General features: G+C 43.0%; 4 protein-coding genes across 5 annotated transcripts; 2 read left to right on the forward strand and 2 right to left on the reverse strand.

Annotated features, from left to right (window-relative positions):
- Positions 1 to 1,485: 1,485 nt before the first annotated feature.
- GPR116 (G protein-coupled receptor 116) lies at positions 1,486 to 17,889 on the forward strand (the record flags this gene model as incomplete). Its single annotated transcript, XM_010076739.1, has 13 exons — positions 1,486 to 1,698; positions 2,226 to 2,459; positions 4,072 to 4,236; positions 4,357 to 4,575; positions 4,843 to 5,061; positions 6,267 to 6,419; positions 7,668 to 7,864; positions 8,766 to 8,945; positions 9,941 to 11,311; positions 12,257 to 12,298; positions 12,395 to 12,454; positions 16,619 to 16,703; positions 17,810 to 17,889. Coding segments are annotated over 13 exons (3,218 nt in total), but the record flags the coding sequence as incomplete, so codon positions are not given.
- Positions 17,890 to 21,285: 3,396 nt separating this feature from the next.
- On the reverse strand, positions 21,286 to 35,597 carry MEP1A (meprin A, alpha (PABA peptide hydrolase)). Of its 2 annotated transcripts, none has more exons than XM_010076736.1 (14): positions 35,529 to 35,597; positions 35,419 to 35,443; positions 35,272 to 35,319; positions 34,416 to 34,456; positions 34,227 to 34,305; positions 33,798 to 33,915; positions 32,088 to 32,263; positions 28,901 to 29,122; positions 28,337 to 28,486; positions 25,316 to 25,531; positions 23,941 to 24,402; positions 22,604 to 22,771; positions 21,805 to 22,012; positions 21,286 to 21,442 (listed from the first exon to the last, which is right to left on the reverse strand). In XM_010076736.1, exons 1-14 carry the CDS (start codon positions 35,595 to 35,597, stop codon positions 21,295 to 21,297), a joined length of 2,130 nt encoding a protein of 709 aa, XP_010075038.1. In that variant the 3' UTR covers positions 21,286 to 21,294. The 2 variants fall into 2 exon arrangements, with proteins under 2 accessions (XP_010075038.1, XP_010075039.1); XM_010076737.1 differs by having other exon boundaries at positions 23,950 to 24,402; positions 35,272 to 35,325.
- Positions 35,598 to 45,298: 9,701 nt separating this feature from the next.
- Positions 45,299 to 46,249, forward strand: LOC104464112 (taste receptor type 2 member 9-like). Its single transcript, XM_010076741.1, has one exon. It carries the CDS (start codon positions 45,299 to 45,301, stop codon positions 46,247 to 46,249), a length of 951 nt encoding a protein of 316 aa, XP_010075043.1.
- A 2,937-nt stretch (positions 46,250 to 49,186) lies between these two features.
- Positions 49,187 to 54,615, reverse strand: ANKRD66 (ankyrin repeat domain 66). Its single transcript, XM_010076738.1, has 3 exons — positions 54,477 to 54,615; positions 52,916 to 53,144; positions 49,187 to 49,367 (listed from the first exon to the last, which is right to left on the reverse strand). Exons 1-3 carry the CDS (start codon positions 54,613 to 54,615, stop codon positions 49,187 to 49,189), a joined length of 549 nt encoding a protein of 182 aa, XP_010075040.1.
- Positions 54,616 to 56,283: the final 1,668 nt, after the last annotated feature.

Consider the following 56,283-nt stretch of genomic DNA (forward strand, 5'->3'; position numbering starts at 1 on the left):
GCAATCCCAGAATGGAGATAAGAGCCCGACTTTCCAAGACTGAGACAATGCTGAGAGAGGGGTGACCCAGAGGGAGACAACCTGGACCAAGAGAGAGAACTTCCAGACCGACCCTCATCTATACACTGGCCATGCCATGCATGACATGGAACAGACCATTGGCCAGTCTGGGTCTCAGTCCTAAACCTAAGGTCAAATCCTGGGCTGGTAACTGGGGCTGTGCTCCCTCCCAGCTTCTCCTGCCCCTGCAGCCATTTGCACAGCAGAGAAGCTGAAAGGTCCTTGACTGTCCTGGCAGCAGCTCTAACCATCAGTATGTAATCAGCTTCTCCTCAGCCCAAATCCAAAACAGCTTCTCACTAGCTACTACAAAGAAAGTTAACTGTTTCAGTCTCAGCTGAAACCAGGACAGACTTATATGAGATGACTATTCATGCAATATCTCCCATGAGAAACCAAATTCTTCCAGCTACTCCACTGAACCCTGATGCAGTGTCTCTATGGAAGAGAGAGTGGAAACCCTAAAGTTCACCTACAGTGCTGACACAGCTCTTAGCATATCAGTCTGCCAGCACTTCCCACTTCTTCAAATAAAACACAAAACCTCTTGCAGCTTACATGAGAACAGGTTCCCCCTGGCTTCCTTGTCACGGTTTCCACGCTGATGCTGGACAGTGTGTCACAACTCAGTTGCCTGACCAAGTGCCCCAGAGGTGCTGTACTCAGTGCACTGAGCACTGGACTGTCCATCTCAGAGGGTTACTTTAACCTGGCTGCTTCTCCTCCTAGTTTATCTCCTTAGAAAGTAGTGCTGGTGTTAATATTTCTGGCTCTCTCCATAAAACTTTCTGGGATCTTTGGCTGACAAAGATAGTAGAAGAATAAACTGCGGGAAAACGGCATAGCTTGTACCAGAGGTGGTGCCCTGCAACTGATGCTGAGTGTATGCCAGTTATGAAGCACCATGAGGTGAAAGATACCATATAGATGTGGGATACATACCAGAGGGATAGAACACCTCTTCTATGAGGAAAGGCTGAGAGAGTTGGGGTTGTTCAGTGTAGAGAAGGCTCCAGGGAGACTTTATTGCAGCCTTTCAATACTTAAAAAGGGCTTATAAGAGAGACGGGGACAGACTTTTTAGTAGGGCCTGTTGCAACAGGACAAGGGGTCATGGTTTTAAACTAAAAGAAGGTAGATTCAGACTAGACATAAGGAATAAAGTTTTTACAATGAGGGTGGTGAGACACTGGAAGAGGTTGCCCAGAGAAGTGGTAGATGCCCCATCCCTGGAAACATTCAAGGTCAGGTTGGATGGGGCTCTGAGCAACCTGATCTAGTTGAAGATGTCGCTGCTCACTGCAGGGGGGTTGGACTAGGTGATGTTTAATGGCCCCTTCCAACCTAAACCATTCTATGATTCAATGATTCTATGACGTGAACTGAAATGACAGTAATGCAGAATGTTGCTCTTTGTCTTCCCAGATCAGACAAAATTCACCATGAGACCAGTGGACATTTTTGAAGGGGATACAGTAGTACTGATTTGTGAGATAAATTCAACATCTGAGAATGTGACCTGGTATTACTTCAATCAGATCATCTCAACCAGCTACTGGTTTTCGATAGAGACAGAAGTCACAAGGAGGAACTCAAGGTCGATTCTTAAAATTTTCAACATTACGATGAAGGATTCTGGTATGATTTTTTATTGTTAAAGCACCAGATGAAAATCTCTAGTGGGGCTAGTTCTATAAAAAGCAAAGAAGAATGCAGTGACTGCATTTTCCTAGAGTAAATATGAAAAATACACACGTCCATCCTGGGCACCTATTTCTCACCCGTTCTGTGTAGGAGCCTTTTGCACAGTCAATCTACATTCCTCCCATGACACATTGCTGCCACGTGGACTATGGGCAATATACATGCGCCCAAAAGACCACCTCAGTGAGATTTTAAGTATTTCAGTCCCAGAGCGCTGGTCTCTTCTCAGGCACTCATCAACACTGAAGTTGCCTAGTCTGGATACATTTGGCACCAGGAGTCTGCAAAGAGTACTGCAGGTGACCTGAGGGCACGTTTTCATTATCCAGTAGCAGAGCCATCGCAGACCAGGGAGATGTGAAAGCTAGGTGTGGAAGTAGCTCCCAGCTCCTAACTCCAAATGTAGAGGGAAAACGAGTAAAACATGTTCTCAGTGCTAAGGTGTTGCCTATGCTTTACAGGTTCCTATAGGTGTGCTTTCACAAACAGCAATCAGTTTCACACAGTGATATACAAGGCCACGAAATCAGTCGCAGTCTCTCCGCTATACATCACTCCAAACTTCAACAACATTGATGTTACGTGTAACAGTCCTGAAACACAGATAAACAGTCCTCTGCTGTCCTGTTGTATTAACAGACCCTCACCATCACTTACTGGTGACTGGAAAGTCAACGGAGCAATCAATATTACAGGTAAGATGAACAAAAGATTGTCTTTCACTTGCTGGGTTTGTTCGTCTTTCAAAGATCTCCTCCTAATCGACTACCTCAAAGGCCAAGTCCTAGGATGAACACAGGGTCTGCTGCAAAGGGGGGTGTTTGTGGGAAGGGTGATGGCTGGCCAGCGTGGCACAGATTCCATACGTGTTGTGCAGGTGCCAGTGGGATTCTGGGCATCTCCATGCACTGTACAGGCATTGCTGCTTAAAACTGTGCCATCCTGCTGCCTGGATCAGCATCATACTGACTTTTTCCAAAAAGCTTATTTCTTCATTCTCTAGTTTTGAGAGCAAGGATGAGTGCATCAGTCTCTACTACTGTCTCCAGAATCACCCTTGGGCTATAAGGTTCTGTGTACCGCATACTGAGATTTGGCAACCAAGAGAGGCAGGTGGTACACTTTGAAACAGCTGCAGCATAGCTAAACACTGGCTGCACAATTTCCCTCTCCACCTGTAGCTGTGATACATCACGTGCCAGTTGAGCCAGTGGCATTCCACAAGGCTTCGCTTATAACATGAATTTAAGGAGGTAATAAAGCACCAAATAAATGTATGACAAAGAGTTACAAAATAACATCAGTAGAAACTCTCACAAATGTCTGTGAACCACAGTCATTAACAGCCTATTGCTCTCTTAATATTTTATGGGTTTGGATTAACCATTTACTGTTAACCATTTGTCATAAATTAAATTTAGCAGAAAGCAGGACAGCAAAACAAGAGAAAACCTTCAAAGCTCATGTGCGCAGCCATTTCCACAGAGGACAGGTGTTGGTGTTCAGCAGTGCTTGCAGAGAGGAGGGATCCTGGCCTGCTGTTGTGAGCTGCTTTTCCTCTGATTCCCTGTGGGCAGGCGTTCCCCCAGGAACTCTGCTCTCATGCCAGATGCACTTTCAGCTGCAGCAAGGGCCAGCTTTAGCGGGGATTTCTCCCCGTAGCTAAAGAAGCACTCTTCAGACTGAAAGTTGAATGACAGTCAAGTACCTCCAAATGTTTATTTCAAAATAAGATGACATTAAAATCTGCAGTATTTACTCCTGTTTTACTTGTCTTGCTCATCCTAAATATTGCAGATAATGAGGTCAGGCTAAATCGGAATATTCATAGAATCACAGAACAGTTTGAGTTGGAAGGACCATGGAGGTCATCTAGTCCAACCCCCTGCAGTGAGCAGGGACATCTTCCACTAGATCAGGTTGCCCAGAGCCCCATCCAACCTGACCTTGGATGTTTTCAGGGACAGGGCATCTACCACCTCCCTGGGCAATCTGTGCCAGTGTTCTTCATTTTGGTTTATCCCAAGGTAGCCAAGCAATGTTGTTGCTCTCAGTTAGACTGGTTTTGGCGACAGGTGCCCAGCACTGTGCTGAGAACCATCTTCAGGCCTTTGGAAGGTCACTGTGACCATTGCCAGAGTAAAAGGTGAATAAATTTCAGCAATGATGAGTTAAAAGCGCCATGTGGTCAAAGGCTACATACAAACCCACAAGGTTTTCCTTAGCTAGAGTGATTGCTGGTGATTTTCAGAGCCCAGGTATTTTTGGACATCCATAGCCCTTCAAAGAATGTTTATTTCTCTCCAGGAGTCTCCAGCTCCAGTGAAAACTGCACTGAATACAAGCTCAACATCAATGAATCGCTGTGTCCCCCTGAGAAGTCAGGTACAGTGGTGACATATACCTGTGAGCTGCAGACTGGACACGGGGCCAGGTGCAGTAGAGACATCACAGTGACGTACCTCCGGACAGGTAAGAGCCAGGTAACATGTAACAGACCATCAGTGGCCTCTGTGGCACATGTCATTTGCAAGCAAAAAGATTATAACAAGTGACTCTCAATAATATGACACTTATCTTGTGTTGTCTCAGCCCGGGTAACAATATCTTCGAGCATAAACTCATCAATTTCTGAGGGATATGCATTCAATCTAACATGTGAAAGTGATGTGAGCAATTATGACAGTATCAGTTGGAAAATCCAGTCTGGAAATAACACAAAAACAGTAGACTGTGGTCTGTGCATCAAAAATAGCAAATTTCCAGCGACATCTGTGCTCACAGTGAGGACTGCCACACAGGACTGGAGCGGTGAGTGAACATGGTTTGTATCGGCTACAAAGGCAATGAAATCCCTGTACCAGATCATCTGCAGCATCCTTAACCCTGCAAATCACTGTGAAGCCTGGCAATAGTATTTTTTTTTTTTTAAAGAGTTAAAACTATAACTGCTGGAGGACAGTAAGACATGATAATGCCAACAACACTGTACTTGTTCAGCATTAGGGCTCACGGCCGTGCAAAAGATGAGGAGTGCTTCTGTTGACTGAAACGTGGGTTTTGTGTCACTTCTTCCAGGCACCTACATCTGCACATTCTCCCAGAAGCACTTGGAGAGTTCTGCCAACGTGACAGTTGAGGTTATTTCCTTGCCTCTGAAACGGAACATCCTGATAGACCCCATTGCAGCATCTGTACAGTGCAAAGTGCGACAAGCCCTCGAGTGCTGCATAAGTGCTAACACCATGGAAGACTATGCTGTTAGATTCGTGGTTCAACAAAATGAATTTCATGTTGGTAAGAAACAGCTTTGCAGACTCACTAGCTGCACCCAGTCCCTGGTCTGTTGGTTTTTTTTTTTTTTTCAGTTAGGTCCATGTAACCAATTCATACTTACTGCTACTGTGACAATCCACAGGTACTTCCAACAATGTAAAAATAAGGGTAATGGACTTTTTTTAGGGTGGTTGGTATGCCTGGGGAGCATGGCTGAGATTAATAGAAGAGCAATTGAAGTCACTGCTGTAGTGATACATAGGTAATAGGTTTGGTTTGCCTTGCCAGGCAGTGAGGAGTCAGCATCCTCATCATTGTTCAGATTAGAAATTACTAAACTCCTTTTATCTGCATTTATCTTCCACTCTGCCCCTTTTTTGAACGGAGTATTGAGGAAAAGTTACTTAAGAAGAAATATAATTATAATAATATGTATAATATTATAATAACTAATGAAAAATGTAGAGTAACACATTAAGAATGCAACTCAAAGAACTATTCTATTTTCTTCAAGGGTACAGGTAACATATCTTTAACAGCACAGAAGCCTAAGCTTCTATGTCTTCAAATTTAGGGCAGTTCTGCAGCTTCCCTGACATGTTTTTGTATACTAGAAGTTTTCAAGTGGGTAACAAAACATTTAATTTGAAAAAAAAAAGCAAAGAAGACCCACCTACACTAACTCAGAAAACATGCAGGAGTGTGAAAACAACAGGCTGACGTGCAAAGCAGGTGGAGACTGAGGGGTCTGTCGGTTGCTAAGAAAAATGCCGAGATCACCTTGGAAGAGATTGCAGCCAGGGACACTCGGGCACAGCCATACTGAAAGGCAATGGGAGCATGGTACAGACCCCAAGTTCAAAAGAACCATATAAGAATAGCAAAAAAGTATCCTAGCCTAAATGAAATCCCTAGAAGAGTATTCTCCAAAATGGTTTCTAAAGCAGATGTTGGTTCCTGGACAGTAGAAGAAGGTTTGGGCAGGATTTGCTCATACGCCAGCAATTGAAAAGGTACTGATCATGCAGCAGCTGCCAGATGACTTATTGAGAGAGGAGTGAGAGACAGACATCAGCATACAGAAAGAAAGTTTTTCCACAAAGGAAGGTTTTTTTTTTTTTTTCTCTAGGACCCACAGAAAAGAAAGTTTTGCAGAAGCTTTCTGCTGTCTGCTAGCTGATTGACCTTAAATCTGTGTTAACCTTAGTCTTAACCCTTCCACATAGGGAAAAAGAAAAAAGGAAATTTGTTTTGCTACACGTACAATTACACAGAACCAGAATGCAGCAAAGAGAAAAACCTCACAGCATACTGCAAGTTTATTAACCGCATTGGACAGGAAGTCCACAGTGAAAGTATGAGACTGCACCTGATACCCGGTAAGAAAACAGTTACTATTTAAAGCTGTTAAATAGAAAATCCCCATATCTTTACGAAGATGCCAAAAATTTATCATTGGTGACACCTAACAGAAGCAGGGTTTGTTAACCAAGAATTTTTGTCTCCTTTTTTGATAGGAAATTTTGAAATACATAGGAAAATATCAATTTTACTGAAATTTAAAAAAATAAATAGACAAGATGTTTTGTCTTCACTGTGCTTGACAGTGCCCCCAGTATGTTCACGATCAGTTATATTTCAGTCATCTTCTGTCCCTGCTTCCTTCTGGTGCAGCATGCACCACCAAGCGTCACCCCCTGTGCTGATGTGTGGTCATGCGGCTCCCGGCTTTCACCAACAATTTAGCAAGGATAAAAGATTGCGGTGCCTCGGGAAGAAGTCATTTAGCTCAGCAGGTCGGGCTGTGGGAGAGCACATCCACTTTAAACACAAGAATGGCAAACTCTGTGAGGTGTTGCAGAGACCTGGGCAGAGCCGGCTTCCAGTCAGCTCTGCAGGAATTGCTGGGGAATTAGAATTCAACATTGCTAAACCAGTTGTGATGTTTAGTTTTGACCAGAGCTTGGGTATTTCAGCTTCTTATTATAAACTGGAAAGAAAGGTTGGACACCCCCATAACGTAGAAATTTTGTTTTTTCCATAGTATTTGTGCCTACTGTTGAATCACTGTATCTGGACAGATTTCACTCTCTTAGGCAATAAATCTCCAGACACTTTATTCACTCTAAGAAGCAGATACTTACTGATACAACTAACCCAACCAAAAGCAATTGTAAGACTCACTTCATCAAAAAGTTGTTGAGGCCTCACTATCAAGGTGTTAATGAATGTCCTATTAGTGCTACAGCAGCACTGAGCCCCTTAGCAGAATAAACTTTGTGTGAAGCACTGTTCACATAATGGCCAATAATCCCACTCCACCCCTGTCAAACCCTGTAATCTAACAGACAAATCCTAAAACTTCGGGTATTGGTTTGTTGATTTGATTCAGTACTCAAAAACAAGGGGCTTTATTCAATTTCCTGCTTAATTTCATGTTTCAAAAAAATTAGGAATGCAAGACTTATACACCCTGAAAAGTCATAATTAATGAAGAGGGAAAGCTGAAATCCTAACTGAAATCCTAAAGACCTCTGAACTTCAGGATGTCACAAGTTTGATGGGAGTAAATTATTCATCTCCCTGCTTCTTAGTTTTGTATCTCTATTTCTTTTTTTTCAAAACAGATAAGGAAGTTTCCTGCTCAGCTAGCTTTGGCATTGGAGTAGAAGGGGCCACATTAATAAAGCCATGCCATGAGTTAAATAATCCAGGTGGCCTTACCCGAGGCAATGTAATTTACACATGCTCCAACAAATCATGGAATGTTGCAAGGAATGACTGCCTGGCCGTACCAATAAGCAACCTGCTGACCAGTGCCGAGGTAACATTTATGAGTTTTCTAGAGTTTGGGGGGGTGGGAGGGGTGGTTAGGAGAGAGCAACAATTTTTGTTGGTTGTTTTCTTGCTTAACATAATCTAAAATATATGAAGCATTTTTTAAAAATCAAATGTTTAATTAAAACTATATTTTAAAATATATAAAGAATGATTGGCTATATCTACACAAGTCAGTGAAAGAGGCTAGGTCCCCTTCTCTGGCCCAGAGGGCAAGTGGCACTGCATGGCTAACATCCCTACACACGAACGCTCTCTTCCCCAGACACGATGACCTTATTCATAGCATCCAGCGGGAGCAGTTGGTGGCTTGGGATGTTCCCTGAACCGTGCTCAGGCACTGCCTTGGTGAACATGAGCTGGCACAAGCCCAAAGCATGCTACAGAGTACACTAACCATGAGGCAGTGGGGACAACTCTGGGCCACTGCCCAACCTCAGCCCCAGGCCCTGTTTAGCGTGTCCCATCAGCCACTACACTTCCCAGAGAGCTGCTGGGCCTCGGTTTTCAGCCTTGGCATCCTATCATAGCACTCTTCGCTTCAACAACCCATCCAGAGTCACCCTTCTCCCAGTGGGGTTAGATGAGAACAATTCTCTTTCTTTCATCAAACACTTGCTATGTTTATTTTAGTAAATCAGGCACAGCAAGGTCCCACACAGAAGTATGGCTACTCAATTATGTATTTTCTTAAATTGCTGGATGGCTCACTCATATGGCTTAGACTCATGCCAACTATTTTCTCCCCCAGAACTTCCAGGAGCAGTCTGTGAGTTAGCACAGACAAGAGACCACTCCCTTTCCTGGTGTGGGGGTGGCCATTATGAAGGAGGGTCAAGCTCCAGGCAAATGGCACACATGTGACATATTGTTATCTTCTGTTCCAGTCCTTGGTCAACAGTCCTGAGGCAAAAGCAAACCTACCTACCTACCTTGCAGAGCTTAAGGAAAAGACAGAGAAGGAGCAAAATACAATAAACCGTTCTCCTGCAAACCTAGGTGCAATCGTTACCATCCTGGCTATGGTCTCCTCTATCCCAGCAGATGCAGAGGAGCAGACTGTTCAAGTAAGGTTTTATTTTATGCCTTGCCTATACTTAACAAGCACTTTGGCCCCTTTTGTCACAGGGGATGACATTCTACCTGAAGAATTTTCGCAGTATATGTGAAAATACAGGAAAGTATTAAGGGAATGAAATGAAAGGACAGCAAAGATGAAATTACAGCAAAGGTACAAAAGAATTTATGAAAAGTCAAAATTATGAAGATGAGCCTAAGCACGAAAGAGAGACTGCTGTATGCTTAGAAACTAGAAATCTTCTAGGGACCTATTACTGTCTCTAGAATTCTAAAGGAAAGGACAAGGAATGATGGATGAAAAATTGGACATGAGACAGCAATGTGCACTTGCAGCCCAGAAAGCCAACCATATCCTGGGCTGCATCAAAAGCAGGGTGGTCAGGAGGTCAACGGAGGTGATTCTCACTGACCATTGCAGGGGGGTCGGACTGGATGATCTTTAAATCTCAACACCGTTCTGTGATTCTATGATTCTATAAGTAGGAGCAGAAATAGAAAAAAGGGTTGAAATAAGGATAGGGATCAAGCAAGAAAAATTAATTAGATGCTACAACAAATGAATGGCAAAACATATCTTAGAAATAGTTGGAAACCTTGATTGTGAGGTACAAAGGAAAAGTACTGCTCTTCTGAGCAGAAAAGTGCAAAGAGACTTGATATTTTGTAGCTGGAGAATCCTACATGAGAGAGCAAGAGAAATCAAAGATAGCACAAAGGCTGAGAAAGAGGGGAAAGAAGGCTGGCGAAGAAAAAATACTAAGTAATATGTAGAAAAAAAGCAATGCAGCTCCACTTTTGGAAACCTTAACTTGAAAATAGATCACGCAGGGGTTCAATAACTGAAGGTTTCACATGGATTGAGCAAAATAAGAAAATGCTGGGCTTTTTCAAAAGGCAATTCTAGGACCTCAGAAAGTACCACCAGAAACAACAATGATTTGTATGGCATTTCAGTAACAGCATTATTCTGTCATTGTTCCAGAATTTCCTCTCCACCGTGGACCTTATTGTTGATGATTCCACAATGGAAGCTTGGGAAGACCTGAACAAAGAGGGGACACACAAAAGTTCTTTGTTACTACATTCAGTGGAAAATTTTTCCCTGCGCCTCCAACCAGTTAATAACACCATTCCTCCTGTCTCTGTAAAAACCCTTCAGCTACAAGGTATAGTTGTCAAAGAAAATTCCATCGCAGATTATAATAAAACCTTCATCAGTCAAGAAAAACTCACAGCTAATGTGCTCATTGATGAAACTGAAATTCAGACTCTAACCCCAAATTCGACCATTGTCAGTGTGATGTACTCAACACTTGGACGTATTTTGCCCCGGAATGAGCACGAATATGTGAACGGCTTACTGGTAACAACAACTGTGAGCAGCAACAGAAGCCAGAAGTTCGGTATTAATATGACCTTTGCAAAGGAAAACTTGTCTCTAAAGATGCCCCAGTGTGTCTTTTGGAACTTCACACGCAACAAATATAGCGGGGACTGGGATACTCGTGGTTGCACACCCACAGAGGTAGGAGATTATGTCATTTGCTCTTGCAATCACTTGACGTCATTCTCCATTCTGATGTCACCTGATAAATCCTCCCAGGTAATCTTGGAAGATTATATTACCTACATTGGCCTGGCCATTTCAATCCTGAGCTTGGTGGCCTGCATTATAATTGAATCCTTAGTCTGGAAATATGTGACAAACAACACAACCTCCTATATGCGTCATGTCTGTATACTCAACATATCTATATCACTCCTGATTGCTGACGTTTGGTTCATTGTCACTGCCTCCATCAATGACCAAAACCAACGGATGAGCAGAGATATCTGTTTAGTGGCCACCTTCTTCATCCATTTGTTCTACCTGTGTGTCTTTTTCTGGATGCTCAGCCTGGGCCTCATTCTTTTCTACAGACTGGTTTTCATCTTACATGACACAAGCAAGACCGCTCAGAAAGCTGTGGCTTTCTGTCTGGGATATGGGTGTCCCTTTGTCATTGCCGTCATCACCATCGCTGTCACACTGCCAAGGAACAATTACACCAGAAAGGATGTCTGCTGGCTCAACTGGAAGGAGAGCAAAGCTCTCTTGGCCTTCGTCATACCTGCCCTGATCATTGTGGCCATGAATTTGTTCATCACCGGAGTCGTTATAATAAAAATACTGAGGCCAACTATTGGGGATAGGTCAAACAGGCAGGAGAGGAACTCTTTGTTTCAAATTGGCAAAAGTGTAGCCATCTTGACACCACTGTTAGGTCTCACGTGGGGATTTGGCTTTGCCACCGTCATCAAAAACAGTCATAGAGTTTTCCACATCCTCTTTGCTCTGCTCAATGCTTTGCAGGTGAGTTACACATATGCATGTTGTTTCCTTCATGACCATTTAACACGTAGGGACATTCTTGCCGTGCTGTGCTTGGAGGGGAATAAAAACAGCTTAGGAGAGCTCAAGTTTGCCTTACACATCCTTATTCCCAAAGGGCTCTTTGGGAAACACATTCCAGGAATTCAGCAGTATTTTGCATTTTCAGCTGCTTCAACAGATGTGCCTTCTAGATAAAGTTGATATAAAGATAACTTCCAGCTTTGCCAATAGCTTTGGGAAGAACTTCATTCCTGAAGATCAGGAGAATAGCCCTATCATGTTCAAGTGGTCAAACTTCAGCATGCCTGGTCTAATTTACAGTGCATCTGGAGGCATAATATTATGCTCTTGGGGGTTCAAGTAATGAGAGAATATAAACAACATGAAAGTCACCAAGAACAGCTGAGTAGTACTAATAATAAAGAGAGGAATTGACCAAATACACATGATTGAGAGTCTGTAGTCAGTATGATTTGTACAACAACATATTTAGGTGGCCAGTAGGATCCCAATACAAGAGGATTTCTTAAGGACACAATAGCTATGTCTAGTGTGACTCTTAAGAGTGGCATCAAAATTCTATGCTTCAGACCAAACTTGCCTTTTGCATTGTGAACCTGCTAGCTTCTCTGGGGAGCACAGGCAGGGTGTGTCTTCCATACACAAAAGTCCCTTCTTCCAAATATGTTCAGTGCTAGCAAACTCTCTGTGCCACCTTGGTAGACCTGATATACACACAGTTCCAATAGACCAGGCCTGGGGAACTCCTCAACAGTCCACTACGTGAGACACAGTTAGAAAAATGCTGTCTGTCAAAGAGTTCAGGGCTTAAACAGTCAACATGGGCAATATTTGAGATAATTATGAGGTACAGCAATTAAAAGGTTGATGTCATCAAACTGCATGTATTTATCTGTCTCCTAGGGATTATTCATTTTGGTGTTTGGGACTCTCTGGGACAAAAGGGTAAGTATTCCAACTATTTTTTATATTATGTGAAAATACTGTTGGAATTTGAAGATAATTGCTGTACTTACTGATTTTTTTTTTTTAAACAAATAGATACAAGAAGCCCTACTGAAGAGGAACTCACTGTCCAAATGGAGTTCTCAGCAAACAAAGGTCAGAACCTTGACCTAAGAATGTATTTCAGTTACTGCTGAACAGTCTAACATTCTCCAAGTGTCTTTTAAGTCAAATGCACTTTACATTCTGAATTATTTATTAGAACTAGTCAGAGAAATAGAAGACGGTAACAACATAAATATGAACATACACTCTTTTTTCAAAGGTCATTATTTCACCTGTAATTGTTAAAAAATGAGAAGGAGGTTGGTGGACATTTGCTCTAAATTTCACAAGAAATAAACAACAAAATGTAACTGAAGCTAAGGTATAAACCAGAAAATTTCAGTGGCACTATTATTTACTCACAATGGAAGAGAAATGCAAAGGGAACTTCTTGGGGAAGATGCCCTTCAGCTATGAGCAGGAAAGGATGGAGATATTGTAACTTGAACTCATGAGACAAGGAGACAGGTTAGCCTCCGCTTTATGCTGGGAACAGAAAATGGGAGCAAGTATGAGTCTTTTGTCAAAATAATGTCCTTGCTTTGCAAAGACTCAGATTTTAATGAGCAAAGATAAAACATAAATCAATGTGTTTCTCAAACCAAGTGGCCTGGACACACCCTTAGAAGAGGAGAGACTTGGGTGCCATACCCAGCAAATTCCCGCATTTAACTCAAAATATTCAGTGCCTAAAAAAAAAGAAAAAAAAAAGAAATAATGTTGCAAAAAGGGACTGGATCCTTAAGGAAGATCCTGGAAGGTTTCTCTTCCATCCACAGAGACTTTCTCTGGCTCAGTGGCTCTTGCACTCCTCCCTGCACTGAGGCACAGCTTGAATGCGCATCTCAAAATGCTCAGGACAGGCACTCACATTAAAGGGGGAAACCAGCTCTGCTACCATCTTTAAAATAAAAAAAATAAAATTTGCACAGTGCCTCAGGAAAATAACTGCTAAGGAATACAATTAGGACAGAAACACAGGCAGTGTTAAAAGATGTCACAGAATCATGGAACAGTTGAGGCTGGAAAGAACCTCTCGAGATCATCTAATCCAAACCCACTGCTCAAAGCAAGATAAATTAAAGCAGGTTGCCTAGAAAATTGTCCCACCAAGTTTTCAGTATCTCTAAAGCTGGAGAGTATCCACTAATTCTTTGAACAAAAAGCTGTGGTGTTTTACCACTCTGAGCATAAAAAAAACCCTTTTTTCTTATGATGAAATTAAATTTATTCCATTTCAATTTGTGCTCTAGAGATCAAGCCTCTAATAAAAAAAATGCTCAGTGGTTGTTTGAAAAGGGTAAAACAGGGCTCAGCTGCTATCAGCTACTGGGCAGCCATGGGGCTAGACAGCTGTGTATCTGCTGCCTTCACACCTTCTAATCTTTAGCAGCTCCTGGTTCTGCTCTCCATGCATCCTTCACCTCCACGGATCTCATGGCACCATAGGAAACCACAATGCCTAAAGGGAGGCAGAGCTATTTGAGCAACAGGCAAATGCTGGCATGGGGACAACTGAGCTTAAACAGGTTGAAAAAATATATAGCCCACTTGGAAAGATGCAGAGCAGAACAAGTACCAGGAGTACAAAGGAGTAAAACCACAGAATTAAATGCTTTTACAATGAGGCTTGACAAACCTCTAGAGCAAATATAGGAGGCTGCCCACGGAGAGGCCATAGCCCCAGTGACCCAGGACATGTCTTACAGCCCTAGGAGAGGGCCAAGAGCTGAGGCTACAGACTGATATTCACCTCACAAAGAACTCTGCTGGCTGAAGTAATGTCATGGCTACAGAGTGGTTTGTTATCTTCTTCCTTCTGATGCCAAAGGTGTGTTCATCTCTACTTCTGCACAAGAGGGGCCACATTCCCAGACACAGAATATAGACAAGTTTCAGCCAACAGGAATACCTCTATCTGGGCTGGCTGCAAGAGGATGGAGAACTCTGTATACTCTAACACTGGAATGCTTGTTTCAGCTTACACTTCTGCATTTATAACCCTGTATCAAAGAAGCCCATCCAGGGTGGAGAAGGGATTGAAGGCATCAGAATCCAACCCCTTGCACTTGGGGTGGAAAAAGAAAATGATGATGAATTGTTCTTACATGACAACAGAGCTTAATTATATTGGTATCTGAACAGGGTTTATTCAGAAGAGCCTCTACAGGTATTGCTAAAGAACTGGGAAGCAGACTTAAAAACCAGCATAATTAAGACAGATGGGCACATAGCCTCAAAGGAATTAGGGAGTCCATTAAGGATGAACTGTCAGCTCAGAGGAGCAGCACTGGCTCAAATCACTGCATCTTCCACAAGAACCACAGAATTGCTAAACTTGGAAAGTACCTCCAGAGATCAGCTAGTACCACCCTCTCACTCAGAGCATGGTCAGCTAGAGCTCAGAGCTGTGTCCAGTTGGGCTTTGAGTAGCTCCAAGGATGGAGACTCCACAATCTCTCTGTACAGCCTTTTCCTGTGTTTGACCACCCTCCTGGTGAAAAAGTTTCTTTTTAAGTGGGATTTCCTGTATTTCTATTTGTTCCCAATGCCTCTTGTCCTTCTACTGGGAACAAACAATAAAAGTCTGGCTCTGTCTTTACTTTTTCCCCGTCAGACAGTCCCCAGCATGTCCTGGTGCATGGGGTTGTCCCTCCCCAGGGACAGGAGGATTTCATATTTCCCTTTAGAGAACTTCATAAGATTCCTGTCATCCCATTTCTCTGGCTTGTTGAGGTCCCTCTGAATGACAGCAGACTCATCTGATCTATCAGCCACTCCTTCCAGTTTTGTGTCACCTGCAGATTTGGTGAGGGTGCACTTCTGTATCATTAATGAAGATGTTAAACCAGTATTGGACGCAGTAGAGACCTCTCTGCATGTCCCCTCCAGCAATGTGCTGAAGGCTGGGGGTAAGGCAGCCTGTGATCAGCCAGGCAGAGCAGCACTCTTAAGTGTTCCAACCACCTACAACATCCAGATCTTGTGTCAGGACAAGACAGGGAAGATGCATTTTCTGCCTCATGTTTCTTCATTTAGGATGTCCAGAATCCATCTACCTGGATTTTTTTAACTGGTACTCCCAGGTATTCCAGCATTTTCTGTCAGAGGATTATTCCTGGGAATTCAGGTCTGGGAACACTTCCTAATGCATTTTTAAAGTGCCATTCCTTCTTTCTGGCTTGAAAATGACATCTGCTGGATGTGGTGCTATTCTGACTGTGAGAAACATTAATTTTTCCCAGGAAACTAGAAGGAAGGCAGGAATAACTGATATCATTAAGCATGTCAGTTTCTTCATTCACTTTTGTACTGACACATCCAGCAAATAAAGTAGAGAGAACAAGTTGTTAAGTCTTGGATCCCAATTCTGAATGCCTTTTCAGACAAAATCTCCTGGGCCAGACACTTCCAAGTCTAGTTGACACTGTGGAAGCTCTCTCAGGCAGTGGGGACTGGCATATTTCCTTGGCACTTCTGTCAATAAATAAAGCAAGTTCAAAGTCTTTGATCAAACTTTTTAGATGTGATTCATTTACCTTCTTCCTCTACCACCTTATGATATTGGTGACAACGCACAAAACTGCCTAATTTCCCTCACCACGGTACAACCTAAGGAACGGAGAGGGACTAAACAGAAAAAATATGTTTTCCATACTTCTTTTTAACACGTCTTTTCAAGGAATCCCACTCATTTCTCAAACTACTCCAGAACCAAAAAAAGAAAGTTCATTTTAGCAGCAAAAAGTTTCTTCCTTCCCATCTGGACTGTGGAGAGCTGTGTTCCAATGCCCTCTAGTGTGTCAAGTGAAATTTGCGTCTGATTATCTTAGGCTATTGGCCTTCAACGACCATTCCCAAGCATATAAATCTCAGCTTTTCTGGGTATCTTAATAGATATACTCCCTCAGATAAGGGGCCAGAACTCCGTACTGTCTGATATGACAGACTCTGGTCCCTAAGCCATCCTCCCTGGCCAACCATTAGAGACAGGTTGTTTGTGTCCTGTAGTTTCTTTTAAAGTCGATCTTCTTCATCGTCATCATAAACATGCAAATGTGTGAACTTGATGCCTCACAAACATCTAACTTCTGCCTCTGTGGATTGCCTGCTTGTACTACTGATCAAAAATTTATTTTAACCTTTTTTTTTCTCTCAATGTGAATACAAAGAAAGTTCTAGGTTTTTGACAAAAAGCAATTTTCTCTCTTACAGTCAACCTCCCTGATCCTGGTGACGCCAATGCTTGCTATGAGCTATCCATTTTCAAGAACCTTTAACAACTTATGTGGGAAAACAGGTATGACAATAAATCCCTCCTACTGAAGCACAAACAAGGTTTTGCCTGTGTTCTCACTCCCCGGGTCTGTCTGTCCTGATGTCTGTCAAACTGTTTGTCTATCCATCCACCCATAGATGGTATTTCATCTTCTAGCACAAAGGAACTGTAATAAGTCATTGGAATCTCACTAGCATAAAAGCTTATGATCGTAACTTAGTGCTAGAAGCATAATTGCCTAACACTAACACAAGTATTGGATGGTGGCATGTTTCACCAGTTCTAAAACCCACTAACTGAGCTTTGTTTTGAGATTAGTTATATCATGACACAGTGCTCCTCAGTTCATTTACTGCTCGTGTACTCTTCACCACCTTGTATCTTTCCGAAGGTTCTCTGGCAGTCACTTTGTGGACATCACCATTTCCGTTATGACTTTATTTTGCAAGAAGCATTGCAGATAACAGAGTAATTTCATTCCTAGATGTGTAATCTTTGCATCCAACCACTGCTCAAAGAAGATGGTGACATTTGGTCAAAGTGGGATATGAGGGAGTTTAACGTAGGCAAGCAACTGCTTTTTAAGAGTCACAGATAATGGAACAAGAAGTTGGTCTCTGACTGTGCTGCAGGAAGTTTACATGAGTACACTAGGCAGACAGAGAAGCCTCCCACCACAAGAATGAGACTTGTCTCCATGCTGCTGCCACCTGAAACTCCCATATTATTAACATTCTCTTTCACACTCCGCTCTTGGGCTCTGTGCACCTGAGTCTTATTCTAGAGCCTCATGGTCACAAGAGGGAGGGAGCTGGGATTCATCTCAAGAGCACGTGTTCTAGATGCATCCCCATGCTCAAGGAAGACCAGTAAGTCCCTCCATTTGTGTGAGTAAATTACTACCCTATAGCATGATCATCAGTTCAAGATGACATATCCTGGCTGTGTCACCAAACACATTGACTTCTGTGGTTGCTGATATTGCCATAATCCATCTAGTATCAGGGCTGCAGACCAAGTCAAAGCCACCTGGGTCATCAGGACAGGTCTAACCATCCTTACTTTGCAGTGCCAACCTGTCCCAGGCTATCTGTCCTTCTGTCTAACCACCATGCTTTGTTTTGCAGGAAAATACAGAGTGTCTTCTTCAGAGCCATCCAGCTCTTCGTCTGAAAACACTTCCAAGTCCTATTCTTTGCTTAACTGAGGCACTGCAAATGCTAATCACATAACTCCGAAAGGACCTCTGCCCTTTCCAAGACACACACAGAAAGCACCTGTGAGTCATCAAGAAGTGGACTGCTTCACTTTGACTAAATCGTGCCTTGGTGCATTCTTCTGGAATAATCATTTCTGGTTAACGTGTAAGGCAGGGAAGCTTTGAGTGGTGGAATGTTCCAGGGGCTGCCAAACCCAGGACGGATGACGAGATATTTCCAACTTGGAAGGATTTGCAAGTCTTCAAGTGCCAGAAAAGAGACTGGGAGTGAAGAATTCTCAGCCTTTAGGAGGGTGCTTAGCACTATGCAGTACTGAGCCATGACTTGCAGAGCTATACACAGCTGTTGTCCAGTAGCTTTACTATTTCCCCTTTCAGCTCTCTGAATGATTACAAAGGCCTGTGTAGACACACAAGTACCTTATAGCTCCTCTCCTGCCCTCACATTAGAGTCTGGAGAGGCCATAGGGTATAGTGCTCTCCACTTTCTATTTAAGACTCTCTGGAACTGAAGATTCACAACTGAGAAGGTCCATTTCAGATCTTCACTTTTGACATAGACAAAATGAAGACTGTGATGATTCCTGCATGGTCTTCTTTCAGATGGAATGTACTCAAAGCTCCATGTGGCACTTTTTTGAAGAAAAAGAAGCTTTATGTCCTTAACAATAATTGTCCTTCCCTTGATATATAATGTGGTAAGACAGAGATGATTGCTGCCCTCTGCCACAGAGGGGACTGCATTTATTTAATGCACAGTAATGTTATGTATGCAAGGAGACTCTTGTGTATGTTTGGGTGTCCTCTCAGAGGAGAGTCACACTTGGAGGTCTCAGGGAGTCAACTCTGCAGTGAATATAAACCCCCATGTACCAGGCAGGATGAAAGGTTTTATATAAATTATTGCTCTAACACTGTATTTGTGGAATCGGTTATTTCCAAGCCTGTATACTTTTTAAAGGCAGGACTCCTGTCTGAAGAAGAGGTCTATGAGAGACCCTGCAAAATATTTACAGGGCACACAAGTGTTACAAAATTTAATGTAAAATATGATAGATGGAATCATGCAGATTTAGATTTGAGGACAATATAAAATACTGCTGTCAGGTGGTACAGCCTCATTTGGTTAGTGGGGATTCAGGCGTAGGTTTACCAATAGTGAACCTGTTACCAGGTCTTTGGGATGAACCAGGATGGGAAACTGTTGCCTACAGTTACAGGCAGGTGTGATGGTTTGGTATGGACAGGTGGTGATGAATGAAGACAATAAACAGCATCAAATTTATTACTTATATTGAAAGCAATTTCTTTTTGCTTGAAGATATAGTTATACTACTAGAACTAGAACACAGACATTAAGAAATATTTGAAAATCCAGAATCTCTTTAAACTGTATGACCAGTGGAAACTTGAAAATCAGACCGTCACACATTTTTCCAAGCAAAATTTGTCTTTGAACAGCCATTGGGTCTAATCCACTCTGGAAATAGTTTGTGCAATATTGAGCTGCTGCAGAACTATCCACTCCCACTGAGTTAGAATAGGCTTCCCATAAACTGCAAAACCCAAATCCTGAAGAGCAGTCACTGCCTTGGCACCTTCCTCTGATTTATTTCAGCTCAAGAAAAATAGCAAAGGAGGAAATGGCGACATACAAGTCTCTGAAGCACAGACCTGCCTGCTCTCACATTCCCTGCTTAGAGTCTTTGGATTGTGACAGTTGCTGAACAACTCTTACATGTGCTCAAGCCCAGATTTCAACCTTGATTCCTTGAAGACTCTGCGAACCTTCAATATGAACAATGCAAAGAGCCCATGACCATTCTATCCACACTACAGTGGCCAGTGAAAATCAATGTGCCCCAGAACTGGGCTTTACAGGTGTGACGCTGTGATACCTTTTCTTTGGACTGCAAAGCCAATTATGTTCTGATCTCTGATGTTTTCATGATTCAGCAGTCTGGCCAGCATGTTTGCTTCTTACACTGCCCCATGAAACATGTTCAGGAAACAGCTGCATTTTGGAAAAGTCAAGTTAGGCAAAATTAAAAGTTGCTCTCCCCCAGCCCCACCCATGTGCAAAGTGCCCAGTATGTAAGGTATGTCCAACTGCATGTCACCTTGTAGCACCTGGGACCTCAGGTGGATTCGTTAACACCATTAGCAGAAGAAATGAGGTTCATTCCTTACAGGCTTGTGTCCTCTACCCACCAATACTCTTTTCTTCACATCACGAGAAGCTGGCTGGAAACTGGGTGTGCTATGGGGAGGGCAGAGCCGCAGAGGTGATGAAGGTCTGTCTGGGGCTCACCAGGGTCTGGGATGGTCCCGTTCTGCCCATCCCTCCTTTGGTGGCAGCTCAGACAAGCTCTACCAACCATGAATACCTGTGAGCTCACGAGAACTTCACTGAGGCTTTTGCCTGGCTAACAACGTTTCAAGTGTGGAAGCTTAGAGCCCTTGGAAGCAGAAATCTTAGGACACACCAGATCAGTTGCTTCCTGCCATCTGCAATAAGTTGTAGGGTGTTAACACCTTATCCAGCAAAATTTAGTACCACAGACTCAGTCTTCATCTTCACAGACTCCCACCCCTTTCCTTGACTTGTGAGATGATGATTTCCAAAGAGATATGGATTTAATGCTAACCACTACAGATCCTATCCTATGATAACTGATGCTCTGCTCCAGTTTCATCCAGAGCCTGCTGAAATCATGGAAGTTTTATAGAAGTTAAAAAACCCCTTGGATTATACCTAGAGAATAGATTTTCACTTGAATATTTGAAAACCTTATGTGTTCAGGCCTTCTAGAAAGACAACTAGCTCTAATGTGAAATTATTTCCCTGATAGAGAATTGGCCAAAAATATACAACAGTAGTTTACTATTAATCCTATGTAAGAGCTACTCAGCTTTTGTAAACCAGCACAGCTCCATGGAAAATGAGTATTGATGTACTGATTTACATAACTAAGGATTTGTACCCTTTAGATTTCTTGAATAATTTCTATAGGTAATTTCTAGAATCTTAATATATGTGCTTCTGTGTGACTTTTTCCAGTGTTTTGAGAGGTTCTACCAGCCATTTAATGTAAGTTTGAACTGAGAGTAAGCTGAGAGCTGAGAGTAAATGCGTGGACTCCCAGCACTACCACTTGCTATTTTATGAAGAAACAAAACATTCAAAGAATACACAAGAGAGGCAAGGTATGGACTTTCATTAGACAGCAGTTTTACGTGATGTTCTTTAAGTGCAAGTGCTACAGATTGATGCCAAGATGCAGATAGAGCATTTTATCCATACACTGACTGGTCATCTACAAGTTCTATTCATAATTTTTCACTGAAAACTGATGTCTTATGAGCTATGGAAAAATACCAGGCTGCAGCTCTTTATCTTCTAGCCATGATGGAAATGAGGACGATGGTTAAGACAATGGTTCCAGCAATGCCACCGACTGTCATTCCCAGGATGTTCCCATGGACCTGCATTGACTGACACCTCTCACCCGTAAAGAAGAAGGCTTGTCCTGACGGGCACCTGGGAAAATAAAGAACAGATTCACATGGATCATGAGTTTTCTCCTGCCCTGTAGGCCCACCTCAAGGTCCTCACACTCACTATCCCAGATGGGCAGTTCCCATTAGAGGGGTTCACATCACAGCATCCCCACCTTCCTTGGAGATTATTTACCTCCTCTGGAAGCACCATAGAATGGAGTTTCTTTGCCTCCCCTTATGGCTGCTAGCAGAAACCAGTCACTGTGGTGAAGTGTTCTGTTCCTACTGGTCCTTGAAAACCTGGTGGCTCAGACCTCTGAGGTCTGTAGCTCTGAATAGTTATTCGCTGCATCATTTGGGTCAAAAGAAATCCAAGGCAAGCAGGGAAGTGGTCTGTGGTACCTGCAGCTTGCTCTTCCTTTCACATTTACACAGACTCCATCATTCTGGCAAGGGTTTGGGTCACACGGGTCTTGCAGATAAGGCAGCTGGTCTTGGACGGGCTCCATATCCTGGGCTGCTCTCTTCTGCCTTTCAAGAACGAGCCCTTCCGTCAAGGCAGATTGTCCAAGGACAACAGGGACTTCAGTGTTAGTGAGGTGACTTATATCTTTTAAAAAAGAAAAGAGAGGAGAAAGACCTCAGATAACAGTGACTGATGCAATATGTGGTACTCTTCATAGCAGGGGCTCACAGGGTGCTTTGTGGACCAGAGGGTACTCCTTGTCCATTTGCCCTTTACAGAGCTCTGGCTGTACCACAGCAAGTTCTACATATTTAAAGCGTAAGATAGAAAATAATACTGCAATTGTGGTAACTAGTTAGGCAAATCAGTGGTATTCTGTACTTTGAAAAATTATGCCAAGCATGGCTGTTCTGTTTGAAAATAAACACCACAAGGAAGACCTTTTAGTATGTTCAGTGCATGGAAATGGACATAGCTACTGGTTAGGGTGCTTAGAGGTGTCTAAGAAGTTAATCTTCAGTAAATCATTGCCATTTCGATTCCTCTGAATTCACAATCACTTCAGTCAACATCACCCACCTAGAACTAAGACACAGAAATGCTTTTAAAAGTTGATCCCCATTAGAAGAGAAGATGACTCAGAGACAGGTAGTAATTATTACTTGGCTGTATGAAAAGAGATAGAAAAGATCACCCATTTATTTTTGTGAGGAGAAACAGGAGGAGGGTCTTTACCATTAAATTCTGCAAAAATAATAAGGTCATCATTTTTCAGGAAGCTTCTCCGTTTCAGCTGGCTATGGGATATGAAGCTACTCCACCCCCAGTTTATACTTCTATAGCAATTGCACGAGTCATCAAATGTTCCAGAAATTGATGGTTTCTCCCATATTAAGGTACCATCTGCAAAGAGAGTATGACTGGTGAGTAAGAACCAAAAAGTTCTGCAGCTGGCACTATGGCGTGACTTTTTGTGCATTACAGTGTTCAACAGGATTTATGCTATAAAATCAAGTTCAGAGCTGAAATGCCCAAACAAATCACAGAGGACTGACAAATTATAGGTGCCAGCACGTGCCTTAGACACGGTCTGCATGAGAACTCTTAGTCTATGTGAGGACATTTAAATTCCACAACTCCCCTTTCATTGAGGACTAAGCAAATGCAAGTTATCTCCTTGTTGTCACCAGCCAAGAGCTCCCTCCTGCATAAGAACACTCCCTCATCAGTTTTTCAGTACGTTTGGCTTAGAGTCTAGCAGATTTTGTTCATTGCTATGGTTCTGTTAAACATATTCATACCTAAGGTTTAAAACCTCCTGCTCAAAAAGTGTGTACTAAACTTCCACTGGAAAAAGTGAAGAGAGATTCATCTCCAGTATTTTATTCTGCACCACACTCAATATTGTCCTGTTTTTCTTATTTCTTTGAATGAACACATCCACGGGAAATCCTAGGGCTGGATGTGGAATTGTGGTGCTACATGCTATACAAACCTGGAGTTAAAAGGTAGTCCCTGTGTGAAAGAGTTAATAATCTGCAGTCTACACCCAGCCAAGCAAGACAGGCTTCAAATGCTGCAGGCTGATCTCACAGGTGGTTTCAGGTATTTTTTTCTTAAACACAGCTACAATGTGAACCCTGTCCATTCAGACCATATATGTTCAAGTTAACCAAGCCTTCAAAATGCAGTTTTAACTTAAATTATTGTTGAGTTAGTAACGGAATGCAGCACCCTGCTGGCATTGCACCATCCTATGGTGATGTGTCACCTATCATAATGGGCAAACCAAAGGGAGAATGGGAATTGCCAGCTCTTAGGAGAACTCTGTATTTAGAGTCAAACACAGATATTCCAGTGATTGTTCATAGTAACACCAGCCTTCTATGTATCACTTTTCACATTAGCTGATCTCTCACGGACAGGAATTCTGAGTCATACACAGGAAAGTCATACAAAGGCACGCAACCCAAACTGGGAAATGCAGCCAAAGTTGCACAGCTCTGAGTCCCACACTCAGCCCTCTGACTCGGGTTCTTTGGCTTTCATTTTTATCATTCCTCCAGGCAGACACCACTTACCTGAGCTAACTTGGTCTTTGCTTGTGGTGAAGCTTTTGCTTGAGGACATCCTTTCCAAGACGTTAGGGTGCTGGTCCAGCACTGTTAGTGCAGCTTGGCGGTTCAGAGCTGGCCACTCCAGAACACCGTCATTCTCGCCACTGCACAAGTGAAAGGCAATGCGAGAGTAGCCACTGCTTTCGTAGTTGGGATACAAAGTTATGCCGAAACCATAACCCTCAGGGCTATAAAAGCGGGGGCTTTGAATACGTGATCCACTTTCGAGGATTTGGCTGAAATTCTGAATGACCCACACAGCTGTGGGACAAGGGGTCTCTGTCAGTGTGACATCATCGATAGCAATCCCACCGGATGAAGAGCTGGGGTTGCCCTTTAGTCCTTGGAAGAGGTAACGGAACTTCTTCTGAGCGTTGAGGGTTACGTGGGCAATTTTCCAGTCATGGTCATCATCCGCTTAGGTAAAAGGAAAGGAAAGCAAAACATTGACATCAGCATGATTGGTGATATTATGAAGCAGCTTATTCCTACCTATCCATTCCAGCTGCATATTGGACAACTGGGCCTCCCACAGAGTCCTGAAGGCTAGAGATCTTAAGTTGATATTGTGATTATAATTATCTCACATTGCTTTATCATCTAAATGCTTTGGACACAATGCAATAGGAACTCTTCATGCATTAGTGAATGACAGGCTCTAGTATAAAGGGCAACAGGCTAAAGGCCAAGACACAAGAAATGGATGGGAGTCAATGACCCAATGTGTTGGAATTAACTATTGCTGCCACTTTTCCAGGGATTTATCCTTTCCTGCAGACTGCTGCAGCTTGATTGAGGCAGGTTATCACAGGTCTTGGGTTTTGACAGCATAAATGCATAGTGCCACAGTGGCTGAATTTGTCCTATTTAGCAAAATCACCCAAAGTGGGAATTCAGTTCACATTTCCAAAATTACTTATGCTTTTATATTTCCAACCATATTAAAATCAGGCTGGGATTCTTACTGACTGCAGATGAGCACAGGATTTACATCTGAACAATTCACTGTCACATATATAACAGCCAACGGAGATCTAGTCAACTGATCTCCAGCAGAGTTTGGGGTCCCTCGCAGTCTCTGAATGTAACATAACATTATTAGGAACATTGTGACTTCTGCTCTGGAACATCTGGATTACATTATTACAGCCCACAGTTTCACTGCTAAATGCACTTATGTAATACCAAAATCCTTAGACGAGTTGCAAGATATTCTGGTAGCTTCAGGAGAATACTTTGATTTCTGAGCAAATCCACTGCATTCATGGACTCAGTAAGTCAACTTTTCTTTCCCCAATATTCCATATATTCCTCATATTTCCAGAATTACCTTGAAAGGTTTGAATTTTCCTTATCTTGCGAACATTTCCAGTGCCATCATCCTCTTTAAACCAGATGATCAGCTTGTCAGAAGGACTTCCTGTCATCTTGTAGAAGAACTGGAGGCACTGTTGAGTTCTCTTTGGATAAAGGATTCGAGACTCTAGGATTGCCAGCTCACCTGCCGTGCCAGAGCTGGTGTTGAAGTACATGAAATAGCCAGCATCTGTGAAGAAAATGCAGACTGTCACTGTCTCTTCCCAGATTTCCTGCTAGCTGCATGGTGTAAACTTATCATTTCAGCTCCACTCTTCTAGTAGGCATAATTGCAGTACTTATCATGAACAGTAGAGGAAACTGTATATGATAACCATCCAAGATAGACCAGGATAAGAACAGAACTAGTAGTTTAGCTTATAGATGGAGCTCATTCCTGTAGCTTATGTCGATTTTGCATCAGTTGGTCTGCTTAGGACTCAGATGCCTCATAGATATTCGAGATGTGAGACAGAGGATTGAGTGCTGACTGCAGGTAAGTAGTACACATTTGTTACCTGATTTGTACTAAAGATCATCTAAAGATGCAATCTGAGAGATCATATGCTTTATTGCCTTGTAAAGAGTAAGATAATTTCTTATCAGTGACGAAGATTTTGAAAAAGGGTTGGACACAGAATTAGCACTCTCCCAACCTTGAACATGAAGAAGCTCTTTTTTACAGCTTGCACAAAGACTTTTCAAAATTAATCTTCTCAGTTTGGGGAAATTAGTCAAGAATTCCTACCTCTCTAGCTTAATCTCCTACTAACATTTTCTGAAGTGTTTTTTACTTTAGACTTTAAGTGTCTGCTTTTATTCTTATATTTACTAGAGATGCACCATTTGCACACGTATCTTATCTTGGTATCACATGGACTTGTCGCATCTTATCTGTATGACATTGCTCTTTCGTTATTCATTATAGTATATGATTTCATGAACAAGTGAAATTCTTTTAGCTGTTGTGTGAAAGCTTCCTCTGTTGGGGCTGGTTCCTTGGACTCGTGTCCGAACTAACATCTGGGGCATAATCAGTTAACCCTGTAGCTGCCTAGATGCAGTACAGTCTCCTGCATGGTTGGTGGAGCTGTTCGAGCTGTCAATCATGTTCCCTCTAACCATGTCAGGGGAATATTCTCCACTACCTCCCACACAGCAGCAATGTTTTGAACTCCTACCCACAGAAACCTTTACAAAGATACCCAATTTCTTTATGCTCACACATGACACTTCCCAATAAGTTCAATTTATGTTAAATTTAAGTATGTTGAATATAAGTATGATCACTGTTGTTCCAAGTGAGAAACAGGTCTGTGAGCCTTTTTCAGGTACGTGACTTTGCTGTTGAACTTATTATGGTATCAAGCCCCCAAATGATCTAGAGTGTACCTCCTTTATGATAAGAAAGTCAAATAAAGGCAACATTAACCATCTACGGAAATCAGAATATGGCCTTAGCAAACTTCAGCATGGGAATACAGGGATCAAATCCAGAGCCAGGCTGCCAGCTCCTCTCTAAAGGGTAGGCTATACTTTCCCTCCATCTGTTTAGCCATAATAAGTCAAAAAACCACAAAGTTAAAACTGTTTGGGCAAAATGTGACCCATCTGTGTTACAAACATAAAGTTTGCCCCCACTTGAGATGACTTCAGAACCAGTTCTCCAAAAATGTCTAAATTCCTGGTGGAGTCAATGGCCCTTTGAAGGTCTCCAAAAGGAGATGCACTCCGTACTCATGCAATTCATTTGGACACCCCGGAGATCTTCAGAGGCACCCACCCTTCTCCATTAACTCTTCAGAGTAAGTGGTACTTATTTTGTACTGAGTCACAAGATGCTAAAGCATAAGTGCAAGTTAAGTGCTTAATTTTACCTGATAATCTCAAACAACTCAGCAAAATTATTTTTCTGCTACAATTGTACTATATGAGAGAAAAAAGAAGAAGAGAAAGAATTTTAAAAGTCAGATGAGGGTTAGGAGCATGTACTTATAGAAGCTGTCAGATGGCTTTATTGAGTTATATTGCATTCTCAGACCTGATCAACAAGTACCAGCATTATAAGGGGTTGAGGCTCTGTTCTTCATTCTGGTGGGTGGGTCACATAAGGGTAAAAGTCTACTCCTGAGTGCAGCAAGTCAAGTTTTTCCTTTATCAAAGAGTAACAAAGCACAGCTGAATGTGCTGTAGGCCAGGATTCCTTCATTCTGTACTTGGGCAAAATCTACAACAAAAGAAACTTTTATAAGTCTGTTGTGGCTTTTCCTGTCTAAATAATGACAAATCAGGCTCTTGCTTGTCAGAACTGCCCGTTGGGATTTAATCTTTATTCTCAGTTGCCAGCTAGCACCCTGCAACTCTGACTTGGGCTGACTTTCTGAGATTGTCTTCCTTTGAAAAATGGAAAAATTACCATGTGAAAAAGAAAATTATCCCTAAACACCTATCATAAAATACTTTGCAACTTTCTTCTACCTCCAGAACCAGCTCTCCTCAAGTTTAACTTGTAATTCACTTTGCAAACACAGCATTTACGAGTGGCTACGAGTGCTGTTTCATTCTTATCATGAGGTTAACACAATTCTTATTCAGACTTTGGAAGCTGCAGTAAATCTTTTTCCAGGTTATATTTCAAAGGCCTCTAGTTGAGACTGTCCTTTGTCCCCTTCTATCTTGCTGGTGTGAAGAACATTCCACTATGTTGAAAAAGCTTATGAGAGCATGAGTTGCAGTCATAAACTCACACCTTTTGTTTCACTAGAAACATTGCAACTCAGATGTTTGTTAGGAAGGATCTTGAATATGGTCATTTAATCCAGTGTTTTCAGAGTAGTTGGTGTTGGGTTTTCTCAAAGGTTAACTACAATGACAGGTTCAGAGAAGTTAAAGACACTATATTTAAAGCACACAGACCAGTAAAGACATGCACAACAGACCATTACTCCAGCTCACCCTTTTTCCATAGGAAAGTGCTCTTTTAACTTTGTTTTACCTCTACAGCGCCCAGCAAGTGTGTGGTCTTCCTGCCCTGGAGTGCTGCTCCCTTGATGGACCCAGTCTAGATCATCTGTGGTGCCCTGAATCATGCCACAGATGTTTTCAAGCTCAAAAGAACACCAGTCCAAAAAAGTAAGAGTTGAAGCTGAAAAAAAAAATGCACACATGGTTACCTCCAAAATAGTATCTCATTAAAATTTTTTCTCTAGGTTTTTGTTTGTTTTGTTTTGTTTTTTTGTTTACACTATATAATGAAGCTGCCCAGACACTAGCAGAACACAACTAAATTTCAGACCCCTAGGAGCAACACGGAAGAAAAGATGTGAATGAATTGACTTTCATTGACTAATTGAACTTTTACAAAAGTCATGACAGCAGAGCCAAAGAGGGGGATGAGGAGGGAACAAAGGGTTTGGGTCTCTACACCACAGATCCTCTCCCATACCTCCTCAAGAGCACCTAAGAAAGTTTTTGCAGGTTTAGAGATATAAGGGAGGGGAACTAGCCAGGTTCAAGTATAAACAAAGAAACAGTTTGCTGTGGCTAAATTATGACTTACTGCAGCTATACAACCGATTCAGTCTTTTCAGGTCAATGGCACTGAAGTCTAGACGTTGTCCAATTATGTTATCAAATTCTGGTATCTTCGCTGTGATTGTGGGGATGCTTTCATTTTTGTTAAATGAAAAGGGTGCATAGTGCATCAATGATTCGTAGTCATAGGGGGTGTTCAGATCAGTGATGAAGCTGTCATCGTACTTTGCAAAATTGTGATCTTTGCCTGGTGAAAGAACAGAGAAATTATTCATTTTTAGAGAAATTGGAAAAGAAATGGCTTTAGCATGGCACTTTGGATACAGTTTTCTGAGGCAGAATTGAAATATACCCAAAAGCAATTACTTTATGATAAAATCTTTGAATTTAGCAAGATTTGCTTATGAAGTAATTTGGACAAAAAAAGAAATGTTTTCAGATTGCAGTCCTGTGCCCTCGTGACTTCAGTAAGTACAAAATCAAATATCAATAAGCTGTAAAGAATAGGATATACAGGAGGTCAGATTAGATGGTCTAATATAAAGCATCCTGAAGGATTAAATGTAAGGATTAATTCCAGAGCTTGTGAATATTGCTGCAAATGTTTCCGAGGATATTAGATCATACACAGACAAGGAGAGGCTCTGGAGCCCTCCCTTCACGAGGGGGACAGGTATGACAGTCCTGGGGTGCCTCCAGGTTCTGTTCTTCTTTGAAGCAAAGTATACATTAGGAAACTATTAAAAAAAATGGTTTTACCCTAGATTGACGATATTGCTATGATATTTCTATTGAAATGTCTTTTGGAAACATTTTTCCCACGGTTTCTTAGAGAAAGTTTTTTGTGATGAAGGTGTCTGCTGGGGCAGAGAGAGGGAGCCATTTCACATACTTTGGTACGGAAGTAACAGAGATTGTCAGCATTGCCAGGAACAAATATTTTCACAATATTTGTCACTCTCTCTCCAAGAAGAAACAAGACAGGACTCCGCTCAGTGGATAATTACAGTTTCTCTGTATAAAGGTTGCCTTTCCCTTCTGCACGTCCATTCTGGGTGCAAAGGTCTTCAGTCCAAGGCTTGAGATTATCTAAGAGCTTGAAATTGTTTTCTTACAGATACTTGAATTGCACCTTTTATCAAAAAGGGTGAGAATCTTGCTAAATCAGTGATATCACTCTCTATAGCTGGGGACAAAATCTTGGCAGGACACAAGCTTGTGTAATGATGCTGGCTTTTAAGATTGTTACCAGACAAAGGGCAACTTCTAAGTGTTTTTAAAAGAAATAAACAGTGAGGAGGCTGTTTCATTAGGTTGCCCTGTGTGTTTTTCCTGAAGTCTAACAGGCTTAGTAGCTTTTCTGTCAACAGAAACATGAATAGGGGATCTCGTCTCTCAACAGCCAGCTATGCGCATTGCAGGTTATGAAAATACATTATGGCAAAAACTTCTACCATGTTATTAAAGTTTCAGCTCACTAATGTGGGAACAGATGTGTGCACATGCTTGTGAGCACACACACACACACAGAGCACAATCATATCAACCTTATTTCCCTTTAGAGCAGTCAACATCTTTCAAATAGCTTCAGTAGAATTTTTCTATTTAATGAATTTGCCTAACTGGAAAATGGCATTTTATAGTCTGGACAGAAGCCTACAGAATATAGGAATTGACTGTAATGATATCAGACCAGCCCCAGGACTCCACTCAGAACAGTGTCACACTCAAGTCCATCATCTGTATAATTTCTGTAGTGTCCCAGGTTTGTGGCTACTGAATATGCCACCGATAATTTGAGGAGATTCAATTATACACTTTTTGAAAAAAAAATGTATGGAGGACTGGCACATTTGTCAAGCTTTTCTGTAGCTCTGTACAGGATGGAGCTCACATTAGTGCATTGTAAGTACGTTGTAAGTCTTCTTGCTTTGGAAGTGGTTAGTTACTGTGCGTAGCAAAAAGGGGCCCAGAAGTCAGAGTCTAGATGCTACTGTGATCATCATCTTCATCAGCATGATTCAAGATGAGACCAAGTTAGGAATAAAGTGAATTGGTTTTAGTGCTGTTCAAACCAATAAAAATGATGGTCTGCAAAATCAAGATCCACATCCTGTCTATTGCTCAGCCACCCCGCTACACTTGCAGGATAGAGGCAAGTAGCAACGCACATGGCCATTCAACTTAAAGCAATTCAAAATATCAGATACTGCTCTTTGAGTTCAGCAGAAATTGCTCGTACCAGCAGTTCTTATCTATCCAAACGAGAACACAGCATTCCCTGAATCTAGTTCCTTTCTGATTACTATTTTGCATGTATTTTTCACTTATTTGCAAAGACGGTGAGGGCATAACCCTGGAGACTGAAGTGATCAGTTTGTCCACACAGAGCACGAGTAATGGCAGGGCAACTTTGCTGCATTGGTATCACTAGCATCACAAAGCACCACCACTGGGAACAAGAGTTTAGTCTTTGCTAGCATGCCTTCAGAAATTCAAATATATGATCATTAAGTAGTATGGAATCCAACCTGACAGGAGAGGGCAGGAGAAGCTGTCTAGGGACCAGTGAGAGCTTGTGGAGAGTTTGCTGCAACTCATAAAGCCACTGGATCAGGTGAAACTAAACATGAAGACAAGAACCTACAGAGACACACTAGGCAGGGGAGAGCAGGGTAGATCCCTATTTTATGTGTCCTGTCTGATCTAATCACTTTGAGGTTTCTTTATGTACAAAGTAAATCTTCCCAATTCCAGTAAAAACTGAATCAATGAGTATAAAAACCTCTTAGATTCTGAGAAGACCTTTCATTATAGAAGAACCACCTCAAAGCTCAGGACAAGTTGGGATCCCAACACACCATCCCAGTAAGTTTACAATTTGCACTACATGGCAAGAGAAAATAGACTCTCAGAGAGGGGAAGTGATTTGTTAAAAATCAGAGAGCAGACCAGTCCTAGGGCCAAGGGGAAAAAAAGTCTTCTGGCTTCCAAGCAGGTTCTCTCTCTTCTGACTTTAGATAGTCTCTGGTCTTTCACCAGAGAAGTTGTATCAAAATCCCACTACATCTACAGATTGATTTACAGAGTTCTCAGGTGTGGCCTAGTGTTTTAAAAATCATATCTTTAAGAATGTTTTAAAATCTAGGAGGGAAAAGAAGAAACGGGTGAATCTGCACTTTATAAAATCTGTCTTGAAAGTCAAAACCAACCTGTAATAATTTCATCCCACCAGATTGTCACATAGTCATCCCGGTCCGTCCTCGACTGCTCATGGTAAAATCCTAAAGCGTGCAGGATCTCGTGTTCCACAATGGCTCTGTAGTCACACCCTTGCCCAATGGAAAGCTTCTGCCCAGTGTGCAGGTCCCCCACGCTGGACCAACACCTGGGAAAGAGAGAGATGTTAGTGTCTGCTGAGTAGAGTTTTCTTCTCTGTATTTAAGTTCTCCATCTGCTCACTGGATTTAAAGTGATATCGAAAAAGGTTTAAATATAAAAGGAGTAACACAAATCATTATTTAGACACTGACCAGATGCCTTGATACTCTACAGATACTCTCTACTCTGGAAGCAGACTAAGCCTCCAAAACATTCTTGCTGTCACTTGAATGAGGCTAGCATTTTACTTACCCTCTATGTTAGACGAGCTCACCCCTGATTTTTGAGATCCAGAGAAGCTTAGTTCTATATCAGCTGCTATTTTGCCAAGAAAGTTGCCAAGAAACATAATACAACTAGAGAAACAGTAAGCTCATCCAGACAGCTTTCTTGTAATCACTTGGGCTGGAGAAAGGATCTAGGAGGATTTAGAGTAGCAGCATTTCGTCCTTTTTAACATCAGCTATGCAATGCATTGGCCGCAGGTGGGAAATTACATCTCTTTGTGTGAGGACATGACTGGACAGAGGCTAGCCCTGACTGAGAAGGAAAGGAGCTCCTCAGTCAATTCACTGGGAATTTTTGGGGTAGCCCGAGGGTGATGTGAGAGGCAACTGCTAAAGAGCACCTGCTTGGACTGTAGTTTCGTTTGCACAACACAAATCAATGTCAGGCCAAGTTTGGTGCAGGAGCTCTAAACGCTCTAATGTGGGTTCTGAAAACAAAGAGCTTGAGCCTATAGTCTCTTGAACAGCGGTTACCGGGGAGTTTCTGGTACCAGGCTCTTCAGCAGCAACTTGTCAAAAATCGTGGTGATTGCACAGTCTGGTAAGGTAAGTGTCATAGGACATATTGCCCATGGAAGAGCTGAGGGCAGAAATATTGGTGTCTACAGGCCTTTATGAATTTCTGGGAGAGTAAGAAATATTCACAGCTGATATGGTGAAAATATTTTTGTGCTTTTCTACATGTTATTTCAAAATACATTTAGATGTAGGAAATAAAATAAATCTTTCCAGTTCCTGGGAAACCTGAATATCTGACTATAAAACTCTTTCAGATTTTTAGAGGACTTTTCATTAAAGAAGAGCCACCTCAGAACCATAGCAATATTACAACAAACTGTTTTCCCATAGATTTTTTTGATCTGTCTTCAAAAGATTGCAAAACTTAAATTCTGGCTATTCACATCCTTAGTAGGTTACAAGGATGTACATGGGGGTCATTAAACCCGCCACTGAAATGGAAAACAACCCTAGGTAAGAAAGTGGAAGCAGCTGATGAAAACTCACTGATGAGGGGATTCAAACGTCAGATGCTTATTCCAAGTTCATTATCCAAGTATCCTCTGCAGTCAGCAGAGAGAGGCAGCTGCTCCCAAGCTGTGTGTAAGAAGGTAAGATGGGATGCTTTCTGGGTGGCCTCTGTTTCTCTGCTGACAACAGGTTTTGACCAAACTTTCAGACCGCTGAAGTCAGACGGAATAAATTCCCAGCTGATGCTACACAGCAAAACGAAACAGAAATTGCTATAACCCTTACCCGTCTTCTTTGCTAAACAATATGTAGCTTGTCTCTCCTTCATATGGCTTGAAATCAATGCAAGACTTAAGACGGTACATTTCAAATGCCTGGAGAATGACTGCTTTGGCATTGAGATCTGGAAAACACACGTCAGGAAAGCACCTTTAGCACACTGCAGATCATTCACCCCGGAGAGGTAAGATACACACACAGATATACGCATGGGACAAAAGAAAAATGATTGACAAGAAAAATGATTTTATTAAATTGTGTTTTGTTATGATAGCTGTAGAAGAAAAAAAAAAGGTTTTGATGTAAAGGAGCAATCTAGTTATTAGTGAATTTCACTGTGAGAGAACCAGTTCTGAAAAAGGCAAATTTTTTATCACAGTGACTCCAGTGCAAATAAGGATTGGAGCTAAAATCTGAATAAAGTATCTGCGTTACCTAGGTTATCACCCAGAATATACGGAATGGGGAGCTCCCATCTGTAGCTCTCATTTCTTATGGCGTTCCGCTGAATTTGCTGAAAAGGGAATTAACATCTGGTCATGCATCTGCTGTGGGGAGATGGGCTGATTTGCACCAAAATTAGAGTTTGGACCAGTGATAGACACAGAATTTTGAATTACTTACAGGGAGCATGATATCACCCTGAAAGAGATCCAGTCCAGCAGCTGAAAAGCAATTTTATGAAAAATAATGTAAATGAAACCTCAGATATCAAATGTATTTCACCTCATAAACCATATTGAGCCTGCTTATACAAGTTTTATATCCTCAGGCATTTACAGAAAAATAAAGAGGGACCAGCCTCTTTACACTGAAATATAGGGACAGACCTAAATGTAACAGTAGCTGCTACTCAATATTTACTACTCAGCATTTTGGTGGCTGAAATCTGGTGGCCACCATTATCCATGTCTAGTTTGATAACCTCTTGCTTGCTATCAGGCAGTGGCAAGAGTCACACTGTGAGACAATACTCTGGAGAACACTGTAATATTGGGTAATGCATCAGAAGGGATATTGTACGGTGCACCATCAAAGGAAAAACTTGGACATTTGCATTACAGGAAATAAAAAAATTAGAGTAAGTACAATGTCTTGTGTCTTTTGTATTTGGTTTCCTTACAATTTATATAGAAGCTCAAGAAAACATCTAAGCTATTTTCCATTTTGTAAAACTTTATAAAAATTGTGTAGATGGAGGGGAAATTCTGGTGGGACTCCAGAGCATGTTACAGCCTTAACACCACTCGTCTGTACAAACTTCACAAGTGAAAGACATCTGCATTTGTTGTTTATACAGGGTTACAGCCCTAGGATAGGTCTGTACCTAACCAGAGGAAGGTAATTCAGAGCTCACTTAATTATGTTTCTCTTGTTACCATGGCCAACCATCAGTCACCCACATCTTTTTTGCAACACTGAAAATTCAGCATTTTCTCACAATTTTTCAAGCCTTATGAGAATTTAGACATGAACTCACCTAAGTTTATGTCTGGAATGTCTTTGAACATCTCACCAGCTTCAGCATCTGCTGCTGCAAAGCAGAGAAAACATTTTGTGTTCAGATGTGGTGGCACACAGCAAGCAGAAGAAAATGCTTTAAAACTCATGTTCACAGAGCACTTACCAGCTTCACTGGAGAGGTGCTTCACCTGAAAGAGAATAAAATACAACTAGTGAAAGATATGAAACGTCTCTGGACTGAGAGGAGCCTGTAGAAATCAGGTTTCTACTTACAGAGACTGGAGTGCCATGAACACAACACAACAGAAGCGCTAGGCAGAGTGGGACGATGCTGGAGCCCATTTTTGCAATGGAAAAATAAGCTTTTCCCTCTCATCTCTTGCAATATATAGGGCATGCTGCTGAGCTTTCCACAGAACATCAGCCAACCAGCTTCGAACTTTACACCTTCATAATTATTATAACAGCAAGATTTACCTCCTAAAGGGCACATAATGGCATTGTTGTTGCCAGTCACCTAAGTGCACTCTGGAGGAGTGTTACAGAAAGGAAAATGATAACTTCATGCCTTCAGTGCAGCTGGTGAAAGACCCACCCAGATTTTGTGCAAGAAGACCTCAATCTGGCCCAAAGTTGCTGACACCTTCCACTGTGCTTAGTATCTGTCAGCATTACGATCTCAGCTGCAAAACATAAAAGCCATATACCTAATCAGAATTATTCTGGGTTTATAGCACTCCAGTGACATTAGAACTTGTCCCAGCGGTGTTTTCAATTAATAATTAACATCGCATTGTAAAGATGAGAGATAAAAGAGATATGACTATGAATGCCCTGACAGTGTTTTCCCACAGCTGATCTATCCAGGACTGATGCCACCCTGCACAACATGCCACCCTTTCCCTCCAGAGATGGTCACACATATCGGTAGATCCTGGGCCTTCCAGCAAAACGCTCCTTTCTTTTCTGGAGGACAAACTTCTGTCCTGCACTTCGCTGTCTTCTTTCACAGAGGATGTGGGTCAGGGAGGGCACATGGGTTAACTGCGCCAAGGCTGCAGGAAGCTGGAGATCTCCCACAGGTCCTGCATCATACCTGCTACCGCCTTGCAAATGTCCCATGTGTCCTGGAGCATCTCACTGCCTTAAACGTAGGCAATTGAATCCTGCTCCCTCATTTCACATCCGAAATTACAAGTGATGAAGGTGAGGATGTCCATGTCTATGATCAGCAATTCAGTAGGAAAAGGTTTGTGCCACCCCACCCACAGAGAAGAAAAAGTGCTCTGAAGGTGCTTCACAAATGGCTTCCCAGCAGCATCAGATGGAGACACTGGACTTCAGAGTGAAGAAGCCTCAAACAGAAGTAGTTTTTGAGTAGGAAATGTACCTGTGTATGGTGACTACCCTGTCCTGGCAAGGGGTGAGTTCTCCAACCTAAGCAACATATTTTCCTCCAACCAGACCTAAGTAGGAAGCTATTTGTATGAGATCACATTGCAGAGGAATAAGTAGAGAGATCTTTTCTTTTTCTGAAAAGAAGGGAACCAGAGGACTCATCTGTCACTTAGCATACACAGGTCTTCTTCAGCACTCGCTTTTACGAACTACTATTTAAAGGACACTGATGCCTAAGCAGAACAGGGCACACTCCTAGTAAAAGAGAAGCATGTCTCAAGATACATCACGTAAAGGCTGTTTTCACAGATGAGCAGAGTCAAAACACAGCACAAAGGCCATGATTTGCAGATATGTAGCAGCGGATGTGAGAAAGGAACAGAAAAAAATGAAGAAAAATCAGAGTAGTCTGAAAAACACTTGGCTTTTAGTCCCCTTACCTTAAATCTTAACTTAGTCCTCTCCTATCTGAGACAAGTGCTCTGACCCTTGTACTAAGGTCAGGTCTGGTTTAATGACTGTTTACTTATATACAGTATTTCCACTTTCCAGGCACTGACACTTTCTAAAAGAAAATCACTTCAGAGGGGTGGTAGGATTTCTCTCATCCACCAATAGTCACCAGTGACGGGTCCCTTTGCAGCCACTGGAGATCAGTACATCAGAAGAGCAGTTCATCACAACTACGATGGAAGAATGGGATCAGCTGCTCCCCAGAGGTACCCGTTGCTCTCAAATGACTGACCAAGGAGTCTAGAAAGTTCATTTTTGGACACTTAACATGAAGTCAGAGGAACACAGGGATCTGAGACGTGGCTGTCGCAGAGGATGGGCACGCACAGTCCCTGTGGTCTGTTCAGAGGCTCACCTGCCTGCCAGGCTGCCCTCTGCACCAGGCAGCTCTTTCCTTCCTTCTCCCCCTTCCCTGCCACCTTTGGCAGAGCAGAGCAGCTGTGTATGGTCCTGACAAAAATTGCAACCTCAGGAGAGAAGCTTTGCATCAAAAACTCCTCCTGACAGTTTTTCAAGGTCCAGAAAGAACTCCATCATTTTCAAACCACAGTTTTCTTCAGTCAGAAGTGATATAGAGGTGGTGACAAACAGGAACTCCATTAAGTAGACTGATCTTCAAGACACGGAAGTTTAATCTGTCCTGAAAATCTGACTTTCAGGGACCAGAGAATCAAGGTCATCCACAGAGTTTCATACTGAGCATTCAACAATCCAGGCACCTCAAGTCACTAGACATTTAAAAACCTTGTTCCTGAAATAGATGACTCTCTAAATATTTGCTAATCACCCTCATCTTTTGTGCTTTCCTTACAAATAGAAGAGTCTGTACCTGCTCTGTTCCAGTGGGGATTCTGTTAATACAATATTCTACTTTCAAAATCGGCAAAGATGAAAAGACTGTAATTTTTAGGGATTTTTTTCCAGTGCAGGCCCCTGTGGGTGAGGAATATATGCCAGCCAACACCTGGGCTCATATAGCATCTGCAGAAAGAAGAAAACCTTCCAGTGACAGATGGTTTGTCCCACTTCAGGGTGTCATTTCTGCCTGCTGTGCAAAAATGTAGAAGTAATTAAAGCTCATGTCTAGTCAGCCCAATCGTGTTACATGGAGAGCAAACCTAGCCTGGTCTTTTGGCCTTCAACCCTTTTCTCCAGCTTGAGGAAACCTCTGCTTTCCTGTATGTCTCCCTAGTGCACTCTGACCATACACTAGCTGGTTTGGGTCTGTAGTAAAGCGAAGGCTGAGGGACATCCTGTGGATTACATCGGGGTCTGGATCCAAACCAGACAAGGCAACAGTGTCCAGCCAGCCACTCAAGAAGGCCATGCTGACCATGTAGAGAATGGTTACTCTGAAATACCACCTGATGCCACTCTGAGCCCCACTGCTGCTTCCAACGGCATGCCTGTGCTTGGGTATGTTCCCATAAGTGTTGCTTATGAAGGCTGACTGCTTAGGTTTTAAATATTTCTCTTCCCTCTCCTTGAAGCTGAGCAGTTAATTGTCTGTCAGTGGCCCCGAGAGGCAGGAAGCCACTGTCAGCTCCCCAGACACACATCCAGAGCCTTCGGTGTCAGCAAACCTCACACCCTGCAAACCGCAAGGAAACAACCTGTCAGACAACAGCCAAACAGACTTGTTCCTCTAGAAATAAGAAATTTCTCTTTCCTTGACAACGATGGGACCTAAACATCCCTCCTATTCATTTTTCTCCCTACTGGGTGGGTCTTCCAAGTGCTGGATTTTGCATCGTGCCTCACATTATCTCTTTCTCCTGCTCTTGGCTGAATATTTCCTTATGGGAACCAACTTGGCCCCTGCCTGCTAGTTTTCCCTTTCAGACATGCATCATTTTCTCTAAGTCGGCCTGGGACAAGATCTGTCGCCCATTTCTTTCTTCAGGGTGTAAATTAGAGGTAATTCTGCTGAATCTAGTGGAAATATTCAGGTATATGTTAACACAGTATGTCAGTACTGTACAGCATGTTTTCATAGAATCATAGAATCACAGAATGGTTTGGGTTGGAAGGGACCTTAAAAGATCATCTAGTTCCAGTCCCCTGCCATGGGCAGGGACACCTCCCACTAGCCCAGGTTGCTCAAAGCCTCATCCAGCCTGGCCTTGAACACCTCCAGGGATGGGGCATCCACAGCTTCTCTGGGCAACCTGGGCCACTGCCTCACCACCCTGACAGGAAAACATTTCTTCCTAATATCTCATCTGAATCTAACCTCTTTCAGCATAAAACCACTACCCCTTGTCCTGTCACTCCACCCCCTGATCAAGAGTCCCTCCCCATCTCTCCTGTAGCCCCCTTTCAGCACTGGAAGCTGCTCTAAGGTCTCCCCGGAGCCTTCTCTTCTCCAGGCTGAACAACCCCAACTCTCTCAGCCTGTCCTTGTACGGGAGGTGCTCCAGCCCTCTGACCATCTTCACATCCCTCCTCTGGACTCACTCTAACAGGTCCATGTCCTCTCTCCTATAGACACCGTGTGCCCACTCTGAAGGTCCCCACGTAAGACGAGCACCTGTAATGCAAAGACTCAGACATTGCACCCACTTTGCATAATACCTTCTGTAATTTGTATCTACATATTAACCCAACCCCAAGACCAATATAAAACAAACTAAATAATATTTTTTAGAATTTCCCATCTGAGTTTTCCAGTCTTGCCAAGACTGCAGATTTACAATGCCAGAACACAGAGCAATGTGTATCCTGCTGCAGCCTGGCAATGAGTCTGTCCCAGACGGGACTGCCTTTCCCCTTGCATTCGTCCCTCCCTGGAGGGCAGTGCAGGAATGTTCTTCAGCTGGTTGAAGTTCTTGTAAAGGAGGTGGAGATGGCAAATGCTATTGCTCTTCAAATCTGGGTAGCCCCAGCTCAACCAGTATGGGAAGGGGAGTAGCAGAAGATGAACAGCACAAGAAAGTACAGCAGGTGCCTTGTAACCTCCTACACTGCACTGGCTGTTGTTTATGTGTATGTTTACCAAATTACCCAGAAAAGTGGCCCCATTTTCAAAGGTACTGAGCAGCCTCCAGTGAACTCAGGTTGCATTGGCTTCCCTGGTTTGGTTCCTAAATACAGATTTAAATCGTAACTTTTCCTGTCCGTTCAGAAATAACTCATCACTGTGTGTTCAAAAAAAAAAAAAAAAAAAAAAGCTGCCCAAAAATACTGTGCACCAGTGTCCCTGCACCCGAGGGCAGATCTACACTGGATTCCTGGACACGGCTGGTGTCACCAGCTTCCTGATGGTCCTTCCCAGCAAGGAGGGAAGTCCCCTGACCTAACATTAGGCATTCACAGTGTTGGCATCTGCTGCTGGTTAGCCTCCCTGGCACCTCTACAGTCCCTGGACAGGAACGGGCATTCGGGGTGTGAGTCACCAGACCTATTTTAGACTTCTATTTTAGGTAAGATGGTTTGTGGCCTGGAGGAGTCACCACATCCCCACTGACTGCAAAGACAACCAGCAGGGACCCGCACAGAGGTTGTTGGCTTCAACCTTTGGTCAGGTAAACCCAACCACGCAGCTGAAAACAAGGAGGAAGCTACATGCCAACACACCAGTGATGGACCCTAACCAACACCAGGAGGAAGTCAGTGGCTTTTTTTTTTCCCCTGAAAGAGTGCCAAGAAAGGGATTCACCTCAGCAGCTAGGATGTAAATGGAAATAAAATAGTGCTTTCTTATATTAGGAGAATATCAAATGCAGATAATGCCTTTGGTTGGTTTGTCTGCGTTGGTTTTATCTCCAGTGTGATACAAATGAGCTCTGGGACACAAACGTGGCTCAGGTATTGATGTCCTCTGTACAAGCAAGAATGAAAACTAATATGTCCTGAGTTGGAAGAGCTATCATATCAAACAAGGTAGTACAAACCAGATTGCTGATACAAAATTACCCGTCCAGCTTTACAAATTTCAAGTAAGTCTGTTTCCCTTCATGGAGGCTGAAATCAACACAACCCTTCAGCCTGAACACGTCAAACGCCTGCAGGATAACACCTTTAGCATTCAGGTCTGAAACACCCAGCAGAGGATAACACTAGCAGTTGTTCTGCTTTTACAATATTATAAATATCTATAATTCTAGTTAGAAAGCATGAACAAGCGTGCATTAAAAATATGACCATGTACAAAAAATACCCACCTGGATGAAAGATCAGGAGGCTGTTAGCAGAATTCCCTGACTGAAGTCATTTTGGCAGAGGCCATAGGCAGAGATAATATCTTTTATTGGATAAATTGATAGTGCTGAAACAAACAAGAAGAATTTTGCACATCCAGGGCATTGCTCAGGTTTTGCTGGGTAATTTTATTGCATGTTATATAATTTCAAGTATTGTAAACTCTGAGCTTGGTGCTAGTAAACACCGGAGAGATCCATAGGATTTTAACATGGATTTGGTATTAGTTTTTACACCTGAATTGTTCCAAACTTAAAATAGTCCCTAAAATTGAGTGGAAACAAGAAGGGAGAAAGCTCTGAACTTTTTTACTTATGAAATATCTGCATTTCCTTTCTGCCTGCACTGAGCTGGGACTGTTAAGAAGAGATAAGGCATGAAGAGCGCAGCAGATCAACATGCATGTTCTTGAGATCAGGATTTCCTGACTTCATTGTCTTGAGATCTGAGCCAGATACACTGATATCAGTTCAACTGGCAGCTCATCAGTATCCAGCTGGTCACTGGGGCTGTTACATTGAAAACAACGTGTGCTGGGGCAGAGCTGCACTGGTCTGTCTGGCCAGCAGCAATGAGGGCATTAATGCAGCGTAACTCAACAGCAAACAAAAAAAAAAAAATCAGCTCTCTGGACAAAATCAGATTATATTTAATGCAAGTAATGCAGTGCTACCACAACAAAAAGTCTTATTACTACCCAGGCTGTCAGCTAGGATATGGGGGACGGGAAATTTCCATCTGCAGGAGCTGTTCCTCAGAGCGTTCCTCTCCAGCTGTTAATGAGATCAACGTGCTTGTGACAACATCTTAAGCCTGACCTGCACTCCTGCTGATGTTGGCTTAGATCACTGGCACATACCGGTAAGATAATATCACCTTCAAAAAGCTTCCTTCCCGTTTCTGAAATGAGATAAACAACCATTTAGGGCAGAGTAACGTACCAAGAACTACAATATGTATTTTTTTCAAAGACCACAGAATCTCTCAGGCTGTCTCATCAACCAACCCATCTTGCTTTAAACAGAAACTGTCCAGAAACAAGCAAACAAAGAACCATTGCCACACTATCACGTGCCAGTCGTCTGTCTGCAGCAAAGGAGGATTTGAGGCTGAGTTAAGATTTCCATAACAAGTTCATAACAGCTGCCCAGAAGATATTTTATTATTTTTCCCAGGCTTGTATCCTGAAACAATTGTGGACTTCTGAACCCCGAAGTTGATGTATATAGGTGGAATGGATTTGTCCAGAAGTTAGGCATCTCACAGCCTAACCAGTTGGCTAATCTAGGCTAATCATCTGAGTTTCCCCATATCATCAAAGAAGGACAAGGATTCTGGAGAGGGAAGAGGTTCAGTCCAGCTTTTCAAACACCTGAGCCTGAATCAAGCTCAGATTGAAGCAATTAAATCCTGTGCTATATGTCTCAGATCCCATTACAGCTGTGTGTCCATCCAGTTGCCTAAACATAGGTGTCTGGTGCCATTTGAGATGCACAAGGGTATCAGAAATATCCACATGGGCTGGGAGACACAAAGTTCTCGGGACTCCTTCCCCTCCTGGAGTGGTGCTGGAGAAGATGTATTTGAACTGGCAACAGACATCTGCACTTTAAGCAGCTGATCCACATCTTCCATGCTTTAGAAACACGGCATTTGAGACTCTTATTTTGCATCCTTATTTTTTTAAGGTGCCACATTTCCCACACAGAGCTGAGTCCAAACCCCATCGTTGTACAGTCCTGCTAGTGTAACATTTTCATTTAGTGCCATCATACAGGCACAATCCCAGCACAGAGTTCATCTTCAGACCTTTTGTTATAGAAATAACTTATATTCTCTTCACATACATAAGGAGAGAAGAAAAAAAAAAACACAAAAACTAGCACCATGTTTTATGTTCTGTCAGCAAAACCAGAGGAAACCTACTCCAGAGCATAAAGCTGATAACAGGCAATGCCAAGAAACACAAACTTTCTCAAGACAATGCTCTGAAACCCTGAGCAAGGGATGAAGGTACTTCAGCTTCCTATCTTTGTCATCAGTTATGTGAAACCAACCAACTCACTTGAGATAAATGCACACCAACAAAGCAGAAGTTGAATTACAGCCACTGCCAAGGTTTCCCCAGGAGTCGTGCTGCGGGAGTGTGAGGTGGGGATGGATGCAGGTTTGGTCCAGGCTGAGCAGTTGAGCGTGTTTCTACATTTAAGATTAGGATCGTGGACTACCTACAAAATTATTCTTGTGGAAATTTCCTGGCCTTTGTATCTTCCCTTTCCAACAACAACTTTTTATGGACCTTTCTGTCCTCTGGCCCATGCCCTGCTCCTGCCCTTCCATCTTCTCTGACTCCTACCAGACTCCAAAGCCAAGGTCTTACCCCTTTTTTCCACAAGTAGCGGTGGATCATTCCCCATATTTTTAACTGCCCTGCAATACACACCACATCCGTTACACATTGGGGCTTTTTCTCACATAGAAGGGAGTTTTCAGTTCCCTCTGGTGTCATCACATCTGTCTGATAAGCAATCTACCTCCCCATTTTATAACTTCTTAGCATATTAACCCTTGTAGCTACTGAACTATTTAATATTTCTGTTACTTCTTCAGAGATAATCTCAATTTTTCTTCTGCTTTGTGAACCATTCTGGCCCCATCCTGATATGAGACCAACAAAACTGCTGAGTATGGAAGAAACACCCTGCTCACAATGAGAGGCTTACGGCCTGCAGCCTGAAGAAATCACTTCAAGAGAAGGTTTGCTTGGTGGTTTTTTTGTGTTCCTGGAAATATCATGGTAGATGCAAACAATTTTTTTTTTTTTCATCCGATTCTATGGGTAAAGCATCATCTTTAATTTAAAAAGAGTTATTTTTGTAGTCAACAGAATGTCAGCCATTAACTCCCAGCAAAATGAATTAGTTTGGGTTTCCTCAGGAGATCATGAAGACTCTGTCTCTCAGAGCAGGAGTACAGCAAGGGGTCCTGGCTGGCTCCTGCTCATGTGCCTGTGAAGTCATGTCTTCCCGGTGTTTTGCGTGGAAATCCCACGCCGGGCTTTCCCTGTGGACACAAGTCATGTGGGCCAGGGCGGAGCAGGGCAGGAGAAAGGCGCCTTTGTGAGAATGCGAAGAGCCGACCTGAGCTTTGACTGTTCAGAGGTTTTTTCCTCCTGGCGACCACGTGAAGGGGTTTTGCACGCTCCTGCAGCCCTCTTGCTCCCACACACTTCCTGCTACCTCCTCCTCCTGTCTTCTCAGTGCTGCTGCTGCCTTTGCCTCCCCTCTGCTCACTCGCTCGGCATCACGCTACACCCCCAGCTTTCAGGGGAAGGGCTGCAGATACTGAGCGGGGAGCTCCCTGGCCATCCTCTGCAGCCTGGGAGCAGCCTGTGAGACCCCAGATGTCAGGCACTGTAAGAAGTCGGAGGGTTGTCATGGGTCAGGAAGGGAGCAGTTGCACCAGACTGCAGTGAGGGGCCAGGACTGGCATCCCTGAGAGCCTGCGGGTGACGGGATCTCACCAGGTTAATGGTCAGTACTGATGCCTGCCTGGGGTGTCCTGACAGTGACCAAACATGGGAGAGTCACTAAGCCACAACCTCGTCCAATGCAGAAAAACATCTACATTGTTTGTCACATCCATATGTTTGTGTCATCTACATTGTTTGTGTCATCCAGGACAGCTCTTCTCAACCGAAATTCAAATATTGAAGGCTGACACTGATACCAGGTAAGGGAATACCCAACACATTTACATTCCTGCACCTGCCCTGCTCGGAAGAAGAGCAGCACCAAAAGCCCCACCACCAGCAGCTCTATAAAGCTCCTGTTGCCATATGTGACACTCAGGGAACGGCAGCTGCTAACCTGCATTAAGCGTTGGTGCAACAACCTTCTTTCGCAGCACAGCACTGCTACCCATTGTGGAGGATGGAAGCTTGTTACTCACAACATCAATATAATATCACTTCCTATGACGCCATGGCCATGGTCATCATCACACTTCAGGCACTGGTTGGCATGTGGATCAACATTTTCATTGTTTCTGTGCTTTGTATTGCTTGGGTCAAAAAGAAAAGATTTAACTCTAATGAGAAGATCTTGCTGTCTCTGGGATGCTACAGGTTTGGGTATTTGTGCATCATATGGCTCCATTCCTTTCTTTCCGTAATTTATACTGGGTGCTTTTCTGTTCAGCCCATACCCCAGCTATCTGCAGCTCTTCAAAGCTTCTTCAATAATTCAAACTTGTGGGTTTCTGCCTCTCTTTGTGTTTTTTATTGCATCAAAATTGCAAATTTCAGGAACACCTTCTTCAACTACCTGAAAGTAAGAATCGACAGGATCGTGCCATGGCTGTTGATGGGTTCAGTGCTTTTATCCCTGGCCACCTGCATCCTTGTCTACATCACTAATGAACTGAACTGGAATAATTACAATTCCACCACCCTAGGAAATTTCTGGAAACTGAGTGTCAACTTGGATGAACATTTATTCGCTACTTTTTTTATCACCGGCTTTGGATATGCCACTGCATTCACAGCAGTAATCTCTTCTGCCCTTCTCCTCCTATTTTCCCTCTGGAGACACAAACGCAACATGCAGACAAAATCAGTGAAGAACCTCAGCATGGATGCCCACATCAAAGCCATGAAATCTATTCTGTCCTTCTTCTTTCTTTACAGCATTAACTTCATATGTTTGGTCTTGACGCTGATTTATACCTCAAGGGAGAAAAATCCTGCCTTGTTTCTCGTTGTAGTATTTCAGTATGCTTTTCCAGTTGTTCATTCCATTATTCTGATTTTCAGCAATCCAAACCTGGAAAAGACACTGCTAAGGACCCTTTCCTGTGTGAAGTGCAGGGTTTGCAGGAGGTAGGAAATGTAATAAAAGCTGGAGCCCATTAAAAAAGTTGTTATTTTGTTTTAAAAAGACCAAGTAATTTTATCTCTAATGCAACTCTCCAGCCAGTGTAGATGAAATAGATGTCCTGTCTTCACCATGTAAGTTAAGAAAATTTCATTAAAATTCTTTGAACTAAATTATTATGTTAGATTATTATTATAATTTGATTTAGATAATTCTTTGAGTTAAATTATTGCCAAAACTAAAGTAATTTAGACCTGGTACATGGGCTAGCTGCAAAAGGGGAGTAACAATACTGAAAACCTTCTGAAAATGCTTTGGTATTTGCTGATTGAAACTATTTATATCCATTTTGTTTTACATTTATTTCTGCTGTAGCTGTGTACTTTGTGATATTAGGAGTTGTATCACTCTCTTGCACTGGATTGTAACTTATGCATGAATATGTTGATCACAGTTATTCACATAGAGACGGTTAAAGACTTATTAAGAGCAATGCAGAAATGGCCTCGGGCAGACAGGTGGGGAGCCTACTTCCCACGCCAGCCTTGTGTGTCCTCTCTCTGCCCCACTTCGTGCAAAACCATGATTTCCCCTGCTCTGTGCAACTCTTCTCCTCATCTGCTTTTATGTTTTTACAAGATATGGACTCTGGCTTGGCAAAACACCAAGGAATGCCACTTTTGTGCAAAACACGGTGTGGAATAGTCACACTGTCATCTTGCAGTGACACATGGGCAGATGTACGCAGTGTCCTTGCCAGGTGCTGGCAGCTGGATGGTCCATGGAACTCTCTGTGAAGCAAAGTCAAGGCTGCCCCATGCCAGGGAAAACCAGCTCCAGCTGGCTCCAATGGACCCACCACAGGACACAGCTCAGCGCATTGGCAATGCCCATGGCTCCTCTGGGGAAATACAATTAAGAAAGGGCAAAAACACTGCCTGGCAGTGAGAAGTGAGGAAAATTGTGAGAAGCAGACCTGCAAAAAACATGGTCGGAGAAGGAAGGGGAGGAGATGTTCCAGGTGCTGGTGCAGGGATTCCCCTGCAGCCTGTGGAGAGGACCATGGTGATGTAGGTTGTCCCTCTGCAGCCCAGGGAGGACCATGGTGGAGCAGATCTCCACCTGCAGCCCAGGGAGGTCCATGGTGGAACAGAGATCCACCTGCAGCCATGGAGGACCCCATGCTGGACTAGGTGGGTGTGCCCCGAAGGACTGCAGCCAATGGAGAGCCCATACTGGAGCAGGTTTCTTCTGAAGGACTGCAGCCCATGGGAGGGACCGACACTGGAACAGGGGAAGAACATGAGGAGGAAGGAGTGGAAGAGATGATGTGTTATGAACTGACTGCAATACCCATTGCCCAACCCCCTGCACAACTCCGGAGGAGGAGGTAGAGAAGTTGGGGATGAAGGAGTGAAGTTGAGTCTGGGAAGAAGCGGGGGGGTGGAGGTAAGGTGTTTTAGTTTTGTCTTTGTTCCTCATCATCCTATTCTGTTTTCAACTGGCAATAAATTAAACTGATTTTCCCCAAGTCGAGTCTGTTTTGCCCATGACAGCAACTGGTGAGTGATCTCTCCCTGTCTTTATCTTGACCCACGAGCTTGGCAACAGGCACTCTGTCCCACATGTCTCCACTTGCACTGTCACTAATTCAACAGCCAGGCCAACTGTGAAGGGAGTTGACATTTCACATGGCTTGGAAAGTGCAAATGACAAAACTCAAGGCTGGAGCTTGACTCATTTGCTCAAATATAGGGATCTTGAGTCATTTGACAAGTCCTAGGGTATCTGAGACATCTGCACAGGGCTGGGAGCTACAGCACAGGATCTTCTGGAGACCTGCAGGGTCAGCTTGGGTACTCGAGAGCATCTCAAGTGGAATTAGACACCTCTGTGGAGATGTATGGACTAGTCCCTGGAAATCTAGAAGAGGGAGATGGATCAGAGAGTTGTTGGTTGTGATTGCGATGCCTGAGTGTTGTGGCTGGGTGCAAAGGACATTTGAAACCAAGGCACTCCAGGAGGACCAGGTTTGGGTAGTGGAGGGGAAGGAGAGGGGAAGGGAGGCAGACACATAAGGGGAGGGGAAGCAGACACATCAAAGATGTCAGGAGTCAATAGAAACAGCTGCCCAGTGCTGGCATGGTCTGGAAAAATGCTTCGGGTCAAATTCAAAACACTTCTTATGATTGAGAAGTGAAACAGATAAAAATGTTTTTCCTATGGAAAGTGCTGATGAGCAGAGGGATAGCTCAGGACTGGTTCCACAGCATTGCTACGAGCATAGACAAAATAAAGCAGTGCTCTGTCTTGGCACTCACAGATGTCTGAAAGCAGCAAGGAGGGAGCACATTTTCCCTTTCGCTGGGCCAGGAAGGGTAGATATAGGCTGTTAGACCTGTGCACCCAGCAAAAGGTCAATATCAGAGTTTTCCCTTCAACCAGAAGAAGCAACTACACCCCACTGACAAATAAAAGAGAGAGGCACCACCAGAGGCTATGAGCTCTTGTAGAGCCTCCTGGATGATTCAGGACCAGAAGCAAACACGCAAAGGCCATGGACATCACCAGCGTGAGCAGAACCACAGCCCCAGATGCTTTCATGAATCAGTTAGGAGCAAAAACATTTCAAACTCGGACAATATGTGTAATTGCTGTCATTTCTGTAGATTTATACATTTTAGTGACTTAGAGTATTAGTATATGCAAACATCTTCTGCAGTTTTCTGGTATTTGAGTTCTGGTATGTATAGACACACAGACAGACAGAAGCACTTCTTCCTGTTCCCTGTTAATGGCAATATTTACAGTTCATCACAAAATGCATTCTTGTGTCCATCTGCTTCTCCTGTTCATCCATATGTCACCCTGCAGATGCACCTGAGGTCTGTTGGTGTCTTTGCTCTGCATTGCAGGTTCTCAGTGGCACCAAGTAGGCAGGGCACACTACTTCTTCCCCCTTTTTGTTTTATTTTTCTTTTGAGCAGGGGATGTGTAGTTCTCCTGTGGACATGGTGGGTTTCTCTTAAGCTCTTCTTTCTTGAGTTCCCAGTCTTCATCTGTCTGGTCTAAGGGGATTCCTTTCATTGCAGCTGTCCTGCGATAGTTTCTGCTCTCCACCTCTGCTCTGGGGAAGAAAGCAAGAGTGCATCTTCAGATACCACGCACAGCACAGTCACACCACCATTCCTGAGCGGCCCATTTACAGGAACAGGGGATCATGTAGTGGTATGGTCAAAACACTGTTGCCAGAAAACACTGGGGGCTCCAAATCCAACAGCATTCACCACCCCAAGCGACCAGGTCCTGAGAGCTGAGCTGAAGTGGGAAACCTTCGATAAGAATCTACGGTGAGACCAGAATCTTACCACTGGAAGCATAATTTTAACCATGCAAAGCTCTCGAAGACCGATCTTGTGAATATCTGTGCTATTAAATTGACTTAAGCACATTTAACACAGTTGTCCATGGCATATTAACTCACTGCAACTGCAACATTTCCATTTTCTTTTACTTTTTGTACTGCTCATTCATAAGTACTAGAAATTCTTAGTGCCAAGTATCAGATCTGAAGATGACTGGAATTTGTGAGGGTTTGTACAGTTATTCTTTATAGACAATGTTTTAAGATCAGAAATTATCTAATCCGAATCCAATTCAGCCCTGAATTTTTGCTAAACTTTGCATCCAACTTGACAACTCATCCCTATTTCTGTTTTTATAATGATAATAACTTGAATTAAGCCATGTCGTAGAAATAAGGCTGTGCCACAGAGGTTCAAATTTTGCATGGGAAAACGTGATGTAGAAGATACCATTTTCCCCAGCCCAGTATCTCCATATGCAAATCTTTCACAGCTCTCCTCTGGATGCTGGTATTTTTATCTGTGTTTTTCAAATTATCTCCATGAGTTCAAGTGTATGAAACCTGTGGATGTGAGACACTGAATCATCATCCATCCAGACCCTGGGATTTCCAAGTCAGATATGAGTTTGCTCCTGGCATCTGTGATTTACCAAAGTCATAATTTTTTTGGTGATATTCACATATTTTCTATTAAGCACAGCCCCAGATCTTCAGTGAAGGACACTGTACAAGCTAACCTGAAAATAAACATACTTTACTTTAGTTTTCATTATAGCTTTTAAATATCAATGTTTTTTTCATTACACTTCGTATTCCAAACAACAAAAACAAATTAAAAACCACTTTCATCAAGACCAAAATGCTCCTTTGGGCAGCAGAACTGATTTTTTTTTTATCATCTCAGTTGTGGTTTTGTTAATCACAGCTCTTAAATATTTTTCATATTATGTTTGTGGGTGTGTATATATATATCTATATGTATATATACATATGTATACAGATACGTCCTGGGTTTACCTAGCAGGAGCCCTTGGTGCAGTTTCAATGCTTGGCACTTTGCAGAGAGGCTAGCAGCAGGCACAAGCTGTGGGTCTCTGTGTCACCTCAGTGCTGTTCCCAGCAGCTCTCACAGCATCCAGGGTAAAGCTCTTCTCATGCAAAAAAAAAAAAAAAAATCTAATGCAAATGTTGTTTGTTGCTCAGAAGAAGCTGTATTTTGAAGGCTGTTCCCAGTTCTTTGCACGTCCATGCAAACCTTATTGAGTGGTCTGGATACTCTGTATCAGAATATTCCTAATATTTACATGTTAACAATATTTACATGTAATATACATGTGATATTTCCATGTTGATGCAAACAATCCCCAGCACAGAGCAGTTGCTCAGCCCAGGTAGGCAGGGGTATGTTCACGCAGCCAGCAGCACCTGGGGTCAGGGACACAGCGTGCAAGGATCACGGTGCTGCTAGAGGGGCTGAACTGGGATTTAGGAAGGATTTGGATGCTCATAGCCCTGTTTAGATATGCATGTCAGCCCTGCTTTTGGCACAGGCTGTTATTTTTAAAATTGCCTTTTCTCTCTTTTTGCATGACAGGCAAATATCCCAAACTGACGGTGATGCTCTGTAACAAAATCTCCCTCATATTTACATACCAGTACCACAGACACCGTGAGCGGAGGGCAGACCTACTCTGCACTGCAGACACACACACTTCATTTTCTGTCTGCAGCGCACATCGGTACTGCCCAGATCCCGCTGGAGCCGTGGAGCATTGCCTGACCATGGACGTCACCTCTGGGACCTTCTGCACACCCGAAGGAGCAGAAGGTAGTCGTGGTTATACTACAAATGCGAGCAATTCCTCCTAGTTATCTCCAACTTTGCTGACATGAGGAGGTGAAGCTATTGCATGAAGGTGAAGGTGTCCACCATGGCTGCAAATTATAGTGGTTGGGCTTTAAAAAATTGTTCCTGAGCCCAGTGATAAACTCTTGGCTGTCCACAGGCTGCGTTATGGCTCTGAGGTGATCATAGAGGCTTCATGTGTCTTAGAAAAAGTCCAAAGCATCAGCATTCAAAGCATCTTCCCAGTTATTAAGTTCTCCCAGCCATGCTCTAGCTGAGCCACGCACCCATGGGGTGAGTCAGGCCAGAACATGGCTCTGAAAGACAAGTTTTCCACCTTAAATTAGTCATTCACCTCAGCAAACCCTCCATCAGCTACATGAGTTGCCCTAGGCTGACTGGGGTGTCAATCATCCTGTCAATCATTCTCCCAGCCACCTCCACCAGCACAGGCACCTCCGCCTGCCACCGGCATTGCCCGTGGGCATCATCCAGGTGATTCCCCCACCCTTGCCAGGCAATTCCCCTCACTGCCATGGCTCTGGTGCACAGCGAAGTGCGTGGCAAATGCTATAGACTTGGCAGGACTTAATGGTGACATTAGTGCAAACATGACAGCATTGAGCAGTGTATTGAAATACCAGTAACGTGTGGGACTACAATTTCCATTGAACAAGCTGGTTCGCCTCTGGTGATCTGTCCCACCGCTCTAGAGAGATGCAGGTATGGGAGAAAGATTAGACCTCTGGAGGACAGCATCCTGATCCAGGGAAACAGCTTTGCAAGGATGAGAATATCCATGAGACAAATCAGTGGCTGAAAAACAGGATTGGTATTTGGGAAACCTTTAAAAGGATATAACTCATTGCAAATGATGCCACAGGGATAACTGTAAGGAGTTAAGACAATAAAGAAGTTTCCGAAATTTGGAAGTAGTATGTGGCTGTCCTATTAACCCTATTAAAGGGTATAACTTTCAATAATTATGTAAAAAAAAAAAAAAAAAGGATCGTTCTGTTCTTTAGTACAAGAAAAGCCAAATCATACTGTACACTTACATCCACTGCTAAAGGGCTGTTCTTAAACAATTCAACCTGTGTATTCAATCGTCACCACTCTAAGGGATTAATATTTGATAGTTCTTGCTTTCATTTCCATTGCTTAATTACTCTGTAATATCCTTATGACAACAATGATGTCATGAAGCGGTCATGATTTTGAAAACATACCAAGGCAAACCATAGAAGGCAGTGGAATAAATTAATATCTTCCCAATGGCTTTCCCATGACAAAGACCTGTATTTGCTCATCTACTACTCGTGCTTGGTGGCTTTAATAGGCTTCAGGTGCAAAGACAAGTAACACACTCGTATTCGTTCTGGTCCTTTACATAGCAGGTAATTTAATTTTCGTTGCTGAAGCTCCATCAGCTGTCACAATGGGACCGGCCATTGCTACTCACCTTTCTAAGAACCTGGTGCAGTCTCGGTGACCGTAGATTTCCGCAAGCCTCTTGGGAGTGTCGCCATAGAGGTCAGCTGCGTCCATGGCAGCGTGCAGGGAATGAAGGGTGCGAAGCACTCCCAGTCTCCCCGACTCAGCAGCAAAGTGAGCCGCAGTCCAGCCCACATCACTCCGCAGGCAATGCCGGGCACCATGATCCACGAGGAGCTTGACCAGCTCTGATTGCCCTTGCATTGGACAGCAAAACAGAGAGAGAAGATGCACCTGCATTAGACTGTATACCTTCAGGATGCAGAAGATGGTCACACACAGTTGATCATAATTCCCTCAGTCATGTAACAATGGATTTTACCCATGACCTGGCCATTTGATTTATCAAATAAATGATACTCATTAGAAAATGCTGATTTTTTTTTTCCCAAACTAGACTGTTTCCAGAAGCATTTTACAACAAAAACAGCAACAAAATCAAAAAGCTTTCAAGCACACCTCAATTAGTCATTGACCCATTGGTTATTGACTCTCTCATTGTTTCATTTTGGTGTTCAGTTCAATGAAAAATAACATTTAAACATTTAGAAAACTGAAAAAACTGTGAACAGCTTTACTAAAATAAAGGTTTGTTTGATAGGAGAAAAAGAAATGACTTGTTTTCATTCACCTTCATATTTTTATAACTTGTGTAATTGCTTAAAGAAGCAAAAAAAGTTATTTCTACCCCACTTCACACTGCTTTGACTGACCTGATGAGTCTCTCACCATCATTTTCTTAAATAGTTCAGTTCCCTCTGCTGCTGCCCAAATGAGTAATAATCCATCAGGGCAAAAGTAAAACATAATGTCAAGTGTAAATTAGCAAATCACACACTTGATTTCTGAGCACAGACAGATGCTGTGATGTGAGATTTAACATGTTACAAACACCCTAGCATGGAGGAGTACAGGTCCAGTTTCCCATTTTACACTGTGTACAGTTATACACTATATATTGTTGTGTTCCTCTCTTTTCTGGGCTGCAAAGGGATATTTGACTCTAGCAGACACTTCTGATGGTGAAAGACCAAATGGGAGCTGCACACAGCTCTGGGCCTGTGCTGTTCACAAAGGGAGGGCAATATAAAACACACTGTAATAATTTTGTTCTATTTGGTTTAATAAATACCTGGTATAAATACAGTGGGTTTGACTTTCTGCTCATTTGTGCAGGTGTACATGATAAATAAATCCTCTGCACTGTATGAAGTCCCCTCTTAGAAAAGTAATGTGAGGGACAAGCAGACATGATATATACACACATCATGTAAATTATAAATTTTCACATGACGGGAAGAAAAAAAGCTAAAATATCACTTTGACGCTAACCCCATAAATTATTTTGGAGGCAAAGTTCCCACTTAGATTGGTATTTTTCTCTTTTTTGCTCATTATGGACAAAATGATCAGATACAAGCTGTGACTATCACCAGCATTAACTGCCATCATAGCAAGACATAATTACCATCAGCATCACCTTTAATGATGCCAGTTCACAGAGGTAACAGAGCAAGGGGTGCCTTTACCTTTTGCAGCAGCCCAGTGCAGTGGGGTCCTGTCATGCCAGTCAGCATCCTTGTGATTTGGGTCACAGTGTCCTGTCCTCAAAATCTCATCCACCAGGTCGTAGTCCCCCAAAGCCACAGCTTCGTGGAGCTCTGTCATGCTGCACAGTCCAGAAAGGTGCCTGGTAAAAGAGCAACAGCCGTTTTGTGGGTGTTCACTGATGTATCAGCTCCTCTCAAGAGCAATTTTAATGGATCGAGCAAAATCTGGATTAAAAATGAGACACGCACTGCGAGAAACCAGAATTTATCCAAAAATAAGGAAAAAGGAATGAGAGGGGGGGGAAAAAAAAATTATCTTCAAACCAGTGATCACAGACTGATGGTGATGTTTGGTTTGCAGTCATGGAAATCTGGAGCATAGTGCAGCCCTTAATATAAAGGTCTCCTAGATAAAACCATGTTGCATTTCTCTAGGATGTTGCTAACAAACAGCCAGCTCAGGCCAAACACTTGCCACAGGTCTGTTGGTATTCACTTAACCATGGAAACTGGCTCCTCCCCTGCCAATGCTGCAGACTCATTATTGGTAGTGGTTTATTGCAATGAAAGAAATGTCTGTGCAACTATCTTCTGATGTTCTTTGGTACAAATAATCAAGCTATGGCATGTTGCTTAAAAATCTTCTCTCCATAGCCGTGCTTTGCACTTTCCAGTCCCATAGAACAGACCCCCATCAAGAAACTCAAGCAGATATTTGGCCCCCGCAAGGCTGTGGATTTCAATAATTATACCTGTGCTAGGGGGTATTTCCTAGCTGCTTTGCTGACAGGGAATTTAAGCAGCTTGCAAGGATTACAGCACTACCCCATCATTCCGAGGATGGAAACACTGCAATATTTTCTGCAGTCTGGCCAAATCAATGGAGAGAAAACTTTTATATTCCCATATCAACAGCTGGTCTTGAGCTAATTAGTCCAGTCACCCTCATAAACCAGAAGTGTTTTAGGATTTGCTCCAGCTTTTGCATTGCATTTACTCCATGGAGTAATTTTCACTGATTGAAAAGAGTACGATTTCCATGTTCAGCATGTTGGAAAGGACCAACACGGGAGTTTGCAGAGGCTGATGTGAGGGAAGGTTTGCAATCCTAGGGGCTACATCCTGGGAGCCAGAGGTGCATGGGGCCATTTCCCTGCTCCCAACTCCCATGAACATCCCAACCACATCCCAAACTCAGGCTGGAAGGACACACCACCATCTCTACCTTGCTTTCTTGTAAGAAAACTCAGCATTAACAAGGGGGCAAATGCTGGGGCTGTGCAAAGGGGGGTGGGTGCAGATCTGCCCTGTCAGCAGGGATCTGCGCTTCATCCACCTTAAATCGCTCCAGAAATTGCACCCAAAAGTAGGATCCGCTTCCTTAGGGGGTTGTCATCCCCTTCACATAAGGCCATAAGAAAAGATTAGGATTTTTATGGAAGGACCTGGAGCCAAATGTCTCCCCCCCCCCCATCCAGCCGTAAGCGTTGCAGCTCCTCCGCGGGATGTTGCCACCCGGCTGGGGAGATTTCCTCACAGGAATCACAGTGCTTGATCCAGCCCTACGCCACCACGCTCAGAAAGCCAGGAATTCACAGCCACACGTAAACAAACCCGTACTGAACCCCATCCCTGCCCGGGCACCCCCGGAGCGCGGGGCCCTCTGGGGCCTGCAGTGTGGTTTTCGGGATGGCTCCATGCCGGAAACTTGTTTTCCAGGCCCGCGGCAGAACCCTTCCACAAAGACTGTCTCAACTGAAAACTAAGGCAAAGTTTGGTCCCTCCC

This window comes from Pterocles gutturalis, unplaced genomic scaffold (genome assembly GCF_000699245.1).
Source record: "Pterocles gutturalis isolate BGI_N339 unplaced genomic scaffold, ASM69924v1 scaffold1013, whole genome shotgun sequence".
NCBI lineage: Eukaryota > Metazoa > Chordata > Aves > Pterocliformes > Pteroclidae > Pterocles > Pterocles gutturalis.

Bases quoted from the DNA above. Each gene is read 5' to 3' on its own strand.
- MEP1A (XM_010076736.1), bottom strand. From the start codon at position 35,597: ATGGGCTCCAGCATCGTCCCACTCTGCCTAGCGCTTCTGTTGTGTTGT. The intron at 28,487-28,900 runs GTAAGTCATAAT...TTTTTTTTTCAG, and splicing joins GAATCGGTTGTATAGCTGCA to CTTCAACTCTTACTTTTTTG. The intron at 22,772-23,940 runs GTCTGCCTGGAG...CTCTCTTTGCAG, and splicing joins AGTTAGCTCAGGTAAGTGGT to ATGGTACCTTAATATGGGAG.
- LOC104464112 (XM_010076741.1), top strand. From the start codon at position 45,299: ATGGAAGCTTGTTACTCACAACATCAATATAATATCACTTCCTATGAC.
- ANKRD66 (XM_010076738.1), bottom strand. From the start codon at position 54,615: ATGACAGAGCTCCACGAAGCTGTGGCTTTGGGGGACTACGACCTGGTG. The intron at 53,145-54,476 runs GTAAAGGCACCC...GTCCAATGCAAG, and splicing joins GCACTGGGCTGCTGCAAAAG to GGCAATCAGAGCTGGTCAAG. The intron at 49,368-52,915 runs GTGAGTAGCAAT...TTTCTTCCCCAG, and splicing joins TGCACCAGGTTCTTAGAAAG to AGCAGAGGTGGAGAGCAGAA.